This window comes from Ruditapes philippinarum, unplaced genomic scaffold (genome assembly GCF_026571515.1).
Source record: "Ruditapes philippinarum isolate M1 unplaced genomic scaffold, ASM2657151v2 ctg8939_1_1_1_1, whole genome shotgun sequence".
Taxonomy (NCBI): domain Eukaryota; kingdom Metazoa; phylum Mollusca; class Bivalvia; order Venerida; family Veneridae; genus Ruditapes; species Ruditapes philippinarum.
The window spans coordinates 46,462-109,950 of NW_026855590.1; the positions used below are offsets into that span (position 1 = coordinate 46,462).

The 63,489-nt window shown below is 31.2% G+C and overlaps 2 protein-coding genes across 3 annotated transcripts; both read left to right on the forward strand.

Moving 5' to 3' along the window:
• The first annotated feature begins 12,265 nt into the window (after positions 1 to 12,265).
• LOC132743817 (sodium-coupled monocarboxylate transporter 2-like) lies at positions 12,266 to 15,627 on the forward strand. Of its 2 annotated transcripts, XM_060732383.1 has the most exons (3): positions 12,294 to 13,075; positions 14,535 to 14,603; positions 15,523 to 15,627. In XM_060732383.1, the coding sequence occupies exons 1-3, from the start codon at positions 12,719 to 12,721 to the stop codon at positions 15,604 to 15,606; spliced, it is 510 nt and encodes a 169-aa protein (XP_060588366.1). In that variant the 5' UTR covers positions 12,294 to 12,718; the 3' UTR covers positions 15,607 to 15,627. The 2 variants fall into 2 exon arrangements, with proteins under 2 accessions (XP_060588367.1, XP_060588366.1); XM_060732384.1 differs by lacking the exons at positions 14,535 to 14,603; positions 15,523 to 15,627 and adding an exon at positions 13,457 to 14,367 and having other exon boundaries at positions 12,266 to 13,075.
• Positions 15,628 to 33,877: 18,250 nt separating this feature from the next.
• LOC132743818 (E3 ubiquitin-protein ligase TRIM33-like) lies at positions 33,878 to 51,452 on the forward strand. The gene is made up of 9 exons (XM_060732385.1): positions 33,878 to 34,026; positions 40,983 to 41,871; positions 42,127 to 42,200; positions 43,030 to 43,067; positions 43,324 to 43,432; positions 46,693 to 46,751; positions 47,321 to 47,433; positions 47,867 to 47,951; positions 51,360 to 51,452. The coding sequence occupies exons 2-9, from the start codon at positions 41,004 to 41,006 to the stop codon at positions 51,442 to 51,444; spliced, it is 1,431 nt and encodes a 476-aa protein (XP_060588368.1). The 5' UTR covers positions 33,878 to 34,026; positions 40,983 to 41,003; the 3' UTR covers positions 51,445 to 51,452.
• Positions 51,453 to 63,489: the final 12,037 nt, after the last annotated feature.

Below are 63,489 nucleotides of genomic sequence, written 5' to 3' on the forward strand. Positions count from 1 at the left end.
GGAACTTCAAACTTGGTATGGTGATTGGTCATTATCAGTAGATGACCCCTATTGATTTTGGGGTCAAGGGGTCAAAGGTCAAGGTCACATTGACCTTGTAAGCAAAAACGGTTTCCGATCAATAACTAAAGAACTTTAAGGCCTAGGAACTTCAAACTTGGTATGGTGATTGGTCATTATCAGTAGATGACCCCAATTGATTTTGGGGTCAAGGGGTCAAAGGTCAAGGTCACATTGACCTTGTAAGCAAAAACGGTTTCCGATCAATAACTAAAGAACTTTTAGGCTTAGGAACTTCAAAGTTGGTATGGTGATTGGTTATGACCAGCAGATAACCCCTATTGATTTTGGGGTTAAGGGGTCAAAGGTCAAGGTCACATTGACCTCTTGGGTAAAAACGGTTTCCGATCAATAACAAAAGAACCCTTAGGCCTAGGGACTTCAAACTTGATATGGTGATAGGTCATGATCAGTAGATGACCCCTATTGATTTTGGGGTCAAGGGGTCAAAGGTCAAGGTCACATTGACCTCTTAGGTAAAAACGGTTTCTGATCAATAACTAAAGAACCCTTAGGCCTAGGAACTTCAAACTTGGTATGGTGATTGGTCATGACCAGCAGATGACCCTATTGATATTGGGGTTAAGGGGTCAAAGGGCAAGGTCACATTGACCTTGTAGGTAAAAATGCTTTCCAATCAATAACTTAAGAACCCTTAGGCCTAGGAACTTCAAACTTGGTATGGTGATTGGTCATGACCAGCAGATGACCTTTTGATTTTGGGTCAAGGGGTCAAAGGTCAAGGTCACATTGACCTTGTAGGTAAAAAACGGTTTCCGATCAATTTACTAAAAACGCTTAGGCCTAGGAACTTCAAACTTTGTATGATGATTGTTCGTGACCAGCAGATGACCCCTATTGAGTTTTGGGTCAAGGGTCAAAGGTCAAGGTCACATTGACCTTGTAAGTAAAAACAGTTTCTGATCAATAACTTAAGAACGCTTACGCCTAGGAACTTCAAACTTGGCATGGTGATTTGTCATGACCAGCAGATTACCCCTATTGATTTTGGATCAAGGGGTCAAAGGTCAAGGTCACATTGACATTGTAAGTAAAAACGGTTTCTGATCAATAATTAAAGAACGCTTCGGCCTAGGAACTTCAAACTTTGTATGGTGATTGGTCATGAGCAGCAGATGACCCCTATTGATTTTAGGGTCAAAGGTCAAGGTCACATTGACCATGTATGTAATAACGGTTTCCGATCAATAACTAAAGAACCCTTAGGCCTAGGAACTTCAAACTTGGTATAGTGATTGGTCATGACCAGCAGATGACCTATTGATTTTGGGGTCAAGTGGTCAAAGGTCAAGGTCACATTGACCTTGTAGGTAAAAACGGTTTCTGATCAATTAACTAAAAACGCTTAGGCCTAGGCACTTCAAACTTTGTATGATGATTGGTCGTGACCAGCAGATGACCCCTTTTGAGTTTTGGGTCAAGGGGTCAAAGGTTAAGGTCATGACCAGTAGAAACTTGATAACCCTTATTAATTGTTTGATCACTGGGTCAGAAGTCATGCATAATAACCTTATCACATGACTAATTGGCTGCTGATAGGGGGCATACATGTTTTACAAACATATCTTGTTAACTCAAATGTTGAAACCATTCTACATGCAACAGAACACAATTACAAACAATGATGTTTTATGTAATTTAAATTGATTTAGTAAGTTATATATAAAACTGCCTGCCAGTATTTATATAGACCCTTTCATTTAAGACCGGTGGAAATTGTCGATACGATTAAGTACATAAATAAAGGGATATAAAGATCTTAATCCTTACTCTTGTTAGATTAGCAGGTTAAAATTGCCAACATTTTGTGTAATTGAATAAGATATTACATAAAAAAGGATGGTCAAATGAATAAAAATATTAAAAGGTTAACGATTTGTTTCAATATTTAATCATGGAATCATGGCTAAGTAAATGATCATGTTTACCACTTTTGTTTCATTCTAAAAGAGGTAAATTGTCGCACCGTGTTTTACAAGGCAGTGAAATCGCACCAACTTGCTAATACACAGTACCATTTTTCGTTTGTTTCAAAAATATAAGTTTTCTGTAATTTCGAAAAAACAGCTGCGTAATAATTTATTGCAAGATACTGGTTGATCAAATATTACTTTGAGTTAAGCAAAGCTGAAACAAAATATACAATACTATAAATCTATGTTATTTCCAAAATTAAAATATATTAAAGTAACAATACTTTTGAATGTACATGCATATATTTGAGCGGCAAAACAGCACTCTAAAAATCGTACATCATGCCAATTAAATGCACTACATATTTAATGAAAACTGGTCAAGTGATGTTTTTTAAATTGATATTTTTTGGTAATTGATATTTTGCCTATCAAATATTTAAATAAAAAATCTGGAAACAAAGTGATCTCTTAGAAGCATGAATAAGAACTAAAATACGTGGAAATTGCAAACTCAGATTGATTGAATCTGTACATGAGGGATAATGAATAAGTGCAGCATCCCTCACACCCCTTACACCGGCATAAGCGGTACTTAATTCTCAACATTTAATAGTGCTGGTATCAATGATTCCGAAGGACCAGAAATATATAACAACACTGAAGTAAAGTACAGGGCAACAAAAATCACGAACTAAAAAACAAGTCGTGAAAAACGTACTAAAAATTCGTTATTAACTGAATTATAATTTTACACATTTGACTACATATTATAAATTCATGCCAGTCATCCAGTTGATAGTCATTCTGGAGTAAGAAATCAGTAAGGCATGGTATGACCAATAAAGTCCCTGGTGATTTTTTTTATATTACAACCAAGTGCGGCTTGTATATATTACATGTGTACCCTGTTGATTAATATCTTACGACCCAGAGGTGCATATATATATGAATATTTACATATACAAATCTATTATGAAATTAGTTAATGGGAAAAGTTCTTTTATTTTCATTATCATAAGAATAGATTCGTAGTATCAAAATTATCTGTTGCGAATCAATAGCTATACAAGTCACTGCCAAATGGTTTTCGTTCTTTCAAGAATGTTTATAAAATTATATCCTTCACTGGTTTTTTGAAATAATTTTTATATGACATAATGAAAAAGAATCAATAAGTCTGGACAGAATGCATTCTGCTACTGTATTAAAGCTTGAAAAAAATCAATGAAAAAAAATGGCAATCTTATTTTCATTTTTGTAACAAAACCGTCGGAATTATATAATGAAGGAAAATCACACAAAAGTAGGTAATGACTATTAAACATTTATATAAGGAAATGTCAGTGTGTATGGGTGTTTATAAATAAAAAAAATTGATTTAGATACGAGCTTTTTATTCTCGCATAAGAGAAAATCTGTTAATCTGAAGATATAATATTCACTTTGAAATTCCTCTGTTTTACCCCGTAGCAAGAATTAATCTAAATATTTGTTTTTGTATTTGTTTTTGTATTGTCTTCATATGGAATTGATGTATGCAAAAGTCAAATTGTTCATGTTATAATCATAATTGAACGGTCAGTATTTACGCATTTAACTTTCAATAAGCGGTCTGTATAGTATAATTCCCAATTTACGTCACATCCGGTAAGGGAAGTAACTCTTCTCCGACGCTTATCGCTTACATGAAAGGGTCTATAATCTAGCATTTTGATTATACAAATATAACTTATATTTTAAAATATACTTTTGTTGTTTAAACGTTATCAGATGTTAAACACTATCTTATTTATTTACTGTTTTACCTCAAACAAAGTGATTGTCTTATATGCAAAACCAGCTGAAAATGAAAATTGTTTAATATCACCAGTAACAAAAAAGTATTACTAAAATTTGACCGAATTGTCACGTAGATAACGAGAGATAATTAGAAATTATTGTCTGATAATTTTTTTGTAATTTTTATATGCCCGAAAGAATTTCTGGCATATTATGTTATACCCCCTGGCGTCCGTCCGTCCGTCCGTCTGTCTGTCCGTTAGCAATTTGGTTTCCGAAGCATAACTTAAGTTCCATTCGGCCCACAATATTAAAACTGCATAGGATGAATATCCATAAAGGGTAGAAGGCCCCCATTGATTTTGGAGTCACAAGGTCAAAGGCCAAGATCACTATTACCTTAAAACTGAAAACTGTTTTCGGAGCATAACTAAAGTTCCATTTTGGGATTATAAGGTCAAAGGTCAGGATCACAATGATCTTTACAATGAAATTTGTGGTTTCTGGAGCATAACTTAAGTTCAATTTAGCCCACAGTGTTCAATCTTCATAGGAAGATTGTCTTTATTGAATAGAAGACTCCAATTAGTTTTTGGATAACAAGGTCAATGTCATTATTACCTTAAAACTGAAAACGTTTTTTGCTCAATAACTTAAGTATTAATCAACATACAGCTGTAAAATTTTGTAGGATGTGCAGCCATGTCTAATTCTTGACCCCTCTTGATTTTAGGCTCCTAAGATCAAAGGGCAGTGTGACAATGACATAATACTAAAACTTGTGCTTTTCGATGCAAATGACAAGTTCAGTTTGGTTTACAGTGTTCAAACTTTATAGGATGATTGCTTATATTGAATAAAAAAATCCATGTCTATATTGGTGTCACAACGTCAAAGGTCAATATCAAATAACCTTAAATGAACACATCTCCGGATGTTTCGAAATTCAAAATTGTATCAGTTCATGTTAAATGTTGAATTCTGCTTAAGCCGGTGCTTGGGGCGATAGTTTGCACTTGACAGTACCGTGCATGAACAGGCTCGATCAAACCGAGCCTACAACATTCACAATTTTGCCGTGCTGGGTTTTCTTTAGGGATTCTTATTTTCTCTATTTTAATATTGGTAAAAGTTTTTCAACTGTCAAACTTACATGATCACATATATTGAGTACATTAATTATATGCCCTAAAATATTGCTTACATTGTGTAATATCCTTGGCATCATTCCGTCCTTCAATCGTAGTAAAATTATTTAATTCCCATGTTTTACAAATGCTTCATCCTTTCTAAAAAGAAAAAAATCTTTTTCGGGCATATAATGCTCCGCTCAGCGGTGCTCTTGTTCAATATGTGTCTGTATTATTATAAAAATTATTGAAATGTATAAAACAAACACAATGTATAAATGTAACCAGTTATTGAATGATTAAAAATTATGCTGAAAGGAAACTAATATACAGGTCAGCAATTACAGTACACTGTGTGTAACAACATCAATTTCAACAGACATGACTATTATTGTTTGATTAAAAATATATATAAAAATAATAATTGTATTATTATGTTTTATGACGTTTTAAATTTCATCTCTTTATCTTACCAATATATTGTTTTAATTTGGTTTGTGATAATATTTATAGTGTGAATAGTGAATAGATAATCTCAATTTAATACATTGTTTATTGCAGATATGTTAAGAATAAATAAATAATTACATAAAATACAATACTCATAGAAACATGTTTCGTAATGTTCAATATGAAATGATGGTCTGAAATTTAAAAGCAAGTTAAATCCTTAATTAAACTTGCTCATGAACATGAAATGGACATCCTAAAAAGTACCCCGAATGACAGGCTTTTTCATCCCACCGCCTCTGAATTTGTACCGATTGGAAACCTATGGAAAGCACTTTCCTTAAAAAATCTCCAGGACAAGCATTTTCAAACACCAAGACAGGTACCCTTTGGACAACATATGGAAGGCTCTGTCCCTGAATACACCTCCAGGACAAGCATTTCGACCCCACCCCTGGACATGTACCCCTTTGGTATTCTTCCTAAACATGCAATGCCCTTTACAAGCAATTACAAAATACACAATGAAAACATTGACTAAAAAAACCCTATATCTGAAATAAAAGAAAATTGAGAGTGACGGCATTGATCAAAACCTGTCACCCCATCAGAGCATATCAGAGGTCAAAACACACCAAATCATGATTAAAGACACCAGTTAGATTGAACTGATTTCCGTGCATTTGGACTAAGCAGACGAAAAAATAAACGACATTCAAGTATCAAAGTCAATTTGACAAATAAGAACATGGAAAAGGTATGATGAGTACAGAAAATTAATTGATGTTGATGTTAATTAAAAAGAAAGATAAACTTATGTCCCGCTGTATGCGTACTATTTACAAACTTAGGTGGAGAAAAATCAGTTTCTGAAACCTCTTCCGGCAGTAATAGCGCTTCAATATTTAACAGTACTTTTAAATACATTTTTGAATGATGTATATGTTAGTGTTCATACGTGTCATTCTACAGAAACCGAAACTTCTTTATTTGACTTCATAAATATTCACTTTCGAAGCACTATGGAAAAATAGAAGGCCTCTTTAAAAGGACTTTGATAAAGTATTGCCTTTGTTCTTCTATGAAAATTAACAGACATAAGTTTTAAAAATTACAGCGTTTTAATTGGATGACAAATAAAGCTTCACAATAAATAATTTAAATTTACCTCTACATTAATCTAACCTGCAGATTGTCGTATATAATATACACACATTTGACTCAACATGTACACTATTGGTCTATAAACCTTAAATAGATTTACTACTTGCAAAAATGTCAATATTCTTTTAAAACAAGTGTGTAAACTTATACAGAATCTAATTATTTGATCCAAAAATTTAACATGAGAATAGAGATTAAATGTATGAGGATATTTTTATATGGACACATGTGATAAACATGTTTTTAAAATATGCTCGTTTATATATGTTTTTCATATAGTCTTGCTTTAACATAAGTTGTATTACATATGACAAAAGTTCTTAATCACAATTAAACATGTGTATCGACATTGTTCCAAGCGAGGAAACTCGTCAATGAAATTACAATACGTGAACAACAGTTGTGTCCCCTTTATTTTGAATATTAAATATGTGTTTTCTTTATATCATGTTTTAGTAAGCATAAAAATAAAATAAATAATTATATGTATCAAGATCAAACTAAAAGCATTTTTCTTTGAATCAGCTCCTGCACTAGGCCAACCTTAGTTAAACAACATCCTTAACGTTCTTTTCTAGAAGCTAGATGCTAAACGTATCTGATATTGTGAAGATAATATTGATAAGTTGATCATGTGTCGATACAAATTATAAAATCTGCACGTAGAATAATTTTAGGGACCTTGATAATATAAGAAAAATTATTTCAATCATAAACTCATTTATCAAGTTTTAGGTTTTGTTATATAAGTAACTTCATTTCTACATGTATATCATGTACATCCGTATTTATAGAACAATAAAAAATTGTATAGACAACACGAATAATGTGAAAATGTCAAGTTTGTGTAGAGTTAATAGTTGACCAATTTCCAATCACATTGTGGTAACTAATTTTAGATGAAAATCGTTCAATAAACAAATAGTGAGACGATCTAGAAATTGTGCCACAACTGTCAGACTCTTTTCATATAAAAAATCTAAAGTCTCTGACCAGCATAACGTCTAAATGAACTTTCTGTGAAGAACTTGAAATCATTTGATTTAAATTTTAGTACAATAAAAAATAAACCTTTAAATTGCTTTAAGTAGCTTGCTTACTTTATAATGCTTCAATTCAATTTAAGATTATCTCATATATTGTATGTGTTATTCATGATTTATAAAAATCAAAATTTTATACACATCGTCATTTTGTTATAATAATGTAAATGGACATTTCTGCTCGTAATCAAGAAAACTGCAACATAGCTTTTGTTAATGGATACCTACTCTTATACATTTTGTCAAGGTGGTTAATACTCCTATTGCTCTTCAAACAAGATCTATGTCTATATCGTATATACATAGCATGTCAGCCCAGTATGATTTGTTATGAGTTGTTATGAGTAAAACTATCAAGCTATAGATATTAAAATTAATATTCAATAGATATATTCATTCAAGAAATATGAAAGACTTTCAAGAATTGTTTAAGAAAAAAGAAACAATTTATGATAGATATATAACGATTATTTTAAAATGTACATTTGGAGCAAATATTCACACCCATAGTTATAGACACCTTCTCTATTACATATTATGTATATGGTATATTGGCTGGGTTAATTATATTGTTAAGTCATTGTGTAAATATGTTATTACATTTTAGTGTTTTTCCTATCCGACTATATTTGTCAATTTTGTTGAATCGTCATTTATTAATTTAATAAATGACATAAGCACAGTTTAATTGTTGTTGTTTCTTCCCTTAATGATGTTTGTATTATTATTCAAAATGGTATCATTTCAGGGGTCTCAATGGCAAGTAAAAAAAAGTACCCCTACAGTATGGCGCTTGCAACTTTGATCATTTCAAACATGTATAGACTTAAATGTTATGATTATACATTAACTTATTCACAGCTGTGTACATTTACACTGTTGAAATCGCAACATTAAAATCCATCTCCAATTTATCTATATTAACTTTCCAATAAAAAACACAAATTTGAATTATGAAGTCATTAATGAGCTCTTGCTATTATTTAACTGTTGGAGCACACTCATAAAAACGCTCTTTCCTCGGGACTAAAAGATTTTTAGATGTAACCTAGAGACATTAAAGAGGTCAAAAGAAAACTGCCTAAATAAAAATGACAATATTGCATAGATCAAGCAAGCCATTAAAAAAAACGGAAAAAATATGCAAAAGATAATAAAGAAATATACTCAGAGTTTAATTAGTTTAATTAAAAATCCCATTGAGTTTAGCCCGGGTTGAGTTAAAGGCTTTGCAACGTTCCTTATTTATTTAAAGTTCAGATCTACATTTTTCTTTTATAATAATAATAATTATTATTATTATAATAATATTAATAATAATAATATCTTTATTTAAAGAAGGTTACACATTAAGAACATACAATAGCAATCATATATATCTTATTTCCAATGTGGCCTTCTGAAATAGAAAACAACAACAACATGACATGCATAGGTAGAAAAATGAATGTATACTATGTAATTTTTAGCATAAGACAACTCATATACTTTCGACAGAGACTCAACAATTTGTTCAAACATATACATGTACGTAAAGACATTTTTACGACGCGGTCCGTTGCTATGAAAAATTGACCGGAAGTAGTATTTTCTCGCGCATGCGCAATCTGCGTAGGGCAAAAAAAACGTTGCCCTACATAGAAATGTAGTAGAAGTTCATAGATAATTCCGAGTTAGTTTAAGGTAAAAATTAAGAAATCATATAAAATAGCTTTTTAAACAAACATGAAAGATACATGTATAGCTTTGTGGCAAAAATTGACACAAAATGGCACGGAAATGACGATTGTTTAAGAAATCCCCCTTACGATCACAGACATGACAATGAGATAATTGTTGTAGAAAGTTGTCGAAATATATATATTATCAAATAAAATTAATTGTTGTTGAAATTGTTCTTATAAAAACTAAAGAAATTTTATAACATATAAAATAGAGGTTTATTATTATTCTGAAAATAAGTTGGAACACGTGATAATTAATGCATTTTTAGTTTTCAGCTTACCTAATACTATCCTTTATCCGACTTGACTGTGATGCCAAGCAGAAACTTTTTAACACACATAGATATATTTAAATAATGTTTCAAACTCTTGATAGGTTAAGATGGGTTATGAAATAACACACATTTTATCCGGTTTCTCGTAAAACATTAAAATGCACGCCACGTACTCTATTTGATTGTCACTTCACAAAATTAATAATCATTGATGGTATAAACTTAAAAAGTAACTTAAATTACGATAATTTTATAATTTTATGTCATGAACTATGTCATATGGTACTATAAACGTCCCGGTTGAATGATACTGAAAACTATAGCTGGCAAATAACAATTAAGCAGTCACCCTGCTGTTTCAATTTAAATTACTGATGAAAAAGTCATTGTATGATACATTGAACAGGATTTTTGGTCATTGAATTATTAATCCCGCTAACTTTGTATATCTGTAATAAATATTTATTCACGTTTGAAGTACTTACCGCTTTAATTCATCACAAACATTCTGGGTGACAAAACTTATAATCACGTCTTTTATAGCCTTCAAGAACGCTAAATGTAGTCTATCGTTATTGCGCTTTTGCCCTACGCAGAATGCACATGCGCGAAATGAAACATCGGTTGCTATGGAAAAATCGTATTGTAAAAAGGTCTATATTGCATCATTCGTTCGTTGCTTTCATTCGTTTGTTCATTTATTCATTCATTCATTCATTCATTCACACACTCACTTATTCATACATCAAGATATGATTTGTATTTTTCTTTAATTAACATAACGAATATTTAAAGGTATATTGTTCCAAATGTCCATGCCGTAATAAGAAAATGTGTCTGAAGTGGACAAATCAAAATGAAAGAATGGTGACAAATGTCAAAATTTAGACAAAAGCTGTTGCATGTATTGTAAATAACGTTTCGTTTTGAAGGTAATCCGCTGATATTTTTGACATAATGGGATTGAATAAAAATTTTCGAGTTTAATATTTCATTTGATATAGATCGAATAACTTTCAATTTTTCAAAATTTTACATAATTCGCTAACTACTTTTGGTATTAGTTTTTGTTGTACAATATGATCCAAAAAGCGTTACAAGGCTTTTCACTCAAATCAGGCTAGGAATAACACAAGAAAACGATTTTCAATTCATTTCTGAGTATATTTAAAAAAAAAACATTTTTGCATATCCTTTTGCTTTAAGTGCCCAATTTAATATATGAAATAATTAAAATTTCTGGCTCTCAGAGGAGTTTCTTTAAAATAAAAATCAAATTATCTTGCTTCACTCAATCACATGCACTTTTAATTTAAAGATTTTTTTTGCTTTGGTTTTTGTTTAAATACTTGAAAAAAGTCATTAACACAGATGTTCACCTAACTACCTTAAAGGCACATTATGCCTCAGAAATATATTTTTCCTTCTTTAAAAATAGCAAACATGAGTTTTATTACGTCAAAGATGGTTTTAGAGCATGTTAAATTCCTATGATAGAAAGTAGCGCCAATTATCTCTCATAAAAGAAGCAAAAGTAAACAAAGTGGCAACAGTAGAAAAAGATGATGTAGCTAACTAGCCAATAAGTATTTTTTTTTAAACTAACACAGGACACGTAAAAGCTTTTGAAAAAAAGGAAATAAATGCGTTTTTTTTTTAGGGATAGTGAGCCTTTAATTAGCAATGTGTACGTTCTGTATACAGGAAGAATAAAAAAAACATGGAACAAAGCAAAAAATTCCCGACGATAACCTGAGTGGGAATAAACACGTCTGTTTTACAACGTCGTATTTACACAAAACCTTGATTAAGTTTTATATTGCCTTCTTGAGCTGACGTTCAGTTATCATAACATAGATGTCACATATCGTAAATATTCGAAATTTATTATGTGTAAATAACTCAAAGTCGCTACTTGCAAACACTACATCGTGATCATTATATACGTGCTATATGGACAGCGTCTTTCTATACGAGGGTTGTCTTTGAAGTTCTAGGGTTTTCGTTATATAAAGTAGCATTATTCTCAATTTTTCAACGTCAAGTTCAGCTGAATTGACAAAACAACTATATACATGAATTTAACTGTTGATCTAAATATTGATATTGATCCTAAAATTGATCGTTATTTGGATCCGATTTTTTTTGTATTTCTTTCGGTTTTTCCAAACATTTGTTTCATTGAAAATAAGCAAAATTTTACATCATCTTTATGTACCATTCAATTCTAGCAAAAACACGATCAACTTTAGTTTTAAAAAAGAATGAATATACAATCAGGATCACTTGATCTTTCCTCTGAGAACATGGCACCTGATTTTTTTACATGCCCGATGTAGAGCCTTGAACATCTATTTTAAGATCTCATCCAAAAGGCCATTTATAAGTGTTGGCAGGCGTGGGGGAGGCGAACCTGCCATCCCTGGATTACTTGCCCAGTGCGTCACTGATAGACCACAGCTCTGTTCCTTGTTATAGACATCGGCTTTGCTCCTTGTTATAGACCACGGATTTGCTCCTTGTTACAGACCACGGCTTCGTTCCTTGTTATAGACCACGGGCTTCGCTCCTTGTTATAGACCACGGCTTCGCTTCTTGTTATAGACCACGGCTTCGCTCCTTGTTATAGACCACGGCTTCGCTTCCTTGTTATAGACCACGGCTTCGCTTCTTGTTATAGACCACGGCTCTGCTCCTTGTTATAGACCACGGCTTCGTTCCTTGTTATAGACCACGGCTTCGCTTCTTGTTATAGACCACAGCTTCGCTCTTTGATATAGACCTCGTCTTCGCTTCATCTTATAGACCACGACTTAGCTCCTTGTTATAGACCATGACTCCGCTCTTTGTTATAGAGCACGACTTTGCTCCTTGTTTGAACTTCCCCGAACTTCTTAGACGTCCCTCGTTCGTTAGATACGAATTATGTTGAAACTTAATGATGCGTCTCACTTTGGTTAACTACTTAAAGATTTAAACCACGAATATATGTAACATGATGTTTCATACCGAAGTGCATTCGAGGATACAGTATTAAAATATTAAAACCCTATACGGATGTATAAATAACCGTAGTGACGGATTTCTGTGTTTCTTAAATTAGCCGCTAACAATTACCAGTTAATAGATTATTATTTCAAATAAGTGAATAAAATTATGGCTGATGACGAAGTCAGGAATTTTGAAACATGGGACTGGGTGTTATTCGCCGCTATGCTTGCTGTATCCGCGGGAATCGGTATATTCTATGCTGTCAAAGAATTCTGCAGTGAAAAGAAAAATACAACTGGAGAGTTCCTGATGGGAGGTAGGAATATGCAATTATTTCCGGTTGCTGTCAGCATTCTTGTGTCATTTATGTCGGCCATTTTGATTCTAGGAACGCCAGCGGAAATGTACACCGCAGGAACTTTATACTTTACCTACCTCCTTGGAATGATCCTCGCAATTATTCTGTCCACAATATTGTTCGTACCACTTCTGTATCCACTGACACTAACCAGCAGCTTTGAGGTAAGATTTTATCTCCAAAAATTCTCGTCCACCTTCACAGTTACGAATTAATTTGGTTTAAACATATTTTACAAATATTCTAATTTAGAATATGTGTACATGTGTAAATAATAACATAACAATAATTATAGATTTTAGCCGAAAGCAGAATCTTATAGAAGCCATTATTTAATAATAACAATCTTCATAAGAAACATAAGAAAATTTAAAACTAAGTTTTTACACAGTTTTCAGCAGCTTAAAAGTTACGAAGCGGACAAGAAAATGTCATGGACTAACTTATTGACATGCGGGTTACCTCGTCCGAGTATCTTTTTAAAGATACTTCTTGTTGCTTCTGTCATCTGTTATTCCCCGACAAATGTTCATATTTTATTTCAGTATTTGGAGCTGCGGTTTAATTCCGTCTTCTATTTTTCCCCGACAAATGTTCTTATTTTATTTCAATTTTGGAGCTTCGGCTTAACGAATTCTATTATTTCTTGACAAATGTTCTTATTTTATTTCAGTATTTGGAGCTGCGGTTTAATTTGTCACCTATAATTTCCCGACAAATGTACTTATTTTATTTCAGAATCTGGAGTAGCGGTTTAATTCTGTCATCTATTATTTCCCGACAAATGTACTTATTTTATTTCAGTATTTGTAGCTGCGGTTTAATTCTGTCATTTATTATTTCTGGACATTCAAATGTTCTTATTTTATTTCAGTATTTGTAGCTGCGGTTTAATTCTGTCATTTATTATTTCTGGACATTCAAATGTTCTTATTTTATTTCAGTATTTGTAGCTGCGGTTTAATTCTGTCATTTATTATTTCTGGACATTCAAATGTTCTTATTTTATTTCAGTATTTGGAGCTGCGGTTTAATTCCGTCTTCTATTATATCCCGATAAATGTTCTTATTTTATTTCAGTATTTAAAGCTGCGGTTAAATTCTGTCATCTATTATTTCAGGACATCAAATGTTATTATTTTATTTCAGTATTTGGAGCTGCGGTTAAATTCTGTCATCTGTTATTTACCGACAAATGTACTTATTTTATTTCAGTATTTGTAGCTGCGGTTTAATTCTGTCATTTTTTATTTCTGGACATTCAACTGTTCTTATTTTATTTCATTATTTGTAGCTGCGGTTTAATTCTGTCATTTATTATTTCTGGACATTTAAATGTTCTTATTTTATTTCAGTATTTGGAGCTGCGGTTAAATTCTGTCATTTATTATTTCTGGACAAATGTTCTTATTTTATTTCATTATTTGAAGCTGCGGTTTAGTTCTGTCATTTATTATTTCTGGACATTTAAATGTTCTTATTTTATTTCAGTATTTAGAGCTGCAGTTTAATTCTGTCATTTATTATTTTTGGACAATTTTTCTTATTTTATTTCAGTATTTGGAGCTACGTTTTAATTCTGTCATCTGTTATTTCCCGACAAATGTTCTTATTTTGTTTCAGTATTTGGAGCTGCGGTTTAATTCGAAATACGCAAAACTCACAGGCACCCTTATAATGATTGTACAACAGGTGAGTTAGTTTTGAAACAACAACAATAACAACAACAACATCAACAAACAACACCACCAACAAACAAAAACAACAACACCAAGCATTATATAGTCAATGTATTGTTTGTATAAGTACATACTGTATTTGCACATTAAAAGTACATATTTCGTGCAATATTCGAAAAACAAAAATAAGCATGAACATAATTACGATTAGCACAATGTGCCGTACTACTGTTGAATAAACATAACATAAAATAAAACAATACAAATAGCCCGCTGTGCATTACGTAATTTATCACATACCCGTGCCGATTTTGCGACTTCTTAAAATCGGTATTGCACGGTCGTGCATATACTTTGACGTGACATCATTTGCGATATACAATATTTACGAATGTCCAATTATTTTTCTGTAAATCACAAAGAAGAAAATGATTATTTTGAAGACCGACTGTAGCGAAATTATTTTTCTTCTTGATGTTGTTGTTGTTGTTTAATTGTAAGTTTTGCTCCCCCTTCGCAGACGAAGTTCACAAATTTCTCTTGTTTTTTTAATTTTTTTTATTTGTATCATTGTTTTGTTTGTACGCTGTTTCATTCATTCATTCATTCGTTCGTTCGTTCGTTCGTTCGTTCGTTCGTTCGTTCGTTCGTTCGTTCATTCGTTCGTTCATTCCTTCGTCCTTTCAGTCAGTTGGTCGTTCGTTCGTTCATTCATCAAGCGTTTACGAACACCGTGAAATGTCTCCGTAACTTTATTTAGTACACTAGACCGATTCTTTTCACCTTAAACAATTCTTATTTGGGAAATGTTAATAAAAGAATACAATATTCGTGTAATGTTATTACTAAATTTATTCAACTCGTTCAATATATTCAATATTGAACCTACACTCATTCAATATCATCTATATATGTACATGTTTATATTTCAGATATTATATATGGGAATAGCCTCATATGCTCCATCAACTGCACTAGAAGCTGGTAATGTATATATTCTAGTTACTAATATATGAGCCGCACCATGACAAAACCAACATAGTGTGTTTGCGACCAGCATGGATCCAGACCAGCCTGCGCATCCGCGCAGTCTGATCAGGATCCATGATGTTCGCTTACAAACCATATTACAAGTAGAGAAACTGATAGCGAAAAGCATGGATCCTGATCAGACTGCGCAGATGCGCAGGCTGGTCTGGATCCATGCTGGCCGCAAACACATTACGTTGGTTTTGTCGTGACGCGGCTCATATATTTTTATTATATTCTTATAAATGAAATATTGATGAATATGAATGAGATGAAATGAGTAGTATGAAAATAAATATTTTATGAGTGGCAGTAGCCACGCGTGAAATATTATAATTTTCATACCACAAAATAAAACTAAATCCTGTATTTTTAGAAAAAAAAAATACTTGAATTTTCTCTTTACTACAAACATTTTCCTCTCTTTTTTTGACATTACAATTTGAAAGACTTTCCCTTAAATTTTGTGTAATGGCAGAAATAAGAAAAAAGTAGTCCGCAAGACTGTTTCAGCAAATCATCAAACAGTCTGAGTAACTGGATTTTATTTTCTTAAAGCACTGTTTCCTTTGAAGAAAACATTACTTAGGGCAATCTAAATAGAAAGCCAGCTTTTTGTTGGAAAAAGCCACCTACTCCGAAGTTGCAGCATCCTGTTCAGACCACTTTCAAACTAAATTGGGCGTGTATACGTTGATATTTTCTAGGCTGTACGTGTACGTTGACATTTCTGTAACTTGGACCATTTTTTTTAAATAAATACGATAATAAATGGGGGAGCAGAAAACCTGTTATTTTTTCATAAAAAACATTCCCTTATACATTTCAAAACACGTAATTCTACTAAGCACTGACGTGCTGTATTGGATATTGTTATTATCAATACTTTTATACAAGAGTGTGTACGATGTCATCGACAAATTTGTAAATTTTAATGTTCTCAGAAAAACAAAACGTTAGACGACACCAAATGCATGTTTAGGAAGCATCAGAAATGCCGCGGTCTGTAGGCAATGTAACAAAATTTAAATCGGCTCGAGAGAAAATAATCACTAAATAACATACCTCAGCCGAGCTATTTGGGCCGTGTAAATTGACCTTTGTGGTCACGTGACCAAAAGTGCAGTATTATGAGCTATAATGTATGAACATTGCACCTGATCAGTAGATGACACCTAATATTTTTGAGATAATTGGGTCAAATATTCGGGTCACAATTGTCCAATCAATAGCTTGTATATATATGGTACTATGACAGGCAGGTGAAGCAGGTCCTATAGCACATTTCTAGTTAACTTAGAGCATGCATATATTATAGTATAATCCGATTGGTTAATTATCTCGTGCGTACGACTAAATTATCTCGTTCGCACCTCATAGTAACTCGTGCCTACCACTTAATTATCTCGTGTGTACGATATATAAAAATAAATACTCAATTGTAAATTTCAGTTTTGTTTATTTGACGTAGCTAAACACACTTCAGAGAAACAAATTTTATTAAGTTTTAAACTTAACAAATTTAATATATTTACAAAAGGATTCCTATATGTGTTTTTTTTTCTTCTTTAGGAAATTAAAACAATATAATTATAGCAACTCTTTAGATTTTTAAGATAGCTTTGATCGTTCGGTAACACTTGTTGAACACTTACGATTGTGTTAGCTATGTTTTTAAACTATTATAACAAAAGTCATATCGTTATATAGAGTTAAGGGTTATATTATTAGCGAATTCCGAACATACGGCTCACGTATGATTTTAAACAAAGATGTATGCCTTTCTTTGCAGATCGATGCAATTGTATTTTGCTAAGCAAATGGACATAATAATGATGTTAAAGAGTCGTTTATTTCTCAGAAGGACTGTACCGATAAGTATTTGCAATAAAATTTGTTCTAGACATTTAAAACGTCTTTGATGCTATATTGAAGAATCTAACTCATATCCAATAAAGTTATAAGAAAGTATTTAATTATGATAGAGAGTCTGTTATTTTCGAAAAATCTTATACCAAGAACAAATTTTATTCAACAAAAGAAAACAGCCATATTTTCATCAGCACGGTGTCACGGTGTTAATTTAGATAAAGATACCCACTGCATTGCTTCTTCACTTAATGTGAACGATACTATAGTAACCGATTTGAATTTCGTCAGCCCTTTTAAAGCAGTAAGGAACTTGGTTGATTTATTTGTTTTTACTTACATACAGTTTTAAAGTGCATTTTTGTTGACAGTGGTTGTATAACTGTATATTAAGTCATTGTGGGATTTGAAGTTTAAAAATAAAATGTGTCGACACTTTAATTACCTTTTTGTTTAGTTTCTTATTGTAAACATCTAAACAAAGTAATTTATTTCTAATCTTATTTAAAAGAAATGTCATAATCACTATATGAAATGAAACCCACTATTCATACTGACATTAATTTAAGATGCGTTGAAACCCCATAACATTAATCATAATATTTACAATTAAAAGATTGATATTCTGAAAAGAATTGTAAGAACACGATTTGAAGGAGCTAAGGTTTTTCATTCATATTTTGTCAGACCAAACAAGTTGTGAGAATTGAAACTTACTTATATCATAATAGTCATCAACATTTGTTCTGCAGATACTCTTAATTTTACTTATCGTTTTCTGATATACGTACTTTTCTGCCTTCTATAATTGTCAATTTACCCTAAGATGAGGTAGATATTTCTTATAGAATAGATTTTGTTTAATGTTCTGTTCATATTTTAAATGTAACATTATGTATGATGTGTCGAATAGTTAAAGCTGCACCGTCTTCTTAATTTTTTAAAATATATCTTTAAAAACACACATAGTTAAACAAATTGTAATGACATTTAGAACGATAATATGTTTTAAACATTTTTCCTCTGAAAGGCAGTTTGCCTTTACTCCAACGGTATATACGTTCCTGTATAGTACTAAGGACTTAATCCGGTTTTATTCATAGTACCACGTGGTGATACAGGACAAGATCGCGATGACATAAATTTTTGTTTGACATTATAAAAAGAGATTGTGTTAAAAACTGACAACTACTTTATAGATAATCACTGTACAATAGTTTGATTGTTTCTATAATTGTGTATGTTTCATTCTTCTGAAATTAGCTATACATATCAATGAATGAATATGATATTCTGATATTATATAATGTTTGCAATGAAAAATGATAGCAAGCATACTGCAACGGGGACTACAGCATAAACAACTAACGACAATCTCAAATGTTTGATGCCATACTCAAAAATCGATACCAGCAACTTATTTATATAATAATTGAGGCATTAGAAAAAATGCATACATGTGAATTTTAATGTATCATAATAAACTATCATATGTTATGTGCACATACACTCGATTAATCTTAAGTGCGTGATGTTCAAAGTATTATCTGAAGTAATCATTAAACACATGTCTATGATACTCAATTACAATATCATTTACCCAAAATAGCATTTAACCGTGTTGAAGTACATGTTTTGTTAGTCGTACAAGTGTAGATTAACAGTTCTTTTATTGGATATAATACACATTACAATGGCTCATGTTCCGTGGTACTAAATATAAAAAATAGCTACGCATATTGTTATTGCATTTTGCTATAAAAATGCACTGATATTTCCTTTTTAAAATTGGACTAAGATTGATAGGTTCATTCAGTCTCTAGACAAAACAGCATACATCTGCATACATATGGATGTCTTCACTTTTTCCACCTTTAAAATAGTATCAGTTCTATTAAAATTTAAAATTTACCCATTATTCCAGCGTTTGTTTTTAATATACTAACTCGTTGTTTACTTAAATATTAAATATAAGATATAATAAGCAATTATATGTTATTTACTATGATCAATATTAATGTTAAAAGGTATTCACAGCACTGGTTATATAACATGTATAAAGTAAATCATAGTACAGGTTCAACAATGTTAATGTATTTTTCTTCAATTATAATCTTTTTTGCTAATTCCTTTTTTAACATGTAAAGAAAGTTCCTTGCAATACATATTATTTGAATCATTTTAGGTCATTGTGCATTTTAGTTTAGGTGAATTACTCACCATGACTATATGCATACTTGAAAAATATATCAATTTATGCTAAAGTTTTCAAAAAGGGTCAAAACATGATATATCAGCGCCGTACAACTTAGACTGCTGACTTATAGATTGTTAGGGTCATATGCAGGTTTATGAGTTTCTGCGTATATATATATATGTGTGTGTGTGTGAAGATCTTCAGTAATCATACACTTTGTCTCACTATCAGGAGTTTTCCTCAGTTACCACACCTGGTCTGCTGTGCTCAATCCTGACAATGTTGATTGAAGATATATCGTAAAAGTAATATCATGTTTTGATGAAAAAAATAAACAATTTTTTAACATTTATCTCATTCAGTTCATTCCATAACGCACGCGTAAATATGTAATGACGAAAAGTAGCAAATCTGTAAAACGTATGTCAAAATATTGAACCCTAAACCGTTGATATGATAAAATACACGGGGGCAGCTTTTTTTATTTTTTAAAAATTTTGCAATCAAACCAGTTTTTCGAAAACACCCCCTTATTAATACACCTTAATTCAAGAGCCAGCCCAAAACGGGCATGCAACCTAACTTTTAACCGCAATAAATTTTTAAAAGCAAAAAAAAAATTTGTAATTTTTCCCCTTAAAATTTTATAAAAAAGCGGGATTTCAACAACTTCAAGTTTCCCCACACGTCCATTTAAACCCCACAGGCCCTTTTAAATAACATACTTTTATTTTTTAGGTCCGTTATTTAAAAAATGTACCACGTAAGAAAGTAACCCTTCCTTTTATATTTTCATTTTAATTTTTTATTCCCATTATATCATGTATTTTAGCCATTGATAATATATACATGAATTAAAAAAATCTCGGGAAAAAAATTTACATGAAAAAGGGGAAAACAATCAAAGAAAAATTAAAATTGGGAAAATGTTCCCTGTTTTGGCGAGACAACATAATCAAGTTCTTTGAGTAGGATGAAATTAATTTGTTGACTTAAAATTTCCTTAAAATTCTCTTTCATATGGTACTTAAAATGCGATTAAGTGAGTTTTTCTGTCAGGGGTCGAAGGTTACCTGAACAAGTTTATAAGCTCAGTCGTAACTTAAAGGATGAAGTTTCAACAGGGGAATAAGTTCATCATTGGGTCGGGGAGAAATAATTACTTTTAGTTTGCAGTTATGTTATTGAACGAGAAATGATGGCTTAATAAGAACAAGATAAACCAATGTTTTAGATTGCTTTTCGTGGGTTATAGAATATATCAGTGATATAAAAATCTGGGTAATTTGACTGTTTCAAACAAATTTGATAAATCTCACTGTTTTGAATTTAAAGGCCCTTACGTTTATTTCAGTTAAATTACCAGCGTGGCACTTTACTGGGAACCAAACTTAATGACGTGACGGTCGTAAATGGACGGTCACGTCTGTATTATTTTTTGGCTGGGCCTTCTTTATTTCAAGTATAGGTTTAATGTCTTTATTTCAAAAGTTTCCTGCAATTATATAAAAAGAAAAAATTTGTTTATGTTTAGTGTAAGATCGAACCTTTATTTCACCTTGTGAACATTTTAAAATCCAGTATTTCACGAGTGGCGCCGCTATACTTTTGGTGCTCCCTCGGTGAAAGTATATTTCCTATCTTACACTAAACTAACAAATAACGAGGTTTGTATCAAAAAGTAATAGGACGTGCAGCTCTTACTGTTCACATTTTCTCTACGTACACGAGTTACAAACTCGAACTAGCGGGAATTTGTCCTCTATATTTACAGTGAAAATCAATACAATATTGTTTAAAAACAACAATCTGTACAACTACAAATCGACAAGCGGGTCACGCGACCCGGCGCACGCTAATTGTTAAATAAACTAACGTTCCGATGACAGTCGCAAAATTAAATATCAAAAATGTAAAACAGGCGTCATTTTCTGAAATTATTCTCTACAATGTTTCGTAGGTTGCTTGAATCATGTAACTATAATGCAGGAAACTCATCTGTGGAGATGTAGCGAAAAAAAGCAATCACATTTTCATTTCTTTATCCGAACATTTGCCGGTGCCGAACTTTTCGGTTTGATCTCATGATTTTGAGTATTTCGTGAAGGCTAAACGGGAATGGACATATAATTGTAAATACAATGATTTATATTACTTATTTACACAATGCTAGCTTTACATTTCTTAAACAATATGATTATGATACGTAAAATTAAAAATTGCTTATTAGTTGAAAATATTCTCTTATTACTGGCACAGGCATATCATTTAATTAAAACGAAAAAAATTCGAGGAAACAATGCGATTACCAATAATTTACCGCGTAATCCATTTATCCAAATTATATTCAATTGATCAACACACACACATATATATATTATATATATAATATATATATATATATATATATTATTTAATAAATAGTTGTTTAAAATAATTTCCCCTAATTCAAATAATTTTCTTAGAACGTGAAAACGTTATCCCGATGCAACATCCAAACATGCCGGGACAGTTCGCGGACTGTATATCGCCATACTTTTTTTAGCTGCTATTTGCAATTTATTTCTACGTCCGTCAATTTTCCGCCTTTCTTCCCTGCCCTTCGTGGTCTGCTATCTCATTATTCACGTCTTTGAAACTTTGCTTTTCTCCAGCTGAAAACGAGTTTCCTAATTGCTATTATTTTCTGTGGAAAATTTAAATCTTTTCAGCCCCCCCCCCCCCCCCCCGTTACGTAGCTGAAGGAGGTAGGGCTATTGTTGGCAAAAATTTTAATGATCGTACACTTTTAAGCTTTTCCAACGAACGTCATTTTTCTACAATTGTAATTGCGATTATCACTTGCTGTTTCAACGTTATTAGTTTAAGCGATTCTTGTCTGAATGGACGTCAATTTGGAACAACATTACACTTTAATATGATAAATTGGTTCAGTTGGTGACAATTGGGGGAAAAGACACATATATGAATAAACTTGAAAGTTACAAATTTAGCTAAATATTTTGATGCCGCTGGCGCCGGGTGCTTTACCGATGGTTAAGTTTAATATCCAAAGGGGAAACACGCGCTTTAGGCGCAATTAATTCATTAAACTATGCTGAAGATGTAAAAAAAACAATTTAACTTATTTGCCTGATAGTGGTGAAAATTTTTAAATCTTAATGATTTTATGGAGACATAGACTCTTAGTCCTATTTACTTTTTGGAAACAACCCTTGCGTATCTATATATTATCTCTATATATTTATAAGGAAAATTACAGAATCATTAATAAATATTTAGGCCAAAAACTAAAAAAAAAAAATAATAATTATAATAATAAAAATAATACAAAAAAATAAAATCAACAAAGCTATGTTTACATCACTGTGAGTGATATTCTGAGTAATATGGGTTTTATGTCACTAAATAGAAACCCAGACTTTCATTTATAAGCATTAATTATTACATCGATTGTAAAGTATTATTTGCAAAACAGACTGGTGTGTTCGTTAATTTAACTCATGCCGGGAACTTTATCTGCCATGGGGTGCCAGGATAATTTCGTTCTGTACAAAAGCATGCTTTGGATGACGTTATTTTGCCTTTGTGAATAAAGTTGTAATTTTATATGCTGTTGTACGAAAATAGTTGCGGGTGTAATGAGATAAATTTCCATGGAAGATTGGTTAATATAGGTAAATAAATAAAATTATGATAGAATATGGTAGAATATACAAGACAAAATGTATGACGTGTGTTTGCGGTTCGGATCGTAATACCCGTCCCTCGGAATTACACCGAATTAAAACCTATTCTGGCGAATGTCTGAAAAATGATAGAATAGTTTATGTTTTCCCTGAAACATGCACAGTGCTGATTGAAAAAAACACGGGTAATATTATCAAGAAATAAGACATTGATAAGTTTACTTTGTTTTGTTAGTTTGTTGCTTTTACTTTTTTGTCAGAATAAAGAAAAAAAAAGCATTTTGTTTATTATATTTTACAGAAATACACGTAATTGTGCATGTATTTGTACAGTTTATTTTATAGTTTTACTGGAAAATATAGTGTTCTTTTGTTTCATTAGCTGGTGTAGGCAATAACTTTGAGATCAATAACTCTCTCTTTGATATACACTGAACAACCGACCATTATGCATTCTGATTTTGTTTTCATTCTACTCCGTGAGATATTTTCTTTCACAATTTAATTCGGGGACACTTGTTCTGTCTCTGCCAAATAAAAAAAGAAACTAGTTGGATTGTTTGGGACAGAGATTAAAGGTGACTATTGCCATTGTTTGACAGACGATTACAGGACTATTTGATATTTGACAAGAGATTAAGTGACTGATTGATATTTGACAGATATTACAGTGATATTTGATTTATTTGACAGACATTAATGACTATTGACAGTTTAGGACAACCGAGATTAAGTGACTATTGACTGTTGACAGAGATTTTAAGTGACTATTGAATGTTTGGACAGAAAGTTAAGTGACGTATTGGATTATTGACAGAGATTAAGTTTGGGATATTGATTGTTTGAACTGAGATTAAGTGACTATTTGATTTGTTTTACTGACATTAAGTGGCTATTAATTGTTTTTGACTGGATAAGTGCACTATTGATTGTTTACTTGACATTAAGTGGACTATTGATTGGTTTATGAGATTAAGTGGGGAACTATTGATTGTTTTTAATACATTAGTGGACTATTGATGTTTGGACTGCAATTAATGTGACTATTGATTGCTTGACTGAGATTAAAGTGACTCATTGTTTTTTACTGACATTAAGTGACTATTTGATTGTTTGACTTAGATTATTCAGTGACTATTGATTGTTTTACTGACATTTAAGTAGACTAATGAATTTTTTGACTTGAAGATTTAAGTGGACTATTGATTTTTTATGACATTTAAGTGGGGACTATTTGATTTGTATTGGACTGAAGATTAGTGACTTATTGATTGCTTGACTGAGATTAAATGTTACTATTTGATTGTTTTATGCATTAAGTGGACTATTGATTGTTTGAACTGGATTAAGTGACTATTGATTGTTTTACTGACATTAAGTGGACTATTGATTGTTTGATGGATTAAAGACTTTGATTGTTTACTGACATTAAGTGGATATGATTTTGATGAGAATTAAGAGGACTATTTTATTGTTTGACAGAGATTAAAGTGATATTGATTGTTTACTGACATTAAAAATGGACTAATGATTGTTTGCATGAGATTAAGGGACTAATTGCATTGTATTGACTAGATTAAGCTGACTATTGATTGTTTGATGAGTTTAGGGACTTATGATAGTTTGACAAGATTTAAAGTTGACATTTGACTGTTGACAGGATTTAATGACTATGATTGTTTGACAGAGTTTCAAGTGAACTATGATTATTTGACAGAAGATTAAAAGTCGACTATTGATTTTGGTCTGGGACTGAGATTAAAGTGGATTGGATTGTTTTTAACTGACATTAGGTGACTAATTATTGTTTGACTGAGATTAAGTGCTTTTGATTGTTTTTGCTTAATGACTATGATTGTTTGACTTGAGATAGTGACATATTGATTGTTTGATGAGATTTAAGTGGACTATTGATTGTTTACTGCATTAGTGGACTAATTGATTGTTTTTTACTGAAGGATATAAGTGACTTATTTGATTTATTTACTGACATAGTGATATTGATTGCTTATACAGAAGCCTAAGTACTATTGGATTGTTGACTGAATTTAAGGACTATTGATTGTTTGATCGGATTTAAGTGACTATTATTGTTTACTGGACATTTAGTGGACTTTGATTGTCTTGGAAGTAGATTAAGGTGACTATTTATTGCTCTGACAGAGATAAAGTGCTATTGATTGTTTGACTGAAAAATTAAAGTGGCTATTGAGATTGATTTGATGACCATTAATGGACTTATTTATTGTTGACAAGAGATTAAGTGGAATATGATTGTTTGACTGAGATTAAGGTGGGGACTAATTGATATTGCTTGACAGAGATTAAGTGTGACTATTGATTGTTTGACTTGAAATTAAGTGACTAATTGATTGACTTGACAGAGGTTAAAGTCTGAACTAATTGATTGCATTGACTGAGATTAAGGACTATTGATTGTTTTAATTGACACTTAAGTGGGACTATTAATGTTTGACTGGAGATTAAGTTGACTAAATTGAGTAGTTTTGATTGAAGAATTAAGTTGACTATTGATTAGCATTAGAACAAGACTTAAGTGACATGATTTTTGACTAGAGATAAGTGACTATTGATTTAGCTTGAACAGAGAATTTATACAGTTGACTATTGATTGTTAGACGAGATTAAAGAATTGACTATGTTGGATTGTATTGACATATTGATAGTTTGACTGAAATATAATGTGACTATTGATGTTTGAAGAGATTAAGTGACTATTGATTGTAATTCACTGAATAATTAAGTGGACTATTGATATAGTTTTGACTTGAGATAAGTGATAAATTGATTTGCTAATTGACAGAGATTAAGTGACGACTATTGCATTTTTGACTGAGATTAAGTGACTTTTGATGATTGACAGAATTTTAAGTGACTATTGATTTGTTTGACTGAGATTACAAGTGACTATTGATTGTTATTGACAAGAGGATTAAGTGACTTATATATTCGTTTTGACTGAGATTAAGTGGACTATTGTTTAGTTTGACTGAGATTTAAGTTTGACTACTTGATTGTTTTGACAGATATTAAGTGACTATTGATTGATTTGAACAGAAGATTTAAGTGACTATTGATTGGTATTGACTGAGCATTTTGAAGTGACTATTGATTGATTTTGACAGAGATTACAGTGACTAATTGATTGTTTTGACAAGAGATTAAGTGACTATTGATTGTTTGACAGAGAGTAAGTGACTATTGATTGTTTGACTAATTGGTTTTGTTTGAACAGAGACTAAGTGACTTTTGTTTGTTTGACTAAGATTAAGTGACTATTGATTGTTTGACTGAGATTAAGTGACTATTGATTGTTTGACAGAGAGTAAGTGACTATTGATTGTTTGACTATTGGTTGTTTGACAGAGACTAAGTGACTTTTGTTTGTTTGACTAAGATTAAGTGACTATTGATTGTTTGACTGAGATTAAGTGACTATTGATTGTTTGACAGAGAGTAAGTGACTATTGATTGTTTGACTATTGGTTGTTTGACAGAGACTAAGTGACTTTTGTTTGTTTGACTGAGATTAAGTGACTATTGATTGTTTGACTGAGATTAAGTGACTATTGATTGTTTGACTGAGATTAAGTGACTATTGATTGTTTGACAGAGATTAAGTGACTATTGATTGTGACAGAGATTAAGTGACTATTGATTGTTTGACAGAGATTAAGTGACTATTGATTGTTTGACAGATATTAAGAGACTTTTATATGGGCGTTGGGTTGATATGCTCAAATACATGATTAATAAGTGTGGATAATAACTATGTGTGATGTAATATATTATTATAATAACAACATTACTTCTTATCGTATTCATATCGTATTTAACCCTATACAGGATATTGTTCATTCAGAATTCATGACAACTTACCTAAATATATATATAATTTTCAGAGTGTTGTCAACAAAACACATATAATGTAATACTGTTGTAGTAATCGTAATTGCTCTCATTTTTTATGCATATAGACTAGAATGTCAGAACGAATAACTATGTGTCACATTCATAAAGTGTATGAACTAGTATACTGAAATTATCCTTTTTTCAAATTTATTATGATAATTATCATTATCTTCCAGGCTTCTAGTGTATTATTTTATTGTATTATTTCAGTACATTTATTATAATGTCACTTGGCAGGTTCAGTGATGTATATTAAAAAAGTAATATGTGTGTTATTTGATAGTATTTGAAGCTTACAAATCATCATACCAAATTATACACAGAATATTCAGGATATTGTTTTCCGTGACGAATTATCGTTTTTTCTTCTATTTGCCTAACGTTGTCTGATATTTCTGATACTGCTATTCATTATCACCATTACGTAGACAAGTGATAAAGTGATTACCTGATACAAATCTGTATTCATGTCAATACAAGTGTATGATATATGTTTTTTTTTTAATTTAGCCAGGAACTTACATGTTTGTGTCAGTACACAATTTTGCTGTTATATTATAAGCACTTTAATTAAATATCTAATGAATCTAACCAATCGACAATATCTGCATTTGTACCTCGTGACCGTCCAATATATTCCCGTATTGGATAAAAAATATTATTTTCATATTGGACAGTTGGTACATGTTCACTAAACGACTGCTCATATATTTTGAAGTGACGTCATTTTCGTTATATAAACATAACGTTTAAACGCGCTAAATAAAATGTTAGCGTTATACTATTGTCAATGTGAAAAATGAGTTTACTGTTTTTTTTTACTTGGGCACCATATGCCGCTTTTCATGGAATGGCACTAACGTGTCACAAGGTTTCGTGATAACCGCCATATGAACACATCTGCAGATGTTTAAAAATTCTAAATTTTACCTGTTCATATTAAATATTGAATTCTGCTTAAGCCGGAGCTAGGGGGCGTGGACGGTAGTTTGCACCGTCCATGAACAGGCTCAAGCAAACCGAGCCTGTTACATTTTCAATCTTGCCGCGTTGGGCTGTCTTGAGGGATTCTTACTTTACTCTTTTTTACTGTGATAACAATTTGATGTTTATCAAACAGATTTGAATGATAAATGTAAATTGTAACGATGTATGATTTGTGTAGACAATGTTAACTGTCATTTTGAACTCACAGAAACTGATTTATAGATAAATAACGTCTAAAAGTATTCGTTGTATCAGTCAAATCCTAAAACGTATGTATATATTCAACAAAACCATTCATAAATTATTACCTGTTCTTCTTTAAAAGAAAACAGGTGTCCTAGGGCTATTATTGATGATGGTGGTAGCGGTGGTGCTTTTGGTGGTTATAATGCTGTTGTTAATAATAGTGGTAGTGGCTTTGTTGCTGATGATGGTGGTTGTGTGGATAATGGTGGTGGTTTGTGTGGAGTGACAGTTGTGATGATATTTCAAATTAAACGAAATATATACAATAAAAATAGAATTATACATTTCACTGTACAAAACGAAATATACTTAGACAGTAAAATGTATATTAACTTATAAATAGTAAGATTGTTGTTTTAAGTTTTTTAATGTTAACAGTGTTTAACCTAATGTTAGTCGTGTTCTTTTTAAATAGTATATTTATGTTTCTTTGCAAAGCGTCATCGTAGTATCAAGGATTGCATATTTTCAGATATGATAAAACGTTTATTGCAAAACCAAAACGATAAGAATTCGACACATGCAACTGCTAGCAAAACGTATACAGGCATGATAACAACAGGCAACATAAGTACAACAAAAAAACAACAAATGCTCTTTCGTGTACTTTTTTGTTTTGATTTTGCAACGTTATTATAGGATTAAATAAGCAAGACAAAAGAACCTTTAATTATGCCTTATAAGTACAATGATAGTAGCTTACGACACAATTCCAAAGTATTTCTTACTTTATTTATGGGAAACATTTACTTGTGTAGACTACGACACAATTCCAAATGATGTCTTCCTTTATTTATGGGAACCATTTACTTGTTTTGATATGACCTTGGAAGTCAGTTGTTTTCCTTTTTATACTAATCTATATATTTTTTACGACTTGTTGTAAAATCGTAATAAACAATGAAAGTTTAAATAAAAAAGCTTAAACAATTTCATAAATCATGAAAAAGGGCATTTTCAATCATGTCATGTCTATATAAGAAGTGATAAAGTGTTTGAATTAAACACTGAATAATATAAGAAACAGCATTTTGTAATACGACAGAGCTATTTTTCTGTTTTACAATATAAGATAAAGCAAGGCAAACAAACCAAAGTGTTTAGATTAAAGACGACAGTCAGTTGTTGTCGTATTCAACGTTTCATAGGTATACTGCAATATCTTTTCACTTTTTTCTCAGCTTTCAATCACCATTAATTTGCTATTTAATTTTCTAGATGGATATTTTTATTGTCATACTCCACTTTGTGCTTATAAATATCTTGAAATTTCACATCATAAATGTATAGAGAGCCAGACGGCATATACAACACAAGCTATGGACTTACATCCTTATCTTTATGAATATATTTTCATTAGACTATTAATTTAATACGTTTAGATAGTGTTAATTGTTTAATCATTAAATGTCTTTGGTTCAAAATAGAATTTAAAACAAATTCTTAGCGATAAGTCTGCGATATTTGCTTCACGTTACCAAATGCGTGCATAAAGTTTCAATGGGTATAATTATTAAATGTGTTGAATATTTGTTACAAAGTATTGTAAGCAAGTTTGTCTTGAGATTAATAAATTAATCGTTTTTTTAGTATTTCAAGAATATGTTGGAAATGGAAACATTACCATCCTAGTGCTATGATTATTTGAAAATATTATAAAGTTATCTTTTTGTGATGGAATATTATATCAACCTTTATAATTGATAAATTCAGCCATACATAGAATAATAGAATACACTTTTTCTGAATGGTGATTCATAACAAATAACTTTAATTTTCACCTTTCTCTTTGCAAAATGTTTAATTATAGAAATGAGACAAAGTTATTGATATCCAAAATCGTCGTTGTCGTTTAAAATTACATTTACAAAGTGCATTTTGTAAAATACTGAAATTTTTCCTTCTATGCCGTTTAATGTTTTTACACGTTTATCTTTTACAATTTGTAGTCAACAACCGTATATGGTTATTTCATTGCATTTTTCAGTTACATTATCACTAGTCTATTTATATGTTAATGCGTATCTTTTAGTCATTGTGCATCTTTTAGCCATTCATGCAATGTCCAAGTTTGAGGTTACTATAGGGAAGTGTCCATAATGATTTTTATTTATTTATTATGAAAGGAATTTTTTCATGTGTATATAAAATAATTACATTTTACGATAGATGTCCCTCTGTAAAATATTAAAGCAATGATTAAAAAACTGTTTATTTATGACAAATAAAACTGTACCTTTAAAATTATGTTATACTTTGTATGTCCACGTGGGAGATTTTTTGGCTTTACTGGTGCTGTCTTATAGTTCACAAGGACACCAGGTCCCTTTTTGATTGAATATCGATACATTATTCTATATAATAATTTTATCCAAATGCGTACCATGGTATCCAGAAATACAGCCTTTATTTCAATAAATGCTTATCTTTTTCTTGTTTTCTTTTCCTTGTTTTTGTACTCAACATTATCCGGCCTTTTTTTCAGTACATGCTTTTTGCATAAAAATGTCAAGAGGATAATTATTAAAACTAAGAAAAAATACATACATGTATATCACTACAAAAACAACAATAAAGACAAGATGTGGATAACTATCGGACAAACTACGAGGCAACGATTAAGCTCCGCTTGATAAAATTGATACAAGGTTGACGAGTGTAAGTAGATATTTCAGTGTTTGTTTGATTGGGTTTTACGTCATTTCGACGCAATATAGGTCATATGGCGACCTTCCAGCTTTACTGGTGGAGGAAGACCTCATATGCCCTAACGTGCATTATTTAAGGCACGAAAGGCTACTTAAGTAGAACCACCTAAGTTCTGTAAGCTAGATATTTCAGTGAGTACATACTTATAGCAAATTAACTTAACACTGCTTCTTAAAAAATTGCTTTTACGTTTGCAAGATTAATTTAACAAACATTCTTTCATTTTAATGTAAATATAATTTATATATTATATTCCACTTTTACCGTCGCAAAGAAGTTAAATGACTGTTTAAGCAAATACTTATTACATTGAAACATGGCATTTTTTTTTTATTTTTTCCATGTTCAAATTATATTCTAGCTTCAACATTGATTTTGTCTGACCCGATTTATCTGATAACGTTAAACCAAGGCCAACATTTGGTATGTCATATGACATTAAGCTTGTTTCACATTTTGAAATTCAAGTGTTTGAATTACGCACTTAAGCATACACGGAAAAAATCGATTGACACTGTCATGTTTTCTAACTTGTTTGACTTAGAAATACATGTATATTATTGTAAGTGAATGGTGGCTTATTTGTGCTATTCGTGTTTTTCACCCATTGACCCTGCCAAGCGAAACAGTCGAGGATTGACAAGATAAAATGGCGAGGGCGCAATGCGAAAACACGCTACTAAGCGAGACGCGAGGCGATGTTAAATATATAAAACCTTGCTCCGCGGGGGGGGGGGGACGCGGAGCGAGATTTAAGAAATAAAACGGCAAGATTTAATAAGAAAAACGGCGTTTTTTTTTTTTGCTCCGTCCCCCGCTATTTAAAATTGCAAACTTTCACATTAGCGGAAACACTCTCTATTAGCAGGGATGCAGGGCGAAATATTATTTACTAAACTTCGCCTCGAGCCTCCGCTAAAAATTGTGTTTTCGCTCCGCACCAAACCATTGCATTTCTTAACATCTCGCTCCGCGCCCCGATTTGCGAAGTTATATATTTATTAAATTTAGCACCGCTCTCGCTAATAAGCGTGTTTTCGTTCTGCCCCAGCCATTTTAACTTGTTAATTCTCCAGGTTTCATTGGCTGGGTTGCGGAGCGAAAACACGAATGACACAAATCAGCCACCATGGTTTCAATTTATTCTATTCATGTCGTATATGCAATCTAAGTACACTACAGCCCTTGCGAGACCTGACAACCAGCTCCGTTTTATGTGCTTATTATTTTAACCCTTGCAATGTTAGAAGTCACATAAACCACTGCATTTTAGGATAGTTTGATATCACTGAAACAATTCGAAATGTATACTAAAATAAATATAATATTATTCCTCTCCAATATAAACCCATACTGTGATATTTTAACTGTCATATAATGTGTTTACACTATTTTCCATTACAAGAAACAAGAAATGCTTATGTTTTGCTAAAAATATATCTATTAAGCCCGTATGCTGGTTTATTGAAAAAGAAATAAAAGTGAAAGACAAGATCAATAAGGGAAGGCGGCATTCAATAAACGCAACCCCCTCACGACCCAGCAACAAGCAATATTACCTCTATTGATATAAACTGCAAACAATGCGTTGTTGTTATATTCCAGCAACAGTCTACAAGCACATGGAACACTTTACGTAGAATAATTCAACTCAACAACAACGACTCTTCAACTCCAATGAACTCAAAAAAGAAGCAAAATTCGAGTTTATATACCAATCTGCAAAATTAGACAGATTATGACCAAATTGCGCAAATCAGAATTTTTGGGCGACCTGACTGTTTTGCGACATATTTACTTTGCTGACAATGTCTTAAGATTGTTCAAAATGACACACATGTGTTTCAGGTGTACATCAAGTTGTGCAATATTCACATAACTTAAAAAATGCACAATAATTACATAAATGTACACGTAAACTAAATAACATAATTATTTGTGCATCAAAGTGAACCTTTTTTCTGTATAAAGTAAATATATATGTGTACTTAGTCTATCTAACATTAGTAATATTGATACACTAATTTTTATTGACAATTTTGTAAATTATTAACAGCAGAGAAATAAACAGAACATTTCCTTATGTATAAAATTTAACAGTTCTGTTTCCATTTACTTTAATAGCTCCAGCTTATGAGATTGTTCAGTTAGTTTTTCTTATTGTAATCTAGTAAATCAAGTCCAAAAGAATCTACGCCGAGGCTTCAAAATATTGAATTGGGCCTAATTATACGCATACATGTCGGAATGGATTGAAAAAACTATATTTTACTAGCAGTCACATTTGTATTTGCTTATTTTGTAAAAGTCACCATCAGGAACATTATTTACTTGCTGTTTTATATCATTAGATTGTGCTGTTATAATTACGTGTATGTAAGATATTATTTTGAAAGTTTGTTTGATTACTTACATTCCATATGACAACACACCACCGACAACTTGACTTTATTCATGAATTTGATTTACATACTTTTTTTTCTAATAAATCAGATGTGTTCTATATCATACACATATTTTACAATTATACAGTTTCCAACGTCAATGAACCCGGAAGAAAACCATTTGTCCATCAAGTGTTTACTCTTCCAAACCGGATAAAATGTATATACCACTTGAGATTGAAGTAATGTTAACGGAAGTTTAATGTCAACTTCATTTCAGAGATGCTTGAGATGCTGAAGGTACGTTATGTTATTTCACTAACTGTGTGGTGAATGGATGTACAGTTATTTGTTAACGGTATACTGCAGCTTTAAACCATTTCAACGTGACAGGTAAGACAATTTTTAACATAATTATAGATTTTTGGATAGTTTGTGCCTTATGTTTTTACCCACTAGTGCACAATTTTCCAGTATAGTTATTCTAGATCAAATATGATATAATTGTATGCATTATGGCAAACTAGGTAAATACTAAATAAAGGTTAAAGCTTCAATAGCATTATGTTATGTTCTATTTTTTCATTGAATAAGGCTACATTAAGTGTATTTTTAATTTCTGTCCAATATAGAATTTAACTTGTTAACCTTTCGAGAACACTCAGGATATCTGAAATATAGGAATGTGTCAAACGGCCTAGTTTTCGTTATATCTTTCTTGAATATGATATATTTTACATTTTGATACGCAAAAGTATCTAATAAATGAGACCGCAGGAAAAGAATCATTACTTGGGGAGGGCGCAAGGTTTTCAATACACACTCCGGTAGTGAATGTGCTAAAAAAAACCGAGATATCAAATCTGGAACACATTTAAGAATCATCATTGCAACCGAGATTAACAACCGATGTTGAATACCAAAATGTGGTCAACATAATTATGCAAAAAAGCCATTGCTGCGTTAGTAGTGCAGTAGAAATATGGTTAAATATATACAGAATTGCAAAATCGGTCAGAAGTCGCTATCCCATTTAATTCCGCGAATCATAAATAAAAAAATTATAAATCATTTAGTTTACGAGAAATAGTTCTGAAATAATTGGCCAATATAAGGGTAATCTGTTACGATCTTGGACTGCGTTTTATATGGAAATGTTCATAAACGTTTTTTACGGAAAAAAGTATGCGGAGATGTAAATAGAGGATATTTAGTTGTTTTGTATAAATATGCTATAATTTAACAGACAAAGAAGTGAGAGAATTGCAGCATTGACAGCAAAAAACGTTTTTTACGCATAATATCTTTTTTCATTAAGACATCATCACATAGGCACACGTAAAGTAAACGACATTACATCTCTCAATATTATATTTTACTGGGTTATTTAACACATAGCTGCATTTTTACATTTAATAAAATTAGCCACTTTAGTCAAAATCACTCAAATTTCATTCAAATTTTATTCATTTTTTACCTGATTATCATCCATTCCCAGTTTTTTTCAACAACTTTAGATGTCACATACCCTGAGCTACCTTTAACCAAAATCTGCATTTTTAATAAACGAGTTTAATGATAAAACAAGGCACAAATGTTTCAATTTATTATTTTTTTCCATAAATTTATAAAAATCAGGAAGGGAATTCAACAAATTCTTACTCACACATCCACTTCATTCACAGAACAAGTGATTTTTGATTATATACTCTTATTTGGAGTGTCTATTTCATTAAAACAATGGTATTCCCGTAATATGATATCTTCCTTTTTTCCTATTAAAATATCAATGTTTACTTCAAATTATTCATATCAACATGACATGTTACTTTGTATTTAGAGAATACTTTGAAAAAAGATTGACACGGGAAATACAATACTTTCATACGATTAAATATGATAATTGTTTAATTGTTTTAAGAAAGTCGCACTTGAAGTGTTTCCTGTTACAAGAACATCATAACAAGTGTTGTTTGAATAGATGAAATTAGATTGTTGTTGCAACTCTCTTTCTAATGATATCTTAAATACGATTGAGTGAGTGTTTTTTTCATGGGCTCAAGGTTACCCAGCTGCATGTTGATGTTTATACGAGTATCCCCGATAATTAAGAGAAATAGGGATACTGTGTTTAAGAACAACAATAACATGCACAAAAATAAATGTTCAGTTATCATAAAAGTTTATTATACACTAACGAGATAATATGAAATTTTTTGACTGAAATCTAAGGTTGACAATGGTAACTTTTCTTTTCTCAACTGTTTTACAGACAATGATCTATGACTGATAACTTTTAATAATTATCTTTAAGAAAATATAAAAAAAGATATTTGAATAACTTAAACTTTTGAAATGTATGTTAGAGCTGTCAATTATATTTTATGACTTTCTGAAGCAACAAGATAATATTTAATATTCAAATGAGGGCAATAAATTAAACAATTGAATGAAACATAAACATTCAGAGTAAACCCACATTATAAATGTATGATTAATTAATTAATTAATAAATTAATTAATTTATTTATTTATGTATTTATTTATTTATTTACCTATTTTTAAATATTTCGATATGTTTCTGATAATGTGGTTCAAGTATTTGTTTCGTACAACGAAAAAGAGCCATTATCTGGTCATTTACGATTCATTTTTTCATGTCATTATGCTATTGGATTGTCACCACCGCCCCATCTTTCAGTTGTTTACCACTTTATGATACACGTGTATTGTGTTGTAAACAACATGTCTTTCGGATGCTTTTCTTCTTTTTTTCTGTAAACGTAAGTAATAAGGAGTAACAAAATTAGATTATTTGATAATGCTGTGTTGTAACCGAACATTATATACTTTTTATGCCACTGATTTTTCTTTAATTTAAAAAAACAAAAACAACCCCATAAAAATCATGAAAAAAATAATTATAATGGATAAGATTAAAGTATCTATTATTTTGAAATGAAGTAATCATATTCGTGATATTTGGAATATTTCTAAAATATATTCAACTTCTACCAACAATCTGGTTTTCACATGATTTACAAAAATAGATAAAAAAATATTTATTTCGCCCCTCTACATCACATGGTACTATTTCGCAATAAGGCGCTATGCTTGTTTTCTTTCATAATAAATAAAACTTAAAATTTAAAATAACTTAAAAACACTGTTTAATAACAGTTTATGAAAGGTGTACTTTATATTAAACTAACACTTCAAATAGCGGTACCATGAAAATGTTTTGGTTTCAAAGAGAAATGATATGACTGTGTTATTGTATTTGCGCAAAAACATATACTAGGATATGTAGTGCCTAATATCAATTTCAACAGTCCAAAGATCAGGGTCTATCTAGAAATCTAGAAGACAATTTTGTAAAACAAATCATTAGTGGGGGATCATGTTCACAGTTTTGTCATTGAGTTCACGAATTGATTAAAAAAACACAAGTATTAGCATTTCCAAAAATACTAGGAATTGCCATCCAGGTGGGCATTCGAATAATATTTTTTCATGAAAAAGACTCCTTCCTGAACATTAGATCTATAGCTTCTTCAATTAGGAGAAATGTTCCTTGCCGTGAGTATCATACAGTAGCCTACAAACTGGTTTACATGAAGCTAGTATTTCAGTCCTGTATATAAATCAAAGGGCTGCAAGCTCTGTGGTATTTCCGATCTTTGAATCTAAATCGTACGGTATATGTCTGTATAAGTATATTATTTTATTCTATAATTCATCTTACAGGGCACCGAGATGCAGCGACTGTGTTTAGATTTTTTACTATAACAGTTTGAGTTTGATACATACGTAATCTTGCATGACTAGAGTTAAATCAAAAAATCTTTTATGTTGAATTTTTTCTATAACGGCCACACTTGCATATCTTGGCTACTCTTAAAATAGTGACCTCTCACACCCCTCTCACACCCTAAACGAGCACGTTACCCCTGCACGACGGGGAATAAATACGAAGAAAGCTGGAATAAAATCAAATTATTCTCAATTTAGAATTTCCATTTCTTGTTTGTAATCCTCATTAATTTAGAGGTATTTTGTTCACGATAAACCTGTTGTTTAACACGGATGTAAAAAAATTAACGAACATCTCGCCAAAACAGTCCGACATGTATATATTTCATTACTTGACAGCCAGATATATATGTGTACCACGCTCTGTAGTATTCGGTAACCGGCATCGCTAAAAATAGCATTTTCACTGATTACATGATATTCAACCGCGTAATATGTGATTGTGCATTTATTAAAAATTCTATAAGCCAACGCTGCTTTAAACTCTGAATGCGTTGTAATTTGTTGGATACATGTTACAAAATAAAAATATTTCTTTCTTTTACATCGCTAGTTTTAAGCTGTTTTGAGAAATACTTGTTGTTAGGTTTGCCATGAAATTATGTGCCAGAGATTGAATGTCAGCATTGTATATCCTGATCTGCGATCAGAAAATAGAAAAAACAGACGAAACATACGTGCCCCGTAGACTACCATTTATGAGGACTTTTGGGGTCCATTTGGTAACAATGTGGTATTAAATTTTATGTTTGACTATTCTAGGGCAGGCGATGTAGAAATGTTAAAATCTTGTCAATTGTTAATGTCCCGTCATTGAACGAAAAATAAATTCGCGTTAATAGTTTATATGAATGGATCGTGTCATGTGCAAAAACAATGCCAACATGGTTATGGTTAAAGTTAAACTTCTGGATCATAAAACATGATATAAATCAGAAGAACATGGCTGTGTCTGGTCCATAACTTCTTCGTATATCGATGCCCAATGCGCTTAAACATGAACACCCAGATTTAGATCAAAGATTAAAGTCATGCTTATCCAACAAAATCTTTCCTTAAGACGCCTTACATGTCCAGTCTACAATTTTGTCATTCATGGATTAATTTAAACATAATTGTGCATAAATATGAAGATTTGCAAGACGAAATGTAGCGAACAAAAATTCTAAGGTCACACTTGAATGTTAGAAGTCATAATATGAATGTGCATTCAAAATTGGTTGTCGTGTCCAGTGATATCTGTGTTATTTATCGGGATGTAAGAATAAAACACATGGTACTTTGAAACATTGTGTTGAAAGTGAGAAAACTAATGAAGATAAGGATCACATTTGAGACAGTAATGGTCATATTTCATTGCATATGAATATGTTGATGGTTATGTCCGATCATAAATAATGCCATTCATTATTCATTTATTTTCTGCTAAAATATATTTTAGAGATGGAAACGGTGAGTACTAAGAGTTATCAATTTTGTAAGTTCTTCCAAAAAGCGTTATTTATAAAGATATTATCAAAATAAGCAGTTCGTGTAAATAAAGGGGGGTAAAAATATTTTCTATAACGTCTAAGTCAATTTTTTCAATAAGAAATGAATGCATATATAATATTGATGACATATAATATAAACAAATATTTACAGTACATATTGTACATATTTTTCGATGTTTGAAAATTGTTTTATAAGCATAATTATATGTATGCATGTATATAATTTCACTTAAGTGTGGTATACAACCTTAATTACAACATACAGGATATTAAAATCTCTTTACTTTTGTGTGTTTTTTTATATTAGCCTTTTCATATAATAAAGCAATATTTGACTAATGAGCCACGGTCAAATTCCGATGAATATCGCATAAAATGAATTCGATGGTGCATAAGTTAATACCGCAAACTGCAGTACAAACAACGGCTTATTATACATTCATTTACAAACTGATACATGTTTTCGAATGCGTTTCAACATGAATATCAAATATAAATATTAAAAGTGTTCTTTAGTTAGGTTACCAACTTTTAGGTTTTTGCCATATATTAGACAAAGGTCCTTCAATATGTAACTCTTTTTCATTGGGATGACCTTACGAAGTATTTCATGTATTTTCAATAGAATGTGTGAATGGTTTAGTCAAAAGCATTTCAACACAGACATCAGAACATATGCTGTTTTAATAAGTGTGAGACATATCCACTATTATTATTTTATATCATGCATATACTTGTATGACTTCTTTACAATTGGTATGGATATTTTGATTGATGGAGTAATTACAAAATATAAAATAGTCCCTTGACTTTACAAAGAACACCTGTTTTGTATACTCTCAATTACTATGTTTCAAAATGTTAAGTAATATGCAAATCGTCGGTGCTCTCTGTGCCTGAAATAATGCACCGAAAACCGCTTCCGGTCCTCCGGTACCATTTAAGCTTGAAAATTTACTGAGTTTTTTTGTGACGTACCCCTCCCCCTAAGCAATATCCAGTTTCATACAATATGCACATGCTTATGCAGTAGATATAATTTTCAAAAGAAATTGATCATAGTAGTATTATAATGATATAAACAAGGATATACCTTGTTTCCATTCTTTGTCAACAATGGACAGACACTCGGTCCCTCCCTTACATTAATTTGTCTACGTGTTAAACGTCGGAAGCAGTTACATGATATAAAGAAGTGAAGTGTATCTGTATCAGTACAAGGCATTCAATAGATGAAAATCACTTTATGACTTGTATTGTATATGGAAAATATTTGTTTTCAGAACAGGTAAAAAAGAAAATTATACAAAACTTTGCATTTTTGTTATATTCTTATTTTGCATTTGACTGAAACAAAATACATAATGAAGTATTTTCCTTTACTAACATATAACAGTGTTTTATGTTACGGCAATACTATATATTTAAATATTCGACTTACATTTTACACATATCTATGGTTTTTACTAAATATTAAACCCAAAAAAACTTTAAACCATATGTATACAGGTGTGTCCTAGCTATATAATAAAACATTAATAAATTTATGATATTTTTCTCTCTAAGATATCATAACACATAGATATAATTTGAATATATGCACTGTTAATAAAATATCAAATAATTGTATAGTGCTAAGTAAGTTTGTTCTTTGTCATATAAATAATTATAGTTGTAAAAAATAGCTGGTTAGCCTATGCAAAGAAAACGCATTTTGAAATTAAATTTCTTCTTAATTGTATGCGTTATTTTAGAGTTCTTATTGTGAGCATATAATCATAAACCTACAGGATCAGCGGTTTATAAAGGGGTATTCCTCAATCTCCTTCCATAATTGAAGAATTTACATCATTAAAAATCAAGTTTACACTATGTTTATGACAGTATCAAAGATTTGTAACAATAAACATGAAATGCTAGTGATAAGTTATCATAAAGGTATGTTTGTGTATACAGATAACAATTCATATACAAATGATACTATATGCATGCTGTTGTAAGATGAACAATTAAAACATGTTACTTTAATTTTATGACTTAAAGGTACGCTGTTGTTACAAAATTATGGAAGTTCCTGGTCAAAAAGTGACGAAAGACAAAAATGCCAAACTGTGTAGTTTATGTGAAGATTATGATATAACAAGTAATGCAGACGGGTTTTGCCTAGAATGTGAAGTCAACATTTGCAATTCATGTTTTGTGAAACACAAAGGACGTAAAAGTAATAGAAATCATTCCTTAGTATCAGTCGATGATTCGAGTTCGGTAAAGGTAACGGTTGGTGATACGTATGAAACATGCCAAGAGCACAATGGAGAATTTGTGAAAATTTATTGTTCAAAGCACGACCAAGTTGGCTGTGCAGAATGCATTCTTGTATATCATAATGGATGCAAGTTGGAACATATTCGTGACAAAGCTGCTGCATATGAAAACAGTCAAGAATTTGAAAATCTTAGAAAGGAGATGAATAAATGCATGAAAGAGGCTGAAGACAGTCTATCATTGATAGAGAGCAACCGAAAACAGCTTACCGAGTTCTATGAGCAATTTGTTAGCGACGTAGAGGCATTCACAGATCATGTAATTGAACGTATAAATAAAATGAAAAAGAAGGTTCTGAATCAGGCAAAGGACATTATGTTGAATGACAAGAGGAAAATGGAAGATTTACAGAAGGATATCGACGACTTGATAGCTGAATTGACACGCCAAAATATTGAACTGGAGTCAAAAAGTGACACGCCAAATAACCTTTTTGTAGCCACCCTACTAATGAAACCAGAACTGAAAAAGATCAAGCAAAATTGTGATAGTTTCAGACACAAAAACATTGTGACTCAGTATAAATTCATGCAAGACAAAATTCTCGCTCAGTCAATAACAGAAAACAAGGTGATTGGGATGCTCATTGAACAGTCGTTTGAACGAAGTAAGTTTTTCGTATACCCATTTATGTTTTCCTATACACATTAAATCAATAACAAAGACACGTGAAAACAAATGATCATCACTTAAACATACTTAAGTAATCGTTTAAATATCACCTGGTACCAGTAACGATTTTCTTTATTTGAACTCTTGTTGTAGTTAAGTTTAATGCTACACGATGTTCAGTTATTTTCATTTAAGAAATTATTATATTTAATTTACGAGATTATTTCAGTGTTATGATTGTACATTTTAGGTGAACATCATCAAGACGAATTTAAACAAGCTTATTCCGCTGATGAAGGACAAGTTCAAGATCCTTTACCTCAGGTCAGTCGATTTATTAAAAACCTCTTTACAGTTCCTTTGAGATCTCAAGTGATGACACATGAAACTCTTTAAGTTACAGAACACAAGTTAAAATAGGGAACACACAGCAGCAAAATGTATAATGATAGACTGTTGTTATAGAAACAAGACCTTAAATACGCAGATATATAAAACAACGTATTGACTTATTTGCGTCAGGTTAATGCCCACAACACAAAATATTGAATATGCTTCCTTGGACACGTAAAACGTTTATGGGTACTGCCGAGAGATAGGTCACACTACAGCTCAAAATTGAATTACCGGTCTGTCCTTAGAATGGGCTATCATGTTCTAAACAGTGAGGTTGTTACTGATTAAATCCATGTTTATATATTTCCCCTGAACTAAATACACGTAAATATTTTGCAATAAAGGTGATATACTGTAAACAGTAGTACGATTTGAATATATATGTACTAACTGCCAAGATACATAAGCCGAGTCAATAACCTATTTTTAGCTACAGAGGGCAACCTGATATCTATGTAAGCGATGTTATCATTGATACGAAAATCGCAGAATAATGGCTTTATTTCACTTAACTGGATTATTACTTTTTTCTTAAAGAATCAGAATATTTTCTTAGATGAACTCATGATCTTGTTTAAATAATTATACATTTGTTTTGCTGTTCGTGGAAATAGATTTAAAATTGCCTGAAAAAAATGCTTTAAATACAATAGTCTCATATATTCCTTTTGTATCAAGATCATTAAAAGAAATTATTCTAATAAGATGATGAATGAGGACAATTATCAATTTAAATATTTCTTTATTTATTATGTAGCAAGCACAAAGTGAAAGCAGAAACAAACAAATTGGTAAGTTATTTTTTTCAACATTGATTTTGATTGATAGGCATTTTTTAAAAAAAAAAACTTTACAAACGAATTTTAATAAAAAAATTCATATCCATGCTTAATTATACAGTTTGTGTTATATTTATGTGAATACGCACGGGTGATACTATATATGAGATTTCATTTCAAGTATTTGTAATTTGCATGTCTTACATTGGTGATTTTTAATATAATAATCAATAGTAGTCCTCACATCATAAAACTGTTTCTTATTTAAATAGTATTTTGTTTTATCTAATCTTGAGACGTGTAATATTAATAGCGAAAGAAGTGGCAGAGACATGTACAATAGAAGATGCGATCAAGGCCATTGCGCAAAAAAAGCTTCAAGTGAGTTCTTTAATATCTTAAATGTTTAAGGCACAAACTGTGCTTGATGAAATTAAGTGACATCTTAAACTATTTTGTTGTGATTGCAGTATAATATGACATTTCTTAAGGTAATTTTAACAATGTCTGACGCCAACCTTTTAATTTTGTGTTAAATAAATGAAATAATATTAGTTTATTATAAAGTCACCATTTAAATATAAAATTCTGATTATGATTGTGTGTCTCCGTGGTACAAAATTATAAAGAATATAAAATTACGAATATTTAGTTCCAAAAAATAAGTTTTAAGTTATTAACTTCTTGGTTTTGGGCATAGAATTGTGAAACTTATTTTTATAAATGATACAGAACTTAATGACACATATTTGGAAATGATATGCTATGAATAAATTGGCATAATTATTATAAATATGCTAGGGTATATAAGACCCCGACTATCCTTGTCAGTTGAATATTCTATTTCATTCTATTATCATGACCAAACGAAACTTGTAACACATGTATTGCAATAGGTTATCAGGAGTGCTATCAGATTTGTTGATCTAAACCTCTTTTGATTTTGGTATCTTGTTACAGTTCAAAACAAAAATAAAAAAATAGTCATTTGCCACATATATGGACCATCTGTTACTTCCTTTGCTTTGTTGGAAACGAGTATAATTCTAGGGAATGAAAATTTTGTATGCAAGTCAAACAACTACATGTTTGACATTTTTTAAAAACATAAAACAATATGGAAATAATGTGTGTGAGATGCATAAGCCTCAAATGTTTTTTTGCCAGTATTTTCTTTTAATTTAATCATAATTCACCAGATGTACCGCTTGAAAGTTCTTTCGAAACATGTATATTAAATACTCATGCGTTGACAGATTGTACACTGCATTTAATTTTCAAATAATTTCCTTTCTATTTAATTGATTAATCGATGTAAAAATGAATGTGTCATATCCATTTAGGGACTTTCATTATAATTTAATTCATGTTCAGATAAATTATATGTAAGTTCAATCCAAAATGTATATCCGTTATGTATTTGAAATTAATACCAACAGTTCAAAAAATAAAAGTATTACATATATTCACCAATACCATCATTTTAAAAGTGCAAATACGAAACAGACTAATTCAGTAATTTAAAAATAAATGATCGATGTTATTGTGATTTACGCAAATTTACAAATTGATAAAGTAACCCGGGTCTCCACGATACCGGTGTACATAATTTATTCAAGGTGTTTTTCAGATAAAATTTTACTGACTTGAAAAAAAAGCAATAAACAACTTCATTACCATTTAATCCTCCTAAAATTACATAATAGAGTTATGTTACTCTGAAATTCTCCTCACTACGAAAGAAAACAATGGTCCACCATTTTGTATGACGTAGTTAAACAGACTTCATGCTACCGGTGTACTGGCGAAAAGTTATTTATATGGAAAGCCATTGCAGTTTTAATAGCAAAAATATCATTTAAGCATTATTGTATTCACATCTGAACCAAAAAAATAAATCCACATAAAAATGTGTGTTTCAATAATTTACTGTTCATTTTTATTACTCCCAAGCGATCTCTGTTTTAGAATCTTTCACTCCCAATTACAGGTGTATATATGATACATGTGGCTGGATTCAAAAATTCCCTACACTACTTTTTACTGTTGATGTGATTTTTGGTCCTTTTATGTCATTGAATCTATTTTATTTCTATATGATGAAGATTAAATATCAATATGACATTTTACACAGACTCCTTTAAAGGATTGAATGAAACTGACGTTTCAATTTTCACAAACTACTTTATGTGCACTAATGGCTTTCCATAGATTAATATTTTTCCCGCCAAATATGATGACAAAAGGTCAGGTGACATATAATGACAATCGCAACTACTCGGCCATATCCGTCAGTCTTCGGATAAGGACCTCGAACACAATAGTATGAATACACAGAAAGGATGCGGTATTTCGGTCTAACCTACGCTAAGAAACTAAACATGTAAACAAAAAGTAATTTAATGCTGGGAGTTGTTTACAAGTTTATTTCCAATATATGCAGTAGAGGTTCACCTAAAATAATGAATTCATAGGTACAAAAGCAAGCTTTACATTATTTCTATATTTATTATTTGTAGAAACCGAAAGTACATAAAAAACAACCTGTTGACATTTTGTTTGATTTGTTTAAAATTGAACATCAGTGGGCATATTTAAATTACAAATTGTTGTCAAGCAAAATAGTACGGGAACAGACATTAGATGTCAAATATATACATTCGTTTTACATTATCTCTGTTACTCTTTACATCTGTTACCACGTGGTAGAACTACTTTGAATCCGTATTGTTTCCGAGGTTATTATAGATAATAGCCGAGGCAGTTCCGAATGATATAATGGAGGTATAAATGACGTCAGCACCTGTCATATTTTTTTGGGGAAAAAAGTGTTTTGTAGAGAGACCGATTTATGCAATGGAAGAATAGGATAGTAAAAGAAAAATAAGGTAGGAAGTGAGAAAAATTTTCTTCGGAAACTCGTTGACAATAATATCGCGAGATATGTGAATACATCGGTTCCTTGGAGTCACCGGTATCATGGGGTTCGAGTATATGTAGATTTAATATTATGTGTTTCGTGTTGAACCTACATGTACTTTAAGACGTTGCATAAACTTTAACTGCAACACTTAAGTAATTAGTAATAACAAAAGGGGTTATTTGACCAATAGATGAAATATTCTTAGAAGTTAAATGCATATTGCTGATAAAAAGGCTTACTCAAACTCTCTAAACAGACATCTACTACAAATGTCTTGACCTGCTAAAATGTTAACTATCAACAAACAACCAACCATGTTAAACATTATTGAAAAATGATGGGTTTTTTAATCGCTTGTCACTTTTGGCGATAGATATGGCATATATCATCGTAAAAATCTATGAATGTAACATTTTTTATCAAACCAGTTTTTATACAAAGAGCGCAGATTTTGTCTGCATGTAACGACATCAATTTGACGCGACTTTGGGGTTTAATAAACAACACAAATGGAGCGAATATGTTTTACTTGAGGATTCAATTCAATGTGTGTTTTATTGACATGTTGCTTATCTTTGATAACGCTGAGTTTTACTTGTTTATTTTTAATTACATGATGTCACTTCTATAATTTTGTTTGCATATTTTTTTCAAATACAGATGTAGCAGTTGTTCATTAAAGTGTCCTTAACGAATTTATTGTGTGTTTCAATTGTAGCCATTACTTGACAGAAAACTGGTTTGCAAAAATCTAACAATAGATGGCGAATGTCTCAGGTATGTATACAGCTTAAATGTAGATTATGCGTTTTTTTCAAATCAATTCTATATATGTAACAATGTACTCTTATGCAAAAAGAAACGCTTAAACTTAATATAAAACGTAACTTCAATCTGAACAATTTATAGACAATATAGAAAATTCTTATATATGTTTGCTAATTATATATACTCTTAAAAGGAATATAGCAATACTGAATTGAAATATATATATATTTGTTGTTTCTTTTTTCTTATTAAACATGCATGTGAATAATATACATGTAGACATATGGTATTGATACAAAATACAATTTTGATGTTTTTATTACTAATTAAGTAAAATCAACGTGAATTACCATAAGATAATCATCAGCACTTAAAAATAAACCTTTGAAATAAACAACGTAGAGTTTTTATCAAAAGTAACGATGTTAAATACACCAGCGAAACAGCATGCTTTAACACCCAAAGGTCACAAACATTTCAAATACAATCAGAATTATTACCTATAAATTAAATTCATTCTTTTGCTTTGTTACAAATGTATGCACTCTAGTAATACGGTTTTACATTTATTTTTACAGTTATGCCGCATACGAAAGTAATGATGTTGGATTGTACGTGTTCAAGGAAAACGTGCATATCGGAACATTCTTTGAAATTGAGATAATAAGCATGGGTAAAAGAGGGTCTATAGGTAACATTATAATTATATAATATATGGCCTATATGTTATATTGCATTATATACTTATTATATAAATATTAACCAGACTTATAAGGTCAGTTTGTAGACATTTCATAAGTAATTCTAGTATTAATCATATCAATCAATGATAACGTCATTATGATTTTGAATAGAACGGCATTTATACTATTGCTTACAATATAAACATTACGCGTTTTACAAAATGTGTTTTTCTTTCTAGCAATGCCATGTCTAGCCTGTTTTGTTTTAATTCAAATATTGTTTATTACTTTTTCTTATTGAATAGCAAAAATGTTTTACCATCAATGAAAATGTTAGTTTTTAGATTAGTTTTTATTTACACTCAGAATTTAAGTTATCTTGTAATATTTTCGTCATGTAAAAACCCAAAATAGAACATGTAGTATATATTTATATTCTAGCTATTGGTGTAGTGCCAGATAACTATTCTGACAATCTTCTACTGGGCGTAGGCAATAATTCCTGTGGATACCATTCAGACGGCAAGTATGTATAGACAGCTTTATTATCTAATTTTTCATTAAATTGTTCAGTCTTACAGTTTATTTTAAGTTATTATATGATTAAACCTAATCAGAACTATTTATCCTGGTTTACATAAGTGGATTATTCGATATGTTTTCATAAAATATACCATGAAAAACTTAAAACGATGTTCATTATTGATATAAATAGATTTATCTAGGTATCCAATTTTTTTTATATAAAAAAACTTATTTAGTTTTTTATGTATATTGTGTTCTATTATCCTCTTTGTTTGTTTAACCTAACGGAAAGGTTTTTGTTGTAAAATAAAGTACGACAACGATGCATACAATGTGTTTTTGGTAATTTTTTACAGACAATGCATCTATTCCAGATATTCAAATTGATAAAAGCATATACATGTACCAGTTTACAAAACAATATGGTTTTGTAAGGGCATGCAGTTAGTTTAAAATAATAAAAAAATCAATTAAACATTGTTTATCAGTTATACGATGGCTTCAATCGTTGTTAACAATTTATGATACAAATTATTCAGTTGATTTATTAATAATATTTTGACCGTATTATAGCTTAATTTTAAATCAAACACACTTTGGAAGTATTTAAACTTAGCCCAGATGAAGTTCAAAGTGTATGCAGGGTACCAGAATGAACAATAAGATGTGCTACTTTCTCCTACATTAATTTAAACAACCTACGGTCAGATTATATTTTGTTAGATCTTATTTTTTTTAATTTATGTTCAAATTTACTAAATAGTATGTTTTGATTTATGAGCTACTCCGTTCAATCTTGAGAAGTTGAGTTTTCGTAACATCAGAAGGAGACTGTTACCAAAATGCACCAACTGTAAAGTTGGGAATGAAAAACGACGTGTTAATATTAAAATTGTGTATTTTGATGTTTTCAAACTCTTTTTTCACGCATGATGTATTACATATGCGCACCAAATGTTAAGTTTGGTATAACAAAAGTTCATTAAACAACATGTGTTTTTAAGACAAACAGTGTATTCTGTTTTCAAACTTTCTTCTTTTTTCATACATGCTTATTACAATTGACGTTTCCGGTGAATAGAATACGGAAACGTATAGCGACCATCCCTATATGATATATATCAAATGACTTTTTTACAGTTTTATAGTACGTTTGTTATATGCAAATATGATTTGAGGAAAGAATTACATATTTAAAAAGATGTAAGTGTTTTATTTTTTCATTTTGTCAAAAAGTAGTTTATATTGCATTATCAGATAAAAACGTAAGATAGGTTACAAAAAATACGTATTATATATGATTTACAACATAACTTAATTTAATTGCTTCCTTTATGAAATACAAATGTCTTGACTTTTCTCGTGTTACACATCATATAAGACGAACTATCGCTTAAGTTTTGTACGGAAACGTATAGCGACCACCTCTATATGTTAGTTAAAACATAATTTTTGACAATTTATTTAATACATATTATATACCTAACCAATTTTTACAAACTTACTTGATCTGAAATATTTATCTAGTAATATCTACAGCCCCTGCATGTTGGTAAAAACAGAATTTAAGACAATTTATTTTACACACGATATATATTTGACAATATTTACATTGATATTTGATCTTGAATATACATCATTTACTAAATCTGCTGTTTATATTGCTGGATTCAAATTTATGTGACATTTTTCTGTTCATTTATATGTATTAGTTTTATATATTGAGGTTTTTTATTCGCATACCTCTATCATTATAAAATATAATATAACATATTTTACAATTTATATTTGATAATATGTTAATAAGCATAAAATAAGCTACTGAAGTAGTACCTGATGTAAATTAGTTATCATAGAAACCATTATATTTTTGTAAGATATATAATATATAGCTCAAAACGAAAACTTCTGACAAATTTACCATTTTAAATGTATGTACAGAGGATGATACATGAAAAATATTATATAAAAAGGAATATTCGACCAGTTGATGTTATTATAGGAACATAGATTCCAAAGCGCAAGCGATATTTCTTCTTATATTATGTGTGACACGAGAAAAGTCAAGACATTTGTATTTGATAAAGGCAACAATTAAATCAAGTAATATTGTTAAACATATATAATACGTATTTTTTGTAATCTTTCGTACGTTTTTATCTTATAATGCAAGATAAACTACTTTTAACTTTTTGACAAAATGAAAAAATAAAACACTTACATCTTTTTAGATATGTAATTCTTTCCTCAAATTATATTTGCATATAACAAACATACTATAAAACTGTAAAAAAAGTCATTTGATATATTTCATATAAGGATGGTCGCTATACGTTTCCGTAGTTTTGGGATCTATGTTCCTATAATAACATCATCTGGTCGAATTTACCTTTTTATATAATATTTATCATGTACTATCCTCTGTACATACATTTAAAATGGTAAATTTGTCGGAAGTTGCCAAAAATATAATGGTTTCTATGATAACTAATTTACATCAGGTACTACTTCACTAGCATATTTTATGCTTATCAACAACTAACGGAGTTTGTCCTTTTATATAATCTTTATCTTGTAACACTATCTGAAGCACAATTATTTAAACATTCCTTTATCTTTGGAACACAAAAAGCCTCATTCAAATATTTCATATATAATTTTTAAAAAAGCTTTCTATTGTGCGAGATTTTTCTGTCCTCATTATCAAATATAAATAGAAAATATGTTATATTATATTTTATAATGATAGAGGTATGCGAATAAAAAAACCTCAATATATATAACTAAAACATATAAATTAAAGGAAAAGTGTCACACAAATTTAAATCCAGTAAATATAAACAGCAGATTGAGTAAATGATATATATTCAAGATCAAATAACAATGTAAATAAGTCAAATATATATCGTGTGTTAACTAAATTGTCTTAAACTCTGTTTTTACCAACATGCAGGGGCGGTAGATATTACTAGATAAATATTTTAGATCGAGTAAGTTTGTACAAATTTGTAAGGTATAAAATATGTATTGAATAAATTGTAAAAAATTATGTTTTAACTAACATATAGGGGTGGTCGCTATACGTTTCCGTAATAGCAAAAATAGAAAATGGATGGTAAATACTTTACAATGAAAGACACATTTTACAAATAATTCCATTTACATAATCAATGACAAACATACACTACATGTTTGATATTACACATTTAAATCATCGAGGTAATTTTGTATTCATTAAAACACGTAATTTTTTATCGATTAGTATCTGAATTATTGAGAGAAAAAAAAACACAACAAAATCAGTTATTCTATGTGAAATACTGTACATTGTATTGTTACCAGAACATACTTATGACGAGCATCGTTTTTTAATGCTTCTATATAAACATTGTATAATCTTTTTTATAAGTGTTCGGAAAAATGGAAGTGTATGCGATATAAAGCATCGACAATCGTGGCAAGTGGGAGATAAAATCCGTTGTAAAATAGGGTAAGTGTAAGACGATTCATTTACATTGAATGTTTTTTTTGCTTGTAATTGTTTTCGTGATGAAGATGAATATACATAGAGTAGATTTATTCTTACAAGAATTTATAAGTTAGGAATGTTGTCTCACTTGTTTGTTTCTAGTGTGGTACATGATTTCTGGTATACCAGTAATTAATAACAATGATTTTTATAATATTAATTTGTAAACCATCTTATGCTTCTATCTCATATAGCATCAATCGTTTTATTCTTATATGCTGACTATCATCAGTCATCTCTGATTAATATCTTAAAAAAGAATTACTCATCAAATATTAATGTACCAACTTAAGTCAATAATCTTTTACTAATAAATTTGCTACCATCAATAATATAAATAAAATACTAATATATGAACTAAAGTCAATCATATGATACACGTTAATAATAATTAGCTATTTTATATGATCTATTTATGATATATAAACAAGTGTATAATACTCATTAACTATCATCAATCAGTAAATTAAATACTAGTAAATGTATATTAAATATTATCACTCATTCGAAACTCATGTATAAACCATGATATTTTATACATTTTTTTCCAGCTATAACAAATTATACATACCAAGCTATATGAAATAAAATAAACGTATATAAGAACTTTCATCGATCAGTCTATACAAAAGTATGGAATGTCATTGATCACATATTAATTAAATTTCAGCTATCATCAATTACCTAATGCACATACATCATATATCATCAAACATATGACGTTAATAATATGAAACATCAATTATGGAGAACCAGTAATTATAAATTTTCGATTATAACTAAAGTATCAACTATTGTAAATAATCTATTCCTTATATACAAGCTTCCACAAATCATCACTAAAAATGAACTAACAATGATTCTAATGTACTTATAGAATATATCATAATTCACAAATCATTGTTTAGTATTGCATCACCGTTTAATAATAATAGATAAATTATAATCGCTTATATTTCATACTTACATGAAAGCATTTATATCACATCTAACACTAAATTATCAATGACATCGATCCTCTTATTCAGATATTTAAATAATTATACTCATCTTATACTAGTTCATCAAGTATCACCAATAAAATTTATGTTTAGATACCATTTATCATAAATTATATTAATATACTGTTTAATCAACTTTCAGTAATCATATCATATGTTTAAAGTCATCGTATACATGTATATATTAACTTAGGTTACTTTGTGTTTATGAATAAACTATCAAGAATCATCACTCATCAAATCATTCACCAGCTTTAATTTACGCATGAATCATGTTCTACTACAATTTTCTTTTATTATTAATATGCCAGCTAACAGCAATCATCATATACGTATACGAATTTACGTCAACAATTATTATCCTTCTTATACTATAATATCCACCTTTATCAATTAACAGATAACACTATATAAATTATCACCAAACATCTTAAGCTAACATATCATCAATTATGGACTGCTTATAATAGAAAACTATCACAGATCATTTTTTTATAATAAAAATGTGAACTAGTGTCACTCATCTAACACTAATTTATCATATGTAATCACTTTTCTAATTCGTACATATTAACTTTATTTAATATTTATACATCTTCTAAAACTATTATATCAATAACCAACTACAAAGACAAATACTAATACCAATATATAAATTATAAGCAATTATCTTGTACAAATAAATCAAAAATTGTAAATCATCTAATACTTATGTATCATGCATAATTAAATTATCCTATACTAACATGTCATCTAATTTTAATTTATCGACAATTATCTAGCATGTTACTCTTCAGATTTGATTACCATTTATTATCTTATACATCAACTATAATCTCTCATTAATCCCTATATATCAACTATTATCAATCATATTAATACTGGGGTGTCCGTGGCCGACTTGTTTTAGGTCGTTGAACCACTTGCCCCTTACCTCTGTGGGTTCGAAAACCCGACAGGGACTTTGGATCTTTTCATGTGAGGAGACTATCAAGCTAGCTTACGGAACGTCGGTGGTTCTACTCAGGTACCCGTTCGTGCCTGAAATAATGTACGGAAGGGCATCTGAGGTCTTCCTCCACCAGTAAAGCTGGAACGTCGCGATATGACATATACTGTGTCGATGTGACGTAAAACTCAAAACAAAACAAACAAAAATATTAATACTAAGTTATCATGCATCATCACCAATTTTAAACCAACGTTATCAATGATCAAAATGTCTTATACTAATATACACACTATCGTATGTTTATAAAAAACATGTATATAATTATTCATCTAATATTAAATATGTAAATGTATTCTAGTAAATCACATGTTATACGTCAGCGTACTATACTTATCATAATAACACGTATCATTAATTACTAATAATCGTTATCAAGTAATAATATCATTTATGTCAATTATTTTGAGTCATCTAATACTAGTTTATCAAGCATCATCATAAATTCGATGTGTCAATATTTATGTTCGATTATCTTATACTAATATAGAAATTATCGTACATATCTTTATAAATATATCATTTTGCATTTGATAATTGTATATTTATATTTAATACTATTTTATCAACTATCATAGATACTCTTTTACTAATATATCAGGTATTTTAAATCATCGTACATTTACATATCATCTATCATAAATTATCTAATACAGGTTTATAAATTTGCATCAATTGTATCGAACTTCCATCAATCATCACATGCCTGTTTTAATCATCTAATACTTACGCTATCTTTTGATGCTTGCATTATCTTATTTGACTTATACATTAGTCAATTATTTTTATCAAGCAAAGACAAATTTCGAAAATGTAAGCATACACATCTGTCTAGTATAGGGTAAAAGTAGGTCTTATGTTGTGTATACTTAGCCATAATTAAAACACAACATACGATGCTTGAGTCATATCTACATATTAGAGCATTCGGACAATTGTTGTATATTTATATTTTAGATGAAATAAAACTGATTTCAGAGTTCCAAATAGATAAAGTGATACATAGCAATATTGATAGGATTGGTAATTTTATTAAGTTCCACTAGTATGAATTTAACGCAGTAAGCTTTAAGTTCTTTTCAACAGCAGTTACATAATAAACGTTATATCTTGCGATGTTTTTATTTTAATTGACTCATCACTGTAATTTTGAAATCTTACACCAAACTGTCTTCAAAATAATACCTTTTTATACACGTAGAAGAAAAAATTGTCATCTTGATTGTAAAAAAAAGAAAACCAATACTGTTATAGATATTCTATGCAAAGTTTCGTCTTGCAGTTAGCAAATTTTGATAATCGAAACCCATAAATTGATTTGATATGTTATAGCAATCATTTAAATCACATGATAGTTGAAAGTCTTTAAATAATTCACTTTTTATTACCTATCATCTAATACTAGGTAATGAAGCATTTAATAATTTTCTCCTGTCGCAAATATCAAGATTTCCTTTCTGTTTTACGCTTAACTTTCCACATTTTTATTTCATCTTTAATTCGTCCTACATTAAATGTGTTAAGAAGTCAACTGCGCTGTGGGGCGGGTCATTTGATAAGTCCGATGGTTTCTGCAGCTATTATATTATTACGAATGAATTGTGCATTAGTGCTATTCTTGCAGGCAAATTTAACTCTGGCTCGAAAAATCTTTATTACACCTTTCTTTTTATAGGGCACATCCCCCTTCTGGCAACCCCCTGATGTATCTTTTGGTTGGGGGGCCGCGCCGAAAAAGAGGTCACTTTTTTAACAACATTTCTCAAACAAAAACAAGTGTTTGGGGCCTAAATAAGGCATTTTTTCATCATTTGAGACAACAAAAAAGGGGGGGGTGAAAAAGGCGTTAAAAGGCGTGTATATGAAGTAATGGGTTAACAGAAAATGATGAAAATACTTGAAATTACCCTAAATCGCGTTTTTTCATGTTTAAACATGGCCTGTCATATAAATTTGAAGAAAAATTGTTGTTTTGTAGATTTTTTTGATTTTTTTCATTAACAGAAAATGATGAAAACACTTGAAATTACCCTAAATCGCGTTTTTTCATGTTTAAACATGGCCTGTCATATAAATTTGAAGAACAATTGTTGTTTTGTAGATTTTTTTGATTTTTTTCATTAACCCATTACTTCATGAGCATTTTGTGAAAAATGGCTGTTTTCATTGAAAAGTCTCCCGTTACAAGTTCAAATTGCTATAATACTCTAAAAACTGCTCAAACACTAATCAAACTTGGCACGAATGTTGACTGGACCATTGCCCTTGCAACAACATGCTCAGGCTTAAATTTTCTGTTACCATGGCAACGAGGGGACATCTCAAAATTGCCAGAAATCACTATTTTGCGTTGATTTTTTCCATCAAAATTGATTTCAAAGTGCTGCAACTTCTCAATGGATTGAGATAGAGTCAAATGCTTTTCAGCGTTGGTTACACGTTACCTTATGATCAATCTGGGGTCATTTACAGCCTCTCACAAGTCCAAAATTTTCTTAGCGATGAGGGGGACTCCGCCCCCCTTCAAACCCCCCAAACAGAAGGGGGCTCATCCCCCTTCTGGCAACCCCCTGATGTATCTTTTGGTTGGGGGGCCGCGCCGAAAAAGAGGTCACTTTTTTAACAACATTTCTCAAACAAAAACAAGTGTTTGGGGCCTAAATAAGGCATTTTTAATATTTGAGACAACAAAAAAGGGGAGGGGGGTGAAAAAGGCGTTAAAAGGCGTGTATATGAAGTAATGGGTTCACAGAAAATGATGAAAATACTTGAAATTACCCTAAATCGCGTTTTTTTCATGTTTAAACATGGCCTGTCATATAAATTTGAAGAAAAATTGTTGTTTTGTAGGTTTTTTTATTTTTTTCATTAACAGAAAATGATGAAAATACTTGAAATTACCCTAAATCGCGTTTTTTCATGTTTAAACATGGCCTGTCATATAAATTTGAAGAACAATTGTTGTTTTGTAGATTTTTTTGATTTTTTTCATTAACCCATTACTTCATGAGCATTTTGTGAAAAATGGCTGTTTTCATTGAAAAGTCTCCCGTTACAAGTTCAAATTGCTATAATACTCTAAAAACTGCTCAAACACTAATCAAACTTGGCACGAATGTTGACTGGACCATTGCCCTTGCAACAACATGCTCAGGCTTAAATTTTCTGTTACCATGGCAACGAGGGGACATCTCAAAATTGCCAGAAATCACTATTTTGCGTTGATTTTTTCCATCAAAATTGATTTCAAAGTGCTGCAACTTCTCAATGGATTGAGATAGAGTCAAATGCTTTTCAGCGTTGGTTACACGTTACCTTATGATCAATCTTGCGTCATTTACAGCCTCTCACAAGTCCAAAATTTTCTTAGCGATGAGGGGGACTCCGCCCCCCTTCAAACCCCCCAAACAGAAGGGGGCTCATCCCCCTTCTGGCAACCCCCTGATGTATCTTTTGGTTGGGGGGCCGCGCCGAAAAAGAGGTCACTTTTTTAACAACATTTCTCAAACAAAAACAAGTGTTTGGGGCCTAAATAAGGCATTTTTTCATCATTTGAGACAACAAAAAAGGGGGGGGGTGAAAAAGGCGTTAAAAGGCGTGTATATGAAGTAATGGGTTAACAGAAAATGATGAAAATACTTGAAATTACCCTAAATCGCGTTTTTTCATGTTTAAACATGGCCTGTCATATAAATTTGAAGAAAAATTGTTGTTTTGTAGATTTTTTTGATTTTTTTCATTAACAGAAAATGATGAAAACACTTGAAATTACCCTAAATCGCGTTTTTTCATGTTTAAACATGGCCTGTCATATAAATTTGAAGAAAAATTGTTGTTTTGTAGATTTTTTTTTTCATTAACCCATTATTTCATGAGCATTTTGTGAAAAATGGCTGTTTTCATTGAAAAGTCTCCCGTTACAAGTTCAAATTGCTATAATACTCTAAAAACTGCTCAAACACTAATCAAACTTGGCACGAATGTTGACTGGACAATTGCCCTTGCAACAACATGCTCAGGCTTAAATTTTCTGTTACCATGGCAACGAGGGGACATCTCAAAATTGCCAGAAATCACTATTTTGCGTTGATTTTTTCCATCAAAATTGATTTCAAAGTGCTGCAACTTCTCAATGGATTGAGATAGAGTCAAATGCTTTTCAGCGTTGGTTACACGTTACCTTATGATCAATCTTGCGTCATTTACAGCCTCTCACAAGTCCAAAATTTTCTTAGCGATGAGGGGGACTCCGCCCCCCTTCAAACCCCCCAAACAGAAGGGGGCTCATCCCCCTTCTGGCAACCCCCTGATGTATCTTTTGGTTGGGGGGCCGCGCCGAAAAAGAGGTCACTTTTTTAACAACATTTCTCAAACAAAAACAAGTGTTTGGGGCCTAAATAAGGCATTTTTTCATCATTTGAGACAACAAAAAAGGGGGGGGGGTGAAAAAGGCGTTAAAAGGCGTGTATATGAAGTAATGGGTTAACAGAAAATGATGAAAATACTTGAAATTACCCTAAATCGCGTTTTTTCATTGTTTAAACATGGCCTGTCATATAAATTTGAAGAAAAAATTGTTGTTTTGTAGATTTTTTTTGATTTTTTTCATTAACAGAAAATGATGAAAACACTTGAAATTACCCTAAATCGCGTTTTTTTCATGTTTAAACATGGCCTGTCATATAAAATTTGAAGAACAATTGTTGTTTTGTAGATTTTTTTTTTTTCATTTACCCATTATTTCATGAACATTTTTGTGAAAAATGGCTGTTTTCATTGAAAAAGTCTCCCGTTACAAGTTCAAATTGCTATAATACTCTAAAAACTGCTCAAACACTAATCAAACTTGGCACGAATGTTGACTGGACCATTGCCCTTGCAACAACATGCTCAGGCTTAAATTTTCTGTTACCATGGCAACGAGGGGACATCTCAAAATTGCCAGAAATCACTATTTTTGCGTTGATTTTTTCCATCAAAATTGATTTCAAAGTGCTGCAACTTCTCAATGGATTGAGATAGAGTCAAATGCTTTTCAGCGTTGGTTACACGTTACCTTATGATCAATCTTGCGTCATTTACAGCCTCTCCACAAGTCCAAAATTTTCTTAGCGATGAGGGGACTCCGCCCCCCTTCAAAACCCCCAAACAGAAGGGGCTCATCCCCCTTTCTGGCAACCCCTGATGTATCTTTTGGTTGGGGGGGCCGCGCCGAAAAAAGAGGTCACTTTTTTTAACAACATTTCTCAAACAAAAACAAGTGTTTGGGGCCTAAATAAGGCATTTTTTCATCATTTGAGACAACAAAAAAAGGGGGGGGGGGGGTGAAAAAGGCGTTAAAAGGCGTGTATATGAAGTAATGGGTTCACAGAAAATGATGAAAAATACTTGAAATTACCCTAAATCGCGTTTTTTTTCATGTTTAAACATGGCCTGTCATATAAATTTGAAGAAAAAATTGTTGTTTTGTAGGTTTTTTTTTTTTTTTCATTAACAGAAAATGATGAAAATACTTGAAATTACCCTAAATCGCGTTTTTTCATGTTTAAACATGGCCTGTCATATAAATTTGAAGAACAATTGTTGTTTTGTAGATTTTTTTTGATTTTTTTCATTAACCCATTACTTCATGAGCATTTTTGTGAAAAAATGGCTGTTTTCATTGAAAAGTCTCCCGTTACAAGTTCAAATTGCTATAATACTCTAAAAACTGCTCAAACACTAATCAAACTTGGCACGAATGTTGACTGGACCATTGCCCTTGCAACAACATGCTCAGGCTTAAATTTTCTGTTACCCATGGCAACGAGGGGACATCTCAAAATTGCCAGAAATCACTATTTTGCGTTGATTTTTTCCATCAAAATTGATTTCAAAGTGCTGCAAACTTCTCAATGGATTGAGATAGAGTCAAATGCTTTTCAGCGTTGGTTACACGTTACCTTATGATCAATCTTGCGTCATTTACAGCCTCTCACCAAGTCCAAAAATTTTCTTAGCGATGAGGGGGACTCCGCCCCCCTTCAAACCCCCCAAACAGAAGGGGGCTCATCCCCCTTCTGGCAACCCCCTGATGTATCTTTTGGTTGGGGGCCGCGCCGAAAAAGAGGTCACTTTTTTTAACAACATTTCTCAAACAAAAACAAGTGTTTTGGGGCCTAAAATAAGGCATTTTTTTCATCATTTGAGACAACAAAAAAAGGGGGGGGGTGAAAAAAGGCGTTAAAAGGCGGTGTATATGAAGTAATGGGTTAACAGAAAATGATGAAAATACTTGAAAATTACCCTAAATCGCGTTTTTTCATGTTTAAACATGGCCTGTCATATAAATTTGAAGAAAAATTGTTGTTTTGTAGATTTTTTTGATTTTTTTCATTAACAGAAAATGATGAAAACACTTGAAATTACCCTAAATCGCGTTTTTTTCATGTTTAAAACATGGCCTGTCATATAAATTTGAAGAACAATTGTTGTTTTGTAGATTTTTTTTTTTCACTAACCCATTATTTCATGAGCATTTTGCTGAAAAATGGCTATTTTTCATTGAAAAGTCTCCCGTTACAAGTCAAATTGCTATAATACTCTAAAAACTGCTCAAACACTAATCAAACTTGGCACGAATGTTGACTGGACATTGCCCTTGCAACAACATGCTCAGGCTTAAATTTTCTGTTACCATGGCAACGAGGGACATCTCACAAATTGCCAGAAATCACTATTTTGCGTTTGATTTTTTCCATCAAAATTGATTTCAAAGTGCTGCAAACTTCTCAATGGATTGAGATAGAGTCAAATGCTTTTCAGCGTTGGTTACACGTTACCTTATGATCAATCTGGGTCATTTACAGCCTCTCACAAGTCCAAAATTTTCTTAGCGATGAGGGGGACTCCGCCCCCCTTCAAACCCCCAAACAGAAGGGGGCTCATCCCCCTTCTGGCAACCCCCTGATGTATCTTTTGGTTGGGGGGCCGCGCCGAAAAAGAGGTCACTTTTTTAACAACATTTCTCAAACAAAAACAAGTGTTTGGGGCCTAAATAAGGCATTTTTTCATCATTTGAGACAACAAAAAAGGGGGGGAGGGTGAAAAAGGCGTTAAAAGGCGTGTATATGAAGTAATGGGTTAACAGAAAATGATGAAAATACTTGAAATTACCCTAAATCGCGTTTTTTTTTTCATGTTTAAACATTGGCCTGTCATATAAATTTGAAAAGAAAAAAAATTGTTGTTTTGTAGATTGTTGTTTTGTAGATTTTTTTTTTCATTAACCCATTACTTCATGAGCATTTTGTGAAAAATGGCTGTTTTCATTGAAAAAGTCTCCCGTTACAAGTTCAAATTGCTATAATACTCTAAAAACTGCTCAAACACTAATCAAACTTGGCACGAATGTTGACTGGACCATTGCCCTTGCAACAACATGCTCAGGCTTAAATTTTCTGTTACCCATGGCAACGAGGGGACATCTCAAAATTGCCAGAAATCACTATTTTGCGTTGATTTTTTCCATCAAAATTGATTTCAAAGTGCTGCAACTTTCTCAATGGATTGAGATAGAGTCAAATGCTTTTCAGCGTTGGTTACACGTTACCTTGATGATCAATCCTGGGGTCATTTACAACCTCTCACAAGTCCAAAATTTTCTTAGCGATGAGGGGGACTCCCCCCCTTCAAACCCCCCAAACAGAAGGGGGGCTCATCCCCCCTTCTGGCAACCCCCTGATGTATCTTTTGGTTGGGGGGCCGCGCCGAAAAAGAGGTCACTTTTTTTAACAACATTTCTCAAAAAAAAAACAAGTGTTTGGGGCCTAAATAAGGCATTTTTTTCATCATTTGAGACAACAAAAAGGGGGGGGGTGAAAAAAGGCGTTAAAAAGGCGTGTATATGAAGTAATGGGTTCACAGAAAAATGAGAAAATACTTGGAAATTACCCCTAAATCGCGTTTTTTTCCAATGTTTTAAACATTTGGCCTGTCATAATAAATTTGAAGAAAAATTGTTGTTTTTGTAGGGTTTTTTTAATTTTTTTTCATTAACAGAAATGATGAAAATACTTGAAAAATTACCCTAAATCGCGTTTTTTTCATGTTTTAAACATGGCCTGTCATATAAATTTGAAGAACCAATTGTTGTTTTGTAGATTTTTTTGAATTTTTTTCATTAACCCATATACTTCATGAGCATTTTGTGAAAAATGGCTGTTTTCATTGAAAAGTCTCCCGTTACAAGTTCAAATTGCTATAATACTCTAAAAAACTGCTCAACACTAATCAAACTTGGCACGAATGTTTGACTGACGACATTGCCCTTGCAACAACATGCTCAGGCTTAAATTTTCTGTTACCAATGGGCAACGAGGGGACATCTCAAAAAATTGCCAGCAAATCACTATTTTGCGTTGATTTTTTCCATCAAAATTGATTTCAAAGTGCTGCAACTTCTCAATGGATTGAGATAGAGTCAAATGCTTTTCAGCGTTTGGTTACACGTTACCTTATGATCAATCTTGCGTCATTTTTACAGCCTCTCACAAGTCCAAAATTTTCTTAGCGATGAGGGGGACTCCCGCCCCCTTCAAACCCCCAAACAGAAGGGGGCTCATCCCCCTTCTGGCAACCCCCTGATGTATCTTTTGTTGGGGGGCCGCGCCGAAAAAGAGGTCACTTTTTTAACAACATTTCTCAAACAAAAACAAGTGTTTGGGGCCTAAATGAAAGGCATTTTTTTCATCATTTGAGACAACAAAAAAGGGGGGGGTGAAAAAGGCGTTAAAAGGCGTGTATATGAAGTAATGGGTTAACAGAAAATGATGAAAATACTTGAAATTACCCTAAAATCGCGTTTTTTTCATGTTTAAAACATGGCCTGTCATATAAATTTGAAGAAAAATTGTTGTTTTGTAGATTTTTTTGATTTTTTTCATTAACAGAAAATGATGAAAATACTTGAAATTACCCTAAATGCGCGCGTTTTTTCATGTTTAAACATGGCCTGTCATATAAATTTGAAGAAAAATTGTTGTTTTGTAGATTTTTTTTTTTTTTCATTAACCCATTACTTCATGAGCATTTTGTGAAAAATGGCTATTTTCATTGAAAAGTCTCCCGTTACAAGTTCAAATTGCTATAATACTCTAAAAACTGCTCAAACACTAATCAAACTTGGCACGAATGTTGACTGGACAATTGCCCTTGCAACAACATGCTCAGGCTTAAATTTTCTGTTACCATGGCAACGAGGGGACATCTCAAAATTGCCAGAAATCACTATTTTGCGTTGATTTTTTCCATCAAAATTGATTTCAAAGTGCTGCAACTTCTCAATGGATTGAGATAGAGTCAAATGCTTTTCAGCGTTGGTTACACGTTACCTTATGATCAATCTTGCGTCATTTACAGCCTCTCACAAGTCCAAAATTTTCTTAGCGATGAGGGGGACTCCGCCCCCCTTCAAACCCCCCAAACAGAAGGGGGCTCATCCCCCTTCTGGCAACCCCCTGATGTATCTTTTGGTTGGGGGGCCGCGCCGAAAAAGAGGTCACTTTTTTAACAACATTTCTCAAACAAAAACAAGTGTTTGGGGCCTAAATAAGGCATTTTTTCATCATTTGAGACAACAAAAAAGGGGGGGGGGGTGAAAAAGGCGTTAAAAGGCGTGTATATGAAGTAATGGGTTAACAGAAAATGATGAAAATACTTGAAAATTACCCGTAAATCGCGTTTTTTTCATGTTTAAAACATGGCCTGTCATATAAATTTGAAGAAAAATTGTTGTTTTTGTAGATTTTTTTGCATTTTTTTTCATTAACAGAAAATGATGAAAACACTTGAAATTACCCTAAATCGCGTTTTTTTCATGTTTAAACATGGCCTGTCATATAAATTTGAAGAAAAATTGTTGTTTTGTAGATTTTTTTTTTCATTAACCCATTTACTTCATGAGCATTTTGTGAAAAATGGCTGTTTTCATTGAAAAAGTCTCCGTTACAAGTTCAAATTC

Bases quoted from the DNA above. Each gene is read 5' to 3' on its own strand.
- LOC132743817 (XM_060732383.1), top strand. From the start codon at position 12,719: ATGGCTGATGACGAAGTCAGGAATTTTGAAACATGGGACTGGGTGTTA. The intron at 13,076-14,534 runs GTAAGATTTTAT...ATTTTGTTTCAG, and splicing joins CACTAACCAGCAGCTTTGAG to TATTTGGAGCTGCGGTTTAA. The intron at 14,604-15,522 runs GTGAGTTAGTTT...TTTATATTTCAG, and splicing joins TTATAATGATTGTACAACAG to ATATTATATATGGGAATAGC.
- LOC132743818 (XM_060732385.1), top strand. From the start codon at position 41,004: ATGGAAGTTCCTGGTCAAAAAGTGACGAAAGACAAAAATGCCAAACTG. The intron at 43,068-43,323 runs GTTATTTTTTTC...TTATTTAAATAG, and splicing joins AGAAACAAACAAATTGGTAA to TATTTTGTTTTATCTAATCT. The intron at 47,434-47,866 runs GTAACATTATAA...TTTATATTCTAG, and splicing joins GGGTAAAAGAGGGTCTATAG to CTATTGGTGTAGTGCCAGAT.